We start from the raw sequence: 72,089 nt of genomic DNA, 5'->3' as shown, positions 1-72,089 counted from the left end.
AATAAATGAAGAGCATTATAAAATTTCTTTACTCATGTTCCAAGGCTATTACAGCGATGACACAGAGTGTGCACAATAAAGAATTTTATTCTTGAACTCAAAGCTCATGTTTCAGAAATCCTGATTTTGAATTTATAACTTTCCATTGGAATTAAAGTTTGGTTTAATGGTTCTTGGAAGAATGTGCTGTGATCCAAACGCTATTTTAGGTACAAAGCAGAGATGGCTTGGAAGCCTGATAATACAATGGCTTTTCATAAATGGAGTTGTGCAGTAGAGAAATACTTTTACAACGAAGCTTTTATCATCTGACCCAACAGAAACATCAGGCCTGTAAATTATGGGAGGCCGTTTCATTAGTTTGCAAAAGAAGCCAATAAATGTAATGAATATCGGTTGATGCATTTGCCGTTTCAATCGCACGTATAAAGAATTGAAGTTTCATAAGAGAAAGTTTTCGTGTTTTTGTGCTGTTACTAGCAGCAAATTTATCAGACGCCAGCAGTGCGTTCAACAACTACAGCAGAAGTTTCATTGCTATAATTCTGACAATATAAGAGGGGTTGAAGGAAGAGTAGGCCGAGCAATTTTGTTTGCTTTCAGAAAACTATACAACCAATTGACGGAATGTGCTCTTAATAACTCGCAGCTCTGATATTTTCGGGTTGACGTTTTGATATAGTGTTTTCGCATCAGCGGACAAATTGTGCACAGAGTTGAAACAAAACTTCGCATTTAACGAAACAAAATAACATGGGGACTTAAGGAAAGGGTGACTACATTTGGAAGGTGTCTGAGAATAATATATTTCAGTTCCATAAAGACGGATTGCGCATTTTTTAAACAGGGTTTCCTAATCACTGCTGATCGGCTAGTGATTAGTTCGGCATCTGGCAACCGTAAGTCTCTCCCGTGCGGAAGAACGCCATTCTGTGGCCCTTTTTCGAAACAACAATTTTGGTGCATGGCCCCTTTTCCCAACTATTTCACCCAGAAGAGCCGAGCACAAATCTGGTGAAAATGTTGTATTCATTGGAAAGTGGTGGGTACACGGTGGCACCGGGGATCGATCCTGATACTTCCCGAATGCGAAGCGGTTGCTATTCCCCCAAGGCCACAGTCTCTAAAAGCTATATAAATTCAGAGCTAAAGTTCATGTTTTGCCAACAGCATCACGTTGCGCAAAATAACAGTAGTGACGTCAAGTCACAATAAATAAAAGGCGTTATTTTGGTAAAACAGTGTTATCTTATTAATGACCAGTTTAATCTCTACTTTAGTGAGCACCGAAAACATGGAAAGCAACCCAATTTTTTCGTCACGAAACTTCAGGAAGTAGTCACTGCGCAAACTGTTTGGAACAAGAGCTCTCACAGCAGAGTCAGATCTCCAGCACGTGAACGCTGCTGAGACGAACCATCTTTTGTCATCGGTTAGTTTGTTTCAGCCTAATCAACATGATTTTCGCAAAGGACTGTCCTGTTGTTGTTGTAGTGGTTAGTTTTTTACATATACAAAACGAAGGAAAAGATGTTTGCCAGTCCCGGTATCTGCTATCTGATATCTGAAGCACATAAACTGGGACGACGGAAATAAAAGGATTGCGATGAAGGGGAAGAGGAAATCAAACAGTTGAGCGATAGGGAGAAAGGACCGGGTAGATAAAAATAAGAAGTATTTACACTATGGCACAATATACAGTAGTTTGCTTGAGGCCCACCTACACTCAGCTCGCAATTTTTTTTTCATGACCTGTATTCTTTAATTGACCAGAACATTCTTGTTGACGCCTTGTTATTGGATTTCGAAAAGGCATTTGAAAAGGTTCCCCATAAACGCCCAATACATAAACTTTCTAAACGTAATCTCTATCCACCCGTTGTGGAATGGTCAGAGGATTAGAAATTTGTTTACGCAAACCGACATTCCTCTCCGATGTCTCCCGTCCTCTCTGGACTACCCCAAAGATTTGTTCTTGGGTCCCTTATCTTCCTAAAATATATCAACAACCTACCTTATAACATCACGACCGAAATTCGCCTATTTGCTGACGACTGTGTCATATATCGACCAATAACTAATCACGCAGAGACTTTAGACCTACAAGGAGCTCATTATGCTGAATGTAAGACTTTCCAGCTATCATTCCACCAACGCCGTAACTAGTAGCTCCTACTCATTACATTAACGACGACCCTGTTATCCTTTCGGACGCCTGTTCATACTTAGGTATCCATATCTCCAATGATTTAAATTGGGCACGTCATGTTACAGCATCACTAACTCGGCGGACCGGTTGCTAAACTATTTACATCGCGATTTGGCACTCGCACTTCTTGTCTCAAATTACTTGCTTACAAGACCCTAATTCGTACGAAACTAAAATATTCTAGCGCTATTTTTGATCCTCATCATAGTAACCTAACAATCCTGAAATCCATTCAGAACCGCGCCGTTAGATTTACTCTATCAGATTATTCTTACATCAGCAGCAATACAGAAATAAAAGCACAGCTTAGCTTTCCCCCCTGTAATCTCGTGGTTAAACTGCCTGTCTCGTTCTTTTTCATATATTTATCACTCATTGCCTTCAGACAACGATGTCGTCAGACCACCTTATTGCTATTCCCGTAATACCCATCCCAGCGCTGTGTATCTCCCACGCACGAGTACTGTCGCCTACCAAAACGCATTTTTCGTCCGCACTGACAATGATTGGAATCACCTGCCTGACCATATAGCCGCCATCAAAGACCTGTCACGCTTCAAGTCTTTAATCGAAGCCCTACTGTCAAGGCTTCCCTCTTAAATACCTTTGTCACGTTTTTCCACTCCTCATGTATTGTCCCTTGGAGGGACATTTGAGGTATAAAAACCAATAAATAAATAAATAAACAAATAAATAAAAATAAATCTATCTTAAGACTACTTGCCATGCTATGGCGCAGATATCTTGCTTATTTACAGAAAGAAGCCATTGCACCATTGGAATTCCTGGAAGATTTAGGGTTCAGTGCAGAGCTAACTTTTTATTTTGCGCACCTGTGTATTATCATTGTTATCCATTTGAAGGTGAGTAAAAAAATTTCGTAATAACCTTCAAAAATTACTCTGCTTCCCTCTAAACGCGTAGGGTAGCATATTGACTGTCATCAAGTTTATGTCGCTGCCTTTGACGTCTAACCTTGCTTTCTCCCGAAGATGAAACAACTGTGTGTGATATCTCTGAATAATAATAATAATAATAATTGGTTTACAGGAAGGGAAAGGCGCAGTATCTGTCACACTTGCTCTGTGGACACCTGAACCTGGACACCTTCCCTTACGGAGCGTAAGGGAAGGGAGGAAGGTGGGAATGAAGGTGGAAATATAGAAAGGGGAGCCGTAGTGAAAGTCTACGGAGTAATTTTGACCACCTGGGGATCTTTAACGTGCGCTGACATCGCACAGCACATGGACGCTGTGTGATGTCAGCACAGTATGAAGAAATCTGTGCAAATGTCCCTAAACTTTTTTATATTCCTTAAACGTAAGCCTATTTTTTGAACCGCATAGGTAATATCACTATACAAATGCAAATGCAGATTGTACAATGTCGCTGACCCTCATCTAGAACGCTCGAGCAGTTATATCAAAGAAGGACAGTGAAATTCTAAGCAGATGACGAAAATAAACTGAAATTACTTGCATTCCAACGTACCTGGATATGTATGTGAATAGCACAGACACAAGGACGTGTGCCGGACGAAGAAGAAACGTTAAGATTTGACGTGTTCGCTGCACAGCCCACTAGACGAGTGTTAAGGAAAATAATAATAATAATAATACTAATACTACTAATAATACTACTACTACTACTAATAATAATAATAATAATTGGTTCACAGGAAGGGAAAGGCGCAGTATCTGTCACCCTTGCTCTGTGGACACCTGAACAGCGTCGTAAGGAAAGGAAGGAAGGTGGGAATGAAAGTGGAAAGAGAAAAAGGAGCCGTAGTGGAGGGCTGCAGAGTAATTTCGACCACCTGGGGATCGTTAACGTGCGCTGACATCGCACAGCACACGGTTGCCTCTTCGTTTCGCCTCTATCGAAACGCAGCCGCCGTGGTCGGGTTCTTACGGATACGCGTGATCGACATTATACAGCCAAGTTTTTATCGTAGTATAATACTTTCCGGCTTTATACTTACGGATACGCGTGACCGCCATTATACAGCACAGTTGTTATCGAAGTATAAAGTCGGAAAGTATGCCTACAGCCTTGTAATGAAGGTTCTCGAGCACCCCCAGCACTCGCTTTCTCTCATATGACGAAACATCTCGTCCTCACTCTTATAGAGATTAGGTACAGTACTAGTACTTCCACAAATAGTACTCGTACACCCAGGAGCCCTATTAAGGACTTAAAGTAAATTCCGTATGCCTACATTTGAAATATATCCGCCAGATGTTCATAAAATCTTAAACATAGACCTGGGGAGGGATGACGCCAGTCATAACTATCATAAGCTATAACATTTTTCGTGTTCATTGCTGCTAAGAGAGATAACAAAGTCATAGTCTATGAATGAGGCTGGTCTCTCGAGCGAAGTGTCCTGTTGGCTTTGAGCGCAGATGCCTTTTGTGACCATGGTCCCAAGACCTTCCCTTCCGTTAAGGGGTGAGCGTCCAGGCAATCCAATGCAGTACGCAGCGTATGTCTTTCAGTTGTAAAAAACAGGGCACTCACAAAGGAGGTGCTCAATGGTTTCGTCAACGCCACATCGTTCACAAGCAGGGCTGTCAGCCATCCCTATCAGGAAGGCGTATTTGTTTGCGAAAGCAACGCCAAACCATAAGCGCCGCAGTAACGTTGTTTCAAAATATAAAAAAACTTGCGTCCTCGGTGCCATCGTTTAGAATGCAATCTGCCAACTTCAGCAATGATGTAGCAGAACGGAGTTTTCAGTTTGGCTCATACGATCCAAAACGGTAAATAAATATGGCGTGCCCAAGAAGCGAAACAAGTCATGTTTGTTAGGGTGATACTTTTTTTTTCTGTGTGTAAATATGTGCATGTAATATCTATTAGGGATACCCAGGTGCTGCGCATGCTGTTGGTTTGCACAGCAATCAGGACATAACGTACGTTATAGACAAGAATTATTCGACGGATTAATACATTTCAAGCCACCAACAACCAGACGAAACGTGTGACACTCCACGCGCGATCCTCAGAAAAGGAGAAACTGATGATAATGATCGCTTTGTGAAACAAAATTGTTCCTCCTCCTTCTCGTCATCTGGAAATAGTAGATAGTGTGCTCATGTCATAGAGCATTTTGTTCTTGGGGGCGACTGTAGTGTTGAGGCGGGCAGGTTTCCGACAATGGGTAATGCGAGTAGCAAACTCTTTGCCAAAAATTTGACGGAGAGGATACGATAGGATAGGATAGGCTTTCCTATCCTATCCTATTGCATCCTCTCCGTAATTTCTCTAGAAAGGCCTTGTGCTAGTAACAGACGAAATAAAAGAGGTCCATCTTTCTTTTCACGGGGTCGGTGCCCCTATTCCAGGGCTCCGCTGAGCTTCACTGATTGCTGGGCGTGCTGGATCAGACCTAGTTGGCATCCCAGATCGCGGCTGGAGAGCCGGCTCTCCCACTGTTCTGCACTCGGGTCTTTACGAAAGCTATCGTTATTACTACATTCCCATGTGATGTGGCAATACGAAGGTTTGCTACCACACCGCGGGCAGGTGTCCCGGTATTACGACGGGTAAATTGATGGAGAGGAGTAGAGAAGGTGGTGGGAAACACTGACCAGCTTAGGATGCTTAAATGTTGCAGAAAGCGATGTAGCCACTGGCCTGCTGAATAGTGGATTTATGATCATGGGTGATGAGAGAGAAAAAGTCGCATTTCTTTTGGCCAGGACTGACGTACAGGGATATCGTGCCACACACCTGAAGTATGTCTTAATTGTCTACAGCGTTGGCTGCACTTCCTCCAGTACTTCACAGTACTTCGAGTGCTCAAGAACATGGGAACAAAATTTCTTCCCTGTCCTAGGTATCTTTTCGTTACCTAGGGCACTATATATGGCTCTAGGCTATCGCACTGTACCGCACTGACTGCATATACATCCAACAAATAATCATAGCCAATTTTATCTTAAGATGCAAATCATGTTGCGTAAATGAATTCAGAAGAGAAAGGTTGAGCCACCTGTTTACATTGTGTTCAGCGGCAATATGTATCTCAATGTTGAATATAAAAAATTCACGCTTGAAAACTTGCGGGCAAGTGAAAAGCATGAATGCATATATTGCCTAAATTGATTAAATAGTAGTAATATTGTTAAGAGGATAGTGCATTATATTTGTCGTGGTCGGCTTGTGTACTAGAATAAAATATAACCTTTCTAGCTTGAATAATCCGCATTTCTCTTGCACAAAGCAGGACGAAACTACTTTATTTGCCAATATTTCTCTTCAAATTGTTCGCCTGTGCCTGAGGCTACGTTTTATGAGCTTATTGCATTCGTTACACAACCAGCTTGCTTAACCGCCGGGCCCAAATATTGCGCGCGTTCTTGCTGTAGCTTCGTGGGCGTCATTCATAACGTTAGGAACACGCTCAGAGTGCCGTGGCTATATGTAGTCGCTCGTTCCGGAAGCCGTCTGAGCTCTAACGTTTATACTATGCACGTACGTAGCTACCGGCTCAGAGAATCGATGAGCGTAGGGTCTATTTTATTCAAGTTTGTGGCATTTTTGTGGTGCGAAAAAGGAGAGGTACCATGCCATAAATTTCACAAAATTAATAAGCACCCAATGATATGGATCTGTGTAGCGGAATCTTAGTGACAAATATTCAGGAATAAAACACTTCAGAGGCACGATTTTAATGCGAAAGAATATCTCGGCACATGAGTAGTGGGGAGAGAGCCTGTCGTAAAAGGATTTCCACATGAAACAAGAAACGAAGTCATCACTAGGAATCCCAAACCCATCCGATTAGATCAGTTTCTTTGGTCAAAGCATGGGAGCACTACACTATCGTCGAATCCTAAGATGCCTCGCTTAAAACTGCAGCACACTCACGCTGCACCACAGCCTGCAACATGTTACAACTTAAGCAGCAATGGGGCTAGCTTGTTGAACATCTCAAGAAACGTTCGCTCGTACGCTATAAAGAGGCACACAAGGACAACTGACGTATACAGGACATGCGTACATAACAAGCTCACAGTACACAAGACAAGCGCGCCTCACCTCTGCGCTTGTCGTGTTCCCGTTTTCCTGCTTCCTTGTGTTCCTGTGTATAGCGCAGTGGGCAAATGTCTTGAAAAGCTCAAATTCATCTCACTCTCACGCTATGCAGTACACATCGTCGTCCTGATAAATTCCCCTCTGCACCGCTGATACATTTAGGCTTGGTTTTTTCGCCTTAGATATACGCTCCTTAATTGCTTTCCGGTCGACTTCATGAGATGGTGAGAGAGAACTCGCTATTGTCTAGAACTATTGCACCTAAGCAGATTTAGGTGCACCCCTGTGATTTCTTTCAACATCAACAGCAAAGCAAAACCTCCCTCTGCCACGAATCGTCAGCAAGGTGGTCTATCAACTTCATCCCTTTTAAAACGCTACCAAGACCATTGTTGTTTACTGCTATGCCCATCTCTGATGTGAGGCCCCATACCATCAGCCTTTGAGGAATCGAATAAATAAATACGACTGAAACTAGCACCTCACATGCCTGGCGCTCTGCCGTAAACCTCCCATACAAAGCGCAAGACAAATACCTGTCGCAATAAAAGAAAACGCAAGCTACAATAGATGAAAAATACGATTGTAATCAGGGTATTTCTTATAACCTGAGCAAACAATGGTAATAAAAGGTACTCCGGTGCAGCTAGATGTAGCCATTAAATAATATTTCGCCGTCATGCAAATTTATTAAAGTAACTTTTACATTATACCCAAACAGTTCTAGTTCAGATAAAATATGCAAAATATTTGATAACCAACCAGTTTCTTCCATCAATGTACCTCATACTTTCCGCTGTTTTCCGCTTATAAGAAAGACCACGCAAATATTAAAAACTACCATGGCTGTACAGCCTTAGTTAACTATCTATTTAAACCAATTGCGAAAATGCTATAGCGAGCAATCCGTGGAGCGTGCCCTTCAGCGGCCTTGTATGCATTTCAATCTCTATAACATAGTAATTGCTACCTAAGGTGTGTCCTGCGTTTGACCACTTCTCGCCTTATAGTTCTCTGCCCAGCGTCACGTCTGGAGACGTGTTTACAAAGATTCTGTTGACTACCCTTGTGGGGTATTGTGGGTTGTTTATTATTGTTAGCTTTAAGTGCTGAATTTTCATCTATAGTTTGTTTCCATTGCGGGAGGTGATCCTATACCCCCAAGCCGGGTGCAGGAGATTGAAGTCCCCAGTGATTATTAGCCCTTCCCTATCAGCTAGTCTTATGGCTTTCCGTAAAAGGTCTGCCAGCCATGTTCCTCAGTTTTTAGGCGAGTTGTACGTATTCAGAATAAAGAGGCTGTTGTCTCCCTTTTGTATATGGGATTAGTTTAATCATTACATGGTCGTCACTTGTGTTTTCGAGTTGATGCTGTATTGCTGCCAAATATTTCTGCACTAACGTAGCCGTAAACGACCTAGGTTTATGGCCCCCTTGTAATTCTAGCAGGGTATACGCAGTGTAGCGGGTTATTTTTACCATGCCGCTTGCCTCTTGTAGCGTGATTGCATCGGGTGAGTTTTCACGTTTTTTAACGTGTGCCTGCAGGCTCCCTTTCTTAGAGTGGAAATCTCCGTTTTTCCACTGCCAGATTATAATTGGGAAGTGAGGGGCGATGATGTCCTAGGACTGTTGCTGCGGTGGCAGCTGAGGGAGGGTGTTGCCGGCAACATGGGAAGCCTCGCTTCTATGTTCGTTAATCGGTCCATAATTTGCTGCAAGTAAGTCATTGCTTGTTCTCTGATCATGACGAAATCTGCCGTAAGGTTATCTACCTGTTAGGTTAGTTCGCCAAGTCTAGCTGAAACGGCATCTAGTCTGGCATCTTGAGCTCCTACCCGTTTCATGAGTGCATTCATGTGCAACCTAAGCTTGCTGTAAGTCCGTGTCGATGCTTCCTTATTCGAATTTTCTGCCACCGTTTTGGGCTTGCCGTCTTCTGCGCTTTCCTCTCTGGGTGAGGTCTGTTCGCAGAAACTCAGCTGTATGTCTCCATTGGTTTTTCGTTCTGCATCATTTCGTTTGTGTTACATGGAGACAGTTTACTAGTGCCTTGTGAATTCTGAATAGGTGATTTGTCGAGGGCCCTCTTCATTTTTGTGTTACCAGTAATAAGTTTCCTCATTGCTGCTAACTCGTTCTTTATGGTTTCAAGCTCTCCGCCTCTATTAGCGAGTTGTTCAACCAGTTCCTTCTCTCAAGTCGTTTCCCAAGGGGAAGTTTTAACAGGCCAGCTCACCTTTTTTCTTGTGTCTTCACTCTGCTTGAGATCCTTCCTTTGGCTTTATCAGGACCTGAGCCGACGACTCCGTCTCTTGTCCCCGGCTGTGGTGGATAGGAGGTCGACCTACTTCTGCCCCAGTAACCTTTATGATTGTTGCGGACCCGCGATCGTCACTGGCATGCAGAGTCATATTGCCCTAGTTCGTTATTGGGTTTGTGGGCTCATGTCTTGAGCAGCCTATACTTGCAATTCTGACTGATGGTGCTGTGCATCCCCCCGCATACAATGCATTCGGACGTGCACGTCGGTAGTTCTCCTTCAGTTGGCTCCAGGTGGTTTTTGCCACATCTGCGGCAAAGCTCTAGCCGTGGCTTGTAGCACACATCCGTGCTGTGCCCCGTCTTCCTAGAGTTGTAACATGTCTCCACCCGCTCTCGGTACGGGAAGACAGTGAACATTGACATAAGTAGAAAACTTGTCTTGGGAGCATTTGCTCTCCAAACGTAATCAGGAAAGACCTTGACTTGCCGATTCTCCTTGAGCTGAGTACGGCGATGTTCGGGTTGCGCTTCATATAGCCTTGGCGGACTTCTTCCGGAGTTACTATGCTGTAGTTGTTGTATAAGACGCCCTTAATAGCGTCGTTGGGTGCCGAGATGTAGGGCGCCATGTCGAGGGTCTTCTTGTCTATAACTATGGATTTGATGTTCACATAAATGCTCTCTCGTTGACGATTGGGCTTACTAATCGCGTTCCCGTAGTTGATCTTTTAAATATCTTCGTCCAGGACGTTTACATAGAGTAGGTTTGCAGACGCGCACATGTCCTGCAGTAGGCGACGTGGCATGTAGTCATTTAAATTCCAGCGTCTTGGCCTGAAGATTATTCTATAGTCGCTCACAGGGAGCTTCGGCATCGGTGCCCTCTTGCGGCTGTTTTTATCTTGCCTGTTTTTTTGGAGGACAGATTTCTTCTCGCTGGCGCCGTGCTCGCCGGCGATCACGGATCTCGACGTGGGTTTCCGGTCTTTCTTCTTCATGCGGTCGTGCATGCTGAGAACGATCTCCCACTCACCATTCTCGAATTCTGTGGGGTCCATATCGTCTCCGTCCACAGCGATTTTTATCGTGGTAGTCTAAGGGCCGCCTCAGGGGCCGGCGTCTGTCGACGTGGGGAAAGTATAGCGTGTTGCACAATTAGAGGCGCGATGTAGAATGCTTCTACCAGCTGATCCGCGGAACCCTCGCAGTTCAAATTTTGTACAGAAACGGTATTTTGTCGCTAGTATATTTAATACCAAATTTGTTTGGGGTACTTGCCTGATTCGATCAAAAGAAGTCAGATATTCCCATCTTATGCGGTGGCGACGACGCAAAACCAGCCGCTGCTCTAGCGATGGGACTGGTGGCGCCACCTCATGCTGCTTACAACAACTCAAACGTTCAAAAACGTTCTTCACCTCTTTTGCTGCTACAGAAGTGTTATAAACAGCATGAGGTGGCGCCACCAGTACCATCGCTAGGGCAGCGGCTTTACTGGCGTAATCGCCGCCGCATAAGATGGGAACATTTGAGTTCTGTTGATCGAATAAGGCAGGTATCCCGAACAAATTTGGTATTAAAAAATACTAGCGACAAAATGCCCGTTCTGTGCAAAATTTGAACTGTGAGGATTCTACGGTTTAGCAGAGAGAAGCATTTTACATCGCGCTTCTAATTGTGCAACGCGCTGCGCTAGATCTGAGAATTAGGCCTAGCTAGCTCTTTTATCCTGAAGGTGAAATTTCGATAAAAAAGGAAATAATCCACCGAATGGTCCAATATGACAGATCTCGCGGACAGATCGCGCGCACGAGATTTCGTTCCATGAGCCTAGAGAGGCGCAGTATCTTTGAAAACAATCGTTAGTAGTTTGTTCCATTTCTCCATCGAGACTTTCGAACGATTATTTATGACCACGCTTAGCTTAAGGTTCAATACTCAATCACAATAACTAATTGAACTGTTATCAAGTAAGGCCTGCCATTAGTGTAGTGTAGTGATACTAGATACATCTCCGCGGACACCTCTAGCCTTAAGGAAAAGAAGGGTGATGGGATTAAAAAAAAAAGAGAGAAAGAGGCGCCGTAGCGGAGGGTTGTGTCCCAACGCACAACGAATGCTTTCGCCTAATCGCACCTTAGGGGTACAAAGTACTCCCAAAATGTTTTGTATCTGCTTAGATGGGCTATGGTAAGTGAAATATATATGCACCCTTCGTTACGTAATGAATTATGTGAAAGTGCAATTACTTCAGTGGCGGCAGAGCTGGACTGCAGAATAAGGAGTGAGTACATATTATGCAAATAAACATGTGCTTTCTGCTGTTACATTGGGGTCGATCTCGTTTCGTCAAACGGCAATCACATGTGCGATCGTATTGCATTTGTGCCATTAGCTATGCGGTGGCATTTTCGTTTTTGATCGCTTTTCTTCCCTGAGTGAATCGAGTGTTCATTCGCCTCATTTGAATGCATCTCCCTCCGGAGGACCCACCTGTCCGGCGCCGCGTTCCTATCGCGGCTGCCCGGGCCCTGGATCGAGTCATGGAACGACCAACTCCGGCACTGCGCCCGTCCAAGGCGCAGTGCTTCACATTCACGGTGCCGGAACCTGTTCTGGCGGACAGCCTCATCGACACTATGGAGGAGTTTGTCGGAGTAGGGGGGCTGCAGTACCTGCAGCACCTTGGAGGTCTTTGTTTCCTGGCCGCCGTGTCCTCCATGGCGCAAGCGACCAAAATGGTGGCGACAGGCGTTCTGCCTCTCGCCGGAAAAGAAGTGCCGCTGGAGCAGATGGGAGCTCCGGTGGTTTATGTGACGGTTTATCATTCTCCCCCGTGCGTCAGCGACGAGGCTCTCGCTGCGGTACTTTCCCCGTACGAAAAAGTCCGATCCGTCTCAGAAGTAGCGTTCCAGTCTAGGAGCCACGTCCGGGACGGGACGCAGCTGGTCAAGTTGGAAATGACGCGGTCACCCCCAAACATCCTGATGGTAACTGGGACCCGTGTGATGCTGGAGTATCGAGGAATGAAACGCGTGTGTTCCAGGTGCGGCGTTGAGGGTCACATTGGCGCAGCTTGTTCGGCTGTGCGCTGCGGTCGTTGCAGCGCTTACGGCCATGATAATGCGAGTTGCCGCTCTGCATGCAGGCGCTGTGGCGGCGAACATCCAACGGTGGATTGGGTTCTACCGCGCTCTTATGCAGCGGCTTCCAAGTCATCGTCGGAACCTGGCGTACAATCCGAAAAGGCCGCGGACCTGGAGCTGTCCGGCGACACCCAGGAGCCCAGCACGGATGTAGAGAAGGCCGACGACGAGGGCTTGACGACCACGTCTGAGGCCCTCTCTGACGGGGCATCTACGGAGCCCTCCCCAGATAGCGAGCCTGTGACGGATATGACTACCTCTCAGAGCGACTCCGAGACTTTCCTCAGACGTACCCGGCTCTGCGTCCCGAGCACTGGAGTCGCAACCTGTGGCGGGCCAGCACACGCGCGGCGACAAGCTGCATACGACGCCCGCTCCACATGTGAAGTCGGCAAATCTGGAGGCTCTGCTGAACGCCACGCGCCTCCTGCACTCGGCTGCTTCTGCCCCCGTCCTCACTAGTAACGAAGCCACCCTGTCTGGCGTTACGGTGGCACGACGCTCTGGCTCCGCGAGGCCGCAAATCCTGAGTGCGGGCCGCGCGATGAAGGCGCCTTTGGCGGACGATGGCAAGCGTCACCTTTCCGGCACAGAGAGCTGTGCATCTTCTTCGAACGCATCAGCGTCACATAAGAAGGTGCGGAAGGCACCAGACGGCTCCGAGATGGACCTCTCGGACGCCAAGTCGTAACCACCATGGCGCTGCGTCAGGCTCAACGGCTGCTGCGGCCGCACCGTCCTGCTCCTCTTCGCATGTCTGGCGGTGGCTTCGACGCGGCTCAGTCGGCGCCGACCAGCGGCCACCGCTTCTCGCTCCCGACTAATAGTCGCCTCGGCTGCGTCGCTGCGGCCTGCGGAGGGTGAACTGCGTGCGTTCCGTGCAGTGAGTGTGTGTGTGTGTGTGTGTGTGTTTGACTGTAGTTTTGTTTGCACAGACGCGTGCGCCACACGGACGGCAGGAATCGACACTCAACTCCCCGAGCGCCTCCCTAGTGCTGATTAGCGGACACGTTTACAGACTTTACCCGACGAACTTTTCCGTCTCTGTTATGTGACACGTTTACAGACTTTGCCCGACGAACTTTTCCTTCTCTATTATGTTGTTCTCCTTTTCTTTGTTTCTGTGATATGTGTAGCAGTCTTTGTTCCTCCTCCTATTTATGATGGCTCTTTTTCGTTTTGCTTCCTTTAACGCGCAAGGCTTTCGTCACCCTGACAAGCAAAGGGAGGTGCTTCATCTTGCGCGTTCGCATCGAGTGGTTGGTTGGTTGGTTGGTTCACAAGAAGGGAAAGGCGCAGTGTCTGTCACACTTGCTCTGTGGACACCTGATCCGCGCAGTAAGGGAAGGGAGGAAAGTGGGAGTGAAAGTGGAAAGAGAGAAAGGGGAGCCGTAGTGGAGGGCTTCGGAGTAATTTCGGCCACCTGGGGATCTTTAACGTGCGCTGACATCGCACAGCACACGGACGCCACTTCGTTTCGCCTCCATCGAAACGCAGCCGCCGAGGTCGGGTTCGAACCCGGGACCTCCAGCACAGTAGTCGGGCGTCTTACCACTGCGCCACCCCGGCGGGTCGCATCGAGTGATGTTTTGTTTTTGCAGGAGCGCAACTTCCGCACCCCCGCCGATGTCCTTTCCTTTCGTTCTCGTTTTAATGTTGAGGCCTTTTTTTTCGTTAACGACTCACGGTGTTGTGGCGTAGGCGTGACCTTTCTTTCACCAGCATACAGGGTTCATTGTACATACTGCATATATGGGCGCGTGATTGTCGTTGACATTTTTCTGGATGGCATTTCAAGAATTTTCAAGAAGCTGTAGGCTTCTTCTGTGGGCCTCTCCCTCAACTTCCAGAAGACGCATGTTCGGCACTTAAGGAGCCGGCAACTTTGGAGGAGGTGCGTTGTGCCTTAGGCGCCATGAACCAGTCGACCTCTCCCGGTCCTGACGAACATATAACCGGTTTTTATTCTACTTTCTTTGACATCCTCGGTCTTTCTGTACTTAAGCTCGTAAATTGTTTCCTCGAGAGCGGCACCAAGCCACCCTCGTTCAGTGTCGGCCATATCGTTCTAATACCGAAGGAGGGCATGACGCTGTCGAGTCGCTCATAGTGGCGACCGATTACCCTCTTTAAGGTATGTCACCACCTTTTTGAAATTTTTTTAAAATTTTGATCTTTAAGTTTTTATTTCACACTGACCTTATAAAGCATCGTTTGATATGATATTCAAAAGCAAAAAACAGTTTAAAAAATGATGCTAGAATTTGTTATTGACAAAAAATGGTCCAAACATGGCTATTGCGCAAACATTCATAACTAGCCAATGGAGTGCAGAAATTCTAAACTTTTTGGCACAGAGTTAGCCAAATAACCAGGCTATGCAACTAACTAGGATCTTTGCCATCCGATAATTGGGAATCATGTTATACAAAAAACTCTAAAGAAAACAAACAAATGTGTCATTTTTGTTTGCATTCCTTGGCATAAAACATGATTACATCAAAACTTACCATTCGATTTCATTCATCCTAGTTCATTGCACAGGTTAGTAATAGAGAAACGAGCGTGCAAAGTTTCATTGAAAAATGTTCCTTCAGTTCAAAGTTACAACTGTTGGCACAACAAGAAAGTGCAAGAAATCAAGTTTTGTGAAAAACACGATTAAAGTTTTTCAATCCTTCTAGAGACGTTAGTAGCGTCATGCACCCCCCTTGCGGAAATTTAAAGAAATATTTAAAAAAAAAACAAAGCCTTACAAATTGCATTTAAAAATCTTTTACATATGAGACTAAAACATAACAGAAAAGTTTCAATATGCGCCGTAGATTATCGTTGAGTTATCAGTTTCTGTTACCAAACCACATCAGTTTCGGTTTCGGAACTGTTCATCACCTGTTGGAAAGTTAGCTATAACTTTTGAACTAAATAAGATACGAACATGATTCTTGCTGCAAAACATTCTTGAATGTTTGGGGACTCTATAAATCTAAAAAAGAAAAAAATGACATTTTTACAAAAAAGTGCCTTTTCAAAGGTGGTGACATACCTTAACACCGACTATAAACTCGTAGCCACACTGCTCGTCCGTAGGGTGCGAATCTACCTTCAGGACTTGGTTAGCCCATAACAATCCTGTTCGGTACCTGGACGATCGGTGTTCGCTTCGCTGACACTGGCTAGAGACGTCTTCGAATACGCTTGTGCCAAACGGATCACTAGAGCTTTTGTTTCCTTGGACCAGGCAAAGGCCTTTGACTGCGTAGAACATGGTTACTTGTTCGCTGTGCTCCGCTCATTTGGTTTTCCTGACGAATTCGTTCAGCTCCTACGTGGCCTTTACACAGATCTTAGCAGTGAACTAGTACTGAATGGCCAAATTGCCGGCAGCTTTCCGATTACGCGGGGAGTGCGTCAGGGGTGCCTGCTATCGCCTGTACTATTCATAGTTTCGCTCGACCCGCTGCTGCGTAGGGTCGCCGCGGACAGGCGTATTCGAGGCTTTCCAGCAGTAGGACAGGAGACTGTCGTATCTCCATACGCGGATGACATTTCACTCCGTGCGTGACAATGACAGCTTCATTGTATTTTTGAACATCTTTTCAGAATACGCAGCTGTATCAGGAGCGCAGCTCAACCCGAATAAAAGTAACGCTCCTCGCTTCGGTTAGTTCACGGGCCCTTTAGCCGCCACCGTTTGTGGACGCAGTGCGTGTACTTGGCGTGCTGTTTGAGCCACACGGAGGCTCCCCTCGGACATGGGACGTAGTTCTCTCGCGAGCCAAGCACGCTCTTTCTGACGCAGCGCGTTTCAACCTGGCGCTCGATACTAAAGTTAGTGTCGTCAAGACACGAGCGTGCGCTTTCACCTTTTATGTGGCGCGTATCGCGACAATCTCGCGCCGCTTGGTGAACAGACACGCGTCCCTTATAGGGACGTTTGTCTGGGATGGCAGGACAGCGCTAGTCGCCCGTCGCATCCTATACCTTCCGAGGAGCAAGGGAGGCCTTGGCCTTCAGTGCATTCCTTCAATGTCTTGAGTGCTCCCGTTAAGGCTGGTAGAGAGGCTATTAGCTGACGAGTCTTACCCTGGTCGCTCGCTCATCCTGTACTGGATGAGCACGGCGCGCCGTGTGCTTACACCCGAACAATACCTCGGTCCACAAGTGTACAGACCTCTGCCTTTTTACCGAGAGGTTGCCGACATGAAGTCGACTCAAGATGCAGACCAGTCGGATGTTAAAGTCGGCGACCTACCAGCCATACGCATCAGCGAATTAGTAGCCGTTCGCAGGCTTTCAGCTGATGAGCAACGAGAGACCGATGTACGCAAATGGCGAGCGTGGGCAGCTTGTCGGCTGCCAAATGAAGTGCGAGATTTTGACTGGCTTAGGCGCTGGGCGTCCTCCCCATGAGACAGCGCCTTGCCAGATGGGGTGTTGTATCCAATGACCAGTGTGCCAACTGCGGTGCTTCCGAGAGCCTCGCGTATGTCTTTTTTTTTCGAATGTGTAGTTGCGAGTACAATGTGGCGGCTCGCATATAGGATGTTTAACGTCCGCATGAACCCCGGAATCAGGTGCCGGCGCACCCCTTTTGAACACCCTTTGTTCAGTGTGGTTCTGTTTGTGTTGTGGCGTCGCAGGTGTCTTGCTGAGGCGCGCCGTACTCCCGCCCGACCAATGTACCCAGCCTTGCAAAGGCTGCGCCTCGTCGTCTGGTAGTATCTGTCTGGACAATTAGAAACTGACGGCGAGACGCGGTTTCTGCGGCGCTGGCACACGCGCTTCTATGTTGTACGAGGCAGCAGACTTGAGATGCCTGTCGTCCTTTCTTAGACCCCTCTTCGTTTATGCAGTTTTTCCCTCTCTGGGGAATCATGTTATTTTTAGTTTTTCATGCATAGGTCAAGTATAGTGTTTTGTATATAATAATAATAATTGGTTCCCAGGAAGGGAAAGGCGCAGTATCTGTCACACTTGCTATGTGGACACCTGAACCGCGCCGTAAGGGAAGGGACGAAGGTAAGAGAGTGAAAGTGGAAAGAGAGAAAGAAGAGCTGTAGTGGAGGGCTAGGATCAATTTCGACCACCTGGGGATCTTTAACGTGCGCTGACATCGCACAGCACACGGACGCCACTTCGTTTCGCCTCCATCGAAACGCAGCCGCCGTGGTCAGGTTCGAACCCGGGAACTCCGGACAGTAGTCGGGCGTCTTACCACTGCACCACCCCGGTGGGGCTATAGTGCTTTGTTTTGTGAGTGATGTGCGTTTTTGTATGTAGGTATGTACCCAAGAAATTCTCTTTTTGAACAGGTCTTGGAACGTACACCAGTATTGGATGTCTCACATAGCCCACTTTAACGTGGGATGGGAGGGATTCAGTTTTTAATACTAATATAACGCACTTTGAGCGGCAGAAATGATTAACATTCACAATGCGCTCCGTAGACTTGATCAGCGTGCAGAGATCGCTTTCACTTATCTCGGGGTCAACGCCCGTGATTACACCTGCAGTTTTTTTTTCATGTGCAAGAAAGGAACGGAGCGGCTTATTACCAAGCGCACCAATTCCTTTCAGCTTGTCCAATGTAGCCTGGGATTTGACGTCCACGATGAGGACATTCTTCCCAGAAGTAGGAACAACTCAGCCGTTTACACTAATGCAGTGGAATTTCAGAGGTCTCAAGAACAAGAAGCGGGATGAAATTCGCATCTACTTTGAGACCTTTGAATTCCTCGTTGCCGCGGGTGTCTTTCAGGAACTCGGCGCAGGCGTCAAGCTCACAAACTACACTACATTTCAACACAACCCTCAGACATGTATACTTGTTCACAGGCAATATACTGCACAGGAAGTCACACCCCCACAACACCACCGTTCGCGTACATGATGGTGTCGGTACTGCCTCTAAGGCGCTCTGACTCACCTGTACACATTCTAAACATGTATTGTCCCCCGAAACTTAAGAATGTTACGTTAAGCGAAATTTTCACGCAAGCTGTGCAGGTAGCGGGAAAGGACCCCCTTCTGATTGTCGGTGATTTTAATGCTCAGAGCAGGCTCTGTGGGGTATCCCCGGGAGAACACACGTGGGAGGAAGCTTGCGGAACTTCTCTCTACACTTGGACTCACCCTGCACACTGACCCCCCCAACCCAACACGTGTAGGAAATTTGATTCACGCGACACTTGACCGGATCTCACATATACACGCAACATACGCCATGCCGACTGGATGAACACGGAGGAAAATTTTGGTAGCGATCACTGTATAATCTACAAAACATCTGCGTGCGTCCACTGAAACGCCCACAAACACAAGCTTATGGCCCGGACTGGACAGACTTCCGCACCTCTCTGTCTATCGTAGACCCCCTCCAGTCGGAATATGACACCTGGTACAAATCACTCACGTCTGCACTGAAACAACACGAAAGGCAGATACAGCTCACGAAAACTGACGTAGACAACCACTTCCTACGTTTTTGGGAGACCCGCCGCAGCCTCACCAAAAGATGGAAAAAATGCTGAGGCTTAGCTAAGGTTAAGCCTAGTCAGATGCGAAGCATATTGGTGGCTACGCTTGATAATGCACGGTTTTTCCTTTGTTGAACTCGGAAATACACGGGAAATACGCTAGTGGAAGCATTGCTGACAAGTTCCTCGCTTTGTTCTTCAGTTGTTGTAGAATGTTGTCGCCGAGCCGCATATTGAGCACGCCGCTTGGCTAGACGTTCTTCACGTTCTTCATCGGTCTCTGTAGCACGCCGCAGCTTTCGCTTCTCATTCCAACGGGCAGCCCTGTCTTCAGGAGGCATCTCAACCCCGTGTGTGCCTAGCAGAAGTTGTTGTTGTGGCTGTAGGAAGAAGGAAAAGAAAATGCACGGGCCTGCGACTGGCTCGGTAGCTGAGCCACCTCCGCTGCCTCGTGCAGATAGAACAGAATATAGAGAAGAAAGAAAAGGGAGAGGGAAAGAAAGAAGCGCGCAGCAACAACAGCCGTCGTCCACCACCAGCGGTGGCGTGTGCAATGACGGCCTAGAACAGATAAAAATTCGGCGCCAGGCTAGCCCCCGCCGCAAGCGGCGGTGACCCGCCTGTACCAACCCCCCCTAGCAGAAGCAGACGCACCCCCCTTATATACCGCCGCTCCGGCATCACGAGAAAATGCACGGGCCTGCTACTGGCTCTGTAGCTGAGCCACCTCCGCTGCCTCGTGCAGATAGAAGAGAATATAGAGAAGAAAGAAAAGCAAGAGGGAAAGAAAGACGCGCGCCGCAACAACAGCCGTCGTCCACCACCAGCACTGGCGTGTAAAATGACGGCCTACAACAGATAAAAATTCGATGCCAGGCCAGCCCCCGCCGCAAGCAGCGGTGACCCAGCTGCACCAGCCCCATCCTAGCAGAAGTTGTTGTTGTGGCTGTAGGAAGAAGGAAAAGAAAATGCACGGGTCTGCTACTGGCTCTGCAGCTGAGCCACCTCCGCTGCCTCGTGCAGATAGAAGATAATATAGAGAAGAAACAAAAGCAAGAGGGAAAGAAAGACGCGCGCCGCAACAACAGCCGTCGTCCACCACCAGCAGTGGCGTGTAAAATGACGGCCTACAACAGATAAAAATTCGGTGCCAGGCCAGCCCCCGCCACAAGCAGCGGTGACCCACCTGCACCAGCCCCATTCTAGCAGAAGTTGTTGTTGTGGCTGTAGGAAGAAGGAAAAGAAAATGCACGGGCCTGCTACTGGCTCTGTAGCTGAGCCACCTCCGCTGCCTCGTGCAGATAGAATAGAATATAGAGAAGAAAGAAAAGGAAGAGGGAAAGAAAAGCGCGCCGCAACAACAGCCGTCGTCCACCACCAGCGGTGGCGTGTAAAATGACGGCCTACAACAGATAAAAATCGGAGATCTACCACCGGTAGAGGCGGAGGAGATTGCAATAGCCATTGCCATTGCACGACCAGGCGTGAAACACGTCATCAGCGATAGCAAAGCGGCGGTTAGAAATTTTAGCAAGGGTAGAGTCAGCAATCGTGCTGCAAAACTTCTGAACGAGTCGTCTCTCGCCGAAAGCGTGACCGTAATCTGGACCCCAGCACACGCCGGTCTCGCCGGTACCGAGGCTGCCCACATGCTCGCCCGCTCCTCGCTACCTCGGGATGCTGCGGACGCCTCCACAACATCTAAACCCAAAGAATGTATTGGTACCTTTAGGGATGTAACCGACAACCTGAAGAAAGACCGGAGGATATATCCGCCACCGGTTAGATCCATGAGTAAGAAGGAATCGTACGACTGGAGAAGACTCCAAGCTCGAAATTTCTTTTCGCCCCTGTGGAGGAGTTGGACGGGTGCCAGAGGGCGGAAGAGGGACGGTGCAGAAACCGAAATTTGTAAATTTTGCGGCCATGTGGCAACATTAGACCATATAATATGGAGATGCGTTCGTGCCCCAGGGCGCAACGCGATTAAAACTAGCGATGAATGGGAGACCACGCTAAGGAGCTCCGACGAAAAAACGCAGCGATTCGCCGTCCGCCTGGCGGCCGAGGCTGAAGACCTCTTCTCCTAGACGAGGCCGGGTGTCCTCTGGCCGCGGTGCGGCAGACTGCCTCCCCTGACGCCTGCGTGTGGACCCGTAGGTGGCTGCTGCACCATATTCGGCGGAAATAAATGTTCTTCCTCCTCCTCGGTGCCAGGCCAGCCCCCGCCTCAAGCAGCGGTGACCCACCTGCACCAGCCCCATCCTAGCAGAAGTTGTTGTTGTGGCTGTAGGAAGAAGGAAAAGAAAATGCATGGGCCTGCTACTGGCTCTGTAACTGAGCCACCTCCGCTGCCTCGTGCAGATAAAAAAAAACTGATTTATTTATAGGAAGGTAAAGGCGCGGTAACTGTCTCACTTGTTTTTCTGTGGACACCGTAACCGCGCCGTAAGGGAAGGGAGGAAGATGGGAGTGAAAGTGGAAAGAGAGAAAGAGGAGCCGTAGTGGAGGGCTACGGAGTAATTTCGACCACCTGGGTATCTTTAACGTGCGCTGACATCGCACAGCACACGACGCCTCTTCGTTTCGCCTCCATCGCAACGCAGCCGCCGAGGTCGGGTTCGAACCCGGGTACTCCGGCACAGTAGTCGGGCGTCTTACCACTGCACCACCACGGCGGGGCGATCGTGCAGGTAGAATAGAATATAGAGAAGAAATTCTTCCTACAGCCACAACTACAACTTCTGCTGCACACGCCACCGCTGGTGGTGGACGACGGCTGTTGTTGCGGCGCGCGTCTTTCTTTCCCTCTTCCTTTTCTTTCTTCTCTATATTCGTGCAGATAGAATAGAATATAAAGAAAGAAAAGGAAGAGGGAAAGAAAGACGCGCGTGTAACAACAGCCGTCGTCCACCACCAGCGGTGACGTGTGCAATGACGGCATAGAACAGATAAAAATGCGATGCCAGGCTTGCCCCCGCCGCAAGCGGCGGTGACCCACCTGTACCAGCAGACGCACCCCCTTATATACCGCCTCTCCGGCATCACGTGTTCACTACAGCGCACCTAACGGTAGAAGTGGTAAGCGCATTGGTAGCGGCGCCGCGCTCGACCGCGCGAGCCGGCTGCCCATCTCTCCTCTGCTCTGACGTCACGTATCACGTGGTACTCCTTGGTAGCGACGCCGCGCTCGACCGCGCGAGCCGGCGGCGCATCTCTCCTGTGCTCTGACGTCACGCATCACGTAGTTCTCCTTGGTGGCGACGCCGCGCTCGACGGCGCGAGATGCAGCCCGGTCTCTCCTCTGTCGTGACGTCACGCATCACGTGGTAGGTCATGAAAGGTCAGTAGTGGAGACACCGCCACGCTCGAGTGGCTGAGGCTTAACTCTAGCAATATGCTTCGCATAAGATCAGAAACATAACAAACGCCTCAAAAAACGCATCCTCGAACTCACACATCAAGCCGCGCAATATGCTGCTCAGCTAGCCGACACTGACTGGGTAGACAGGTGGAACACGGCTGCTCGCCAGATGTCTGGTCGTAATACGTGGCGCCTATACCGCGCGCTCATCGATCCAACACAAACACGCACGGAAACCCAACGCCGCTTACATAAAGTCATGTACAACTTTACAGGAACGACAGCACCGCCAGCGCACATGCTCAGGGGCCTATACCTGTGCACCACCAAGGACCCCCGGTTGGTTGCCTACTCGTATGCAGGCATAGAGAACACGTAGCTGGACACTCCGTTCCAGCACCACGACCTCCGGGCGGCCTTAAGCAGAATGAAACGCGGCGCTGCACCCGGGCGCGACAAGGTTAAGGTCAAGCTTTTGGCCAACCCTTCAGTTGCAGCATATGTCGTGCTTCTCAAATACATCAATAGTATTTGGGACGGAGACACTCCTCTCCCTCTCGATTGGAAGTCGGCTCTCGTCACCTTTATCCGGAAAACCGTCAAACCTATTGATGTGGAGAACCTTCGCCCATCTCTCTCACGTCTTATGTCGGCAAGCTGATGGAGACAATGGTGCGCGATAGACTCTGAATTTCTTGAAACATACCAATTTTCGCGGACACCATGTTCGGTTGCCGCCTTCAAAAATCAGCACAGTATATACTCCTTCAGCTCCACCATGACATCTTATATCCTGTCAAATGTCCCCATAATGACAAGATGGTCCTGGCCTTGGACCTCAAAGGCGCATTTGACAATGTGAAGCACGAAGTTATCCTCGATCACCTCAGCCGCACCAACTGTGGTCACAAAACATTCAATTACATAAAACAATTCCTTACAGACCGCCACGCCTACATACGCATACAAGATGCGGAACACGGGCCATACACTACACCATCGGCTCGAGGGGAACACCTCAAGGCGCTGTCATGTCTCCCCTCCTCTTCAATTTAGCTTTGCTTCATCTTCCCTCCAAATTGGCTTCTGTTCCCGGGACACATGACGCACTTTACGCGGATGATATCCCAAAATGGGCCACGCAAGGTTACCTGGACCACATGGAGTCTTGCCTGCAGGCAGCGGCGACCGTAGTCGACGACTACGCGACCTACTGCGGACTCCAGTGCACCCCAGCTAAATCTGAATTTGTGCACGTACGTCCCTCACCTCGAGACACAACTCAGCTTCGCATCAGTCTCCCCTCGGGACCGATCTGGGAGGCCAAAGAGATCCGCGTCCTTGGCCTCTTCATAGATCATCAACGCAGAGTTGACACCGGTCCGCCGGGTCTCCAACAAGCGGGGCGCATTACGAAGCAAGGATGCACTGCGGCTTGCCCATGCTTTTGTAACGAGCGAAATCCTCTACTCGACACCCTACTTGTACCTGCGTAAACACGATGAGGATCAATTGAAGGCTATCCACCGGAAAGTCATCAAGCGGGCTCTCGACCTTCCGGTAAACACGTCCAACCAGAGACTTCTGGCTTTGGGCGTGGTGAACACCTTCCGGGAGCTACGAGAAGCCCACTTACTAAGCCAATACACGCGTCTTACATAGACCACGTCCGGTCGCCGCTTCTTGGACCGACTACACATCAAACACGATTACCACATTGAGGAAAGGATGAGAGTGCCAGACCTCTGGAGACGCACCCTCCGGGTCCGGCCCCTTCCCCGCAACATGTCCAAAGAAGACCATAACGGTCGTCGCCAGGCGCGCGCGGAAGCGTTGGAGTGATACTATAGTCACCAGTGTGGTGTCCGGTATCCGGATGGAGGGAACGAACAGGCGCAGACCGCAGCTCAGGGTAGACTGTTTATTTACGTCAGAGATTGTGAGCTCGAGAGAAGAGAGAGAAGAATGTGCTGATGATGATAGCACTGGTGTATGGAAGCGAAACCAAACTTGTGCTGGATACAACATCACCTCCCGCTTAAAGAAACACGAAACACACGTAAAAGCACCGTATGCAGAAGGGCAGAAACAGTAAAGTCAATATTGAAGTCTGGCAGGTGGGCGATGGTCTCTTGCACTTCGACGCAGCGTTTGTCCAGTGTCGTTGCTTTGCGGAGAAGTTGAACGTGCTTCAATCACTGGAGACTACGGTTCAGATGTTTGTTCTGTGCTGGTTCCGCGCGATTTCCAGACGTAGTTGGCTCGTTGTCTGGAAGCAGTGCCCAGGGCGGCGTAGAGTCAGAGCTGTTTTCAGGTACGCGAGCTAATTTAGATGCGTTTGAGATGCGACCGTCACTTAGGAGAAAGGAGTTCCGGCCTCTCTTTTTGACTACTTTAAATGGACCCATGTATGACAGCCATGCCTTGCCTCCAGCTTTGGGAATTCTCACTCGAACGAGGTCACCGCTTCGAAATGTTGGTGCCCTAGCACCGCGTCTCCTATCCGTATAATGTTGGGTTTGGACTGCTTAGTTTGGACCCTCTCGCGAACTGGCTTCAATACAGCAATAGAGTGTACGCTGCTCCCAGAGGGCATTCCAGCAATACTGAGCCGTGTTCTGGGTTGACGACCGTGTAAGCGTTTCGCAGATGACAAGCCAGCCGTTGCGTGCGGAGTCGATCTATATGTACCGAGGTAGTCAACCAAGGAAGTTTTCAACGGGCGTTTTTCAAATCTCGCCATTTGTATCCAACCTTAGAGCACCCTGTTGAATCTTTCTATTGCACCCTTTCCCTGAGGGTAGTACACAGAAGAGCAACTATGTATAATGCTACTCTCGCGCAAGAATTCCTCGAACATTTGAGACTTGAACTGCGGTCCGTTGTCAGTTATAATTTCGTCCGGGAAGCCCTCGCGGCTGAATACTCCCTGCAGGAACTCAACAGTATGCGACGTTACTGTCGGTGCAAATGCAACTTTAGGCAACTTCGAGTAGTAATTAATCAGGGTTATTATGTATCGACAGTCGGGAGGTGCCCATTCAAGCGGACCTACAATGGCCATCGCGAGCTTTTGCTATGGCTTGTCTGGGAATGTCGCAGGGTGCAAAAGCACGAAAGATGGTTTAGCAGACTTGTCGAGTGTCTGACAAATGTGACAGTGACTTATAGCTTCCTCAACTTGTTTGTCCATTCGAGGCCACCAATAGTTGTCACGCAGCCTTTGCTTAGTTCTTACTATGCCAGGGTGGGTTTCATGTGCGAAGCTGACAAGCGTATACCCTTCAGCACATCGGAGATTACAATGTTTTCCCCTCGGAGCAACAAGCCATCCACCTGAGACAGTTCCTCTCGCACGTCAATGTAAGGAAACACATCAGGTGCCACGGACGTTTTCGGTGGCCACCCTTTTGTGACATACCCCACAACCTTTTGCAATAGCTCGGCTGCAGCGGTAGCAAGCTGCAGCTGCTTTTTATCACGGATGATGACATGACCGTGACTATTTCTTCGTCTACGATTTGATTTGAAGCGCTTTCAATAGGCAGGCATGAAAGTGCATCTGCAATGATGTTTTGAGACCCTTTCTGATACTCGATCGAAAAGTTGTTGTACAGGAAGCGAGCGGACCATCTGGATAATCGAAGAAGCTGACGTCCTGCGCCAGCTGACGAAAGCAAAGTTACCAAAGCCTGATGGTCTGCGCGCAACACAAATCTTCTTCCCCAAAGGTAGACATGCCAATGCTCGCATGCAAACAGACATGCCAAAGCCTCTCGTTCACCCACGGAATATCTTCGTTCCGCCGCGGTCAAGGTTCTCGATGAAAATGCAACGGTGCGCATTTCTTCACCATCGCGTTGCTGAAGCACAGCATCCAAGCCCTTTTCCGAAGCATCTGTGGTGACGATTACATCTAACTCTGGGTTGAACATCTGTATGACAGGACTAGCTGATAAGGAGCTTTTGACGAGACCAAAACTGCGTTGAGCTTCCTCATTCCAATCAAACTTTTGATTTGATCTCAAAAGGTTTCTCAACGGTTCGACTAAATCAGCAAATCGGGGAATAAAACGGGAGTAGTACCCTACAAGTCCCAAGAAAGAACGCGATGTTGAGAGATGAGGGGCAGGCGCTTTTTCAACAGCGTGTACGTTGGAAGGCAATGGGCACAAACCTTTCCCACTAACGACATGTCCCAAAAAGTGCAGCTCGGGAACAGCGAAAAGACATTTATAATTTAGCTTCAATCCTGAAGCGCTTATACGTTGAAGTACCTGCTTCAAATTTTTGTCATGCTCCTAGCGTGTCCTTCCCCAGACGATTATGTCATAAATGTAACAGGGCACACCCTTGAACTCCTTCGACAACAGCTGCATCATTCTCTGAAAAGCCGCTGGAGCAGAGGCTAGACCAAAACATACTCTTTTGAATCGAAACAACCCATCATGCATGATAAAAGATGTTAGGTCACGACTCGCCGGTGTAAGTTCAACTCTGTGGTACGCAGACGCCAGTCAAGCTTCGAAAAACACGTCCCACCTGCTAGTTGATGCAGGCGTTCTTCCGTGTGCGGGAGAGGAAACGCGTCGGCGATGACAGCTTTGTTAGCCTCGCGGAGGTCCACGCACAACCGAAGCGAGCCATCTTTCTTTCGCATGACGACTATGGGGGAGACCCATTCCGACGCAGACACGGGTTCTATTACCCCCTGCGACTGCAGGCGGCGTAGCTCCTCGGAAACTTGCTCTCGCCGAGTTAAGGGCAGGCGCCGCAGTTTTGCAGAAACCGGCGGTACGTACGAGCGACGTTGGATGTGGTGCACGAAGTTCTTTACGAGCCCGCGGCTTGTCGAGAAGAGGTGCGAAAACTGATCCTGCAGCTCGGCGGGGAGCGAGGGGGGAGAGTCTGCGTGCGCGACGCTGCGGCAGGTTAAAATTGAACCGACGATGTTCATGTACAGACTGCGTATGGCGTCGAGTGCCAGCAAAGACGTGCATTTGGTTGTGATGTGGAACAGCACACCGGCGGTGGTTTCGCCATGAACCACGTCGTCCAGAAAGCATCCGATGATGTTTATCTTTTCTCCGGAGTAGTTGTGGAGGGTGACAGCAAGCGAGCACAACGCATAGATATCCGCGAAGAATCTGCGGTAATGTTCTTCGCTCAGCAGAGAGACTGTAGCCCAAGTGTCAACAATGAGAGAAAAAGGACGTTGCCCTATCGTAACTGTGGCACGAATTTCTTTCGGTTGCCCATCTTTATTGTTCACGTTTAAGATTGTAATGGCGTTGGCTGTCTCTGCTTTCGAGCATGGTGCTCTTCTTTTAGCAGTTTTCTTTTTCTTTGTCCTGCAGACGCTTGCAAAATGTCCAATCTTTTCACAGTTGCGGCAGTGTCTGGCGTTTGGTGGGCATGTAGAGACATTTGCTAGATGGGAAGCCGGACCACAGAGGTAGCGCGTGCCATGCGAGGGGTCGAATGATTCCGTTTTTGTTTCTCGCACGCCGTTCACAGGAGCGCTGACGTTGAATTCTTCTAATTGCCTTTCTGCCTGCTCGATCTGCTTTCCAATGTCAACTGCGCGTTGAAGAGTGAGAGACGATCCCTCGTAAAGTAAGCGCTCTCGTATCTTTTGTGAAGTTGTTCCCTCAAGTAATTGGTCACGGATCATGCTGTCAGTTGAAGTTCTGAAATTGCACGTTGCGGAAAGTTCTCGTAGACCGTTTACGTAGGCTTGAAAATTCTCACCGGGTAGTTGCTTGCGCTGACGGAACCGGTGACGCTCCACCGGGTCGTTGGTTGCGGTTGCGAAGTGGACATCCATTTTTGCGACAGCAGCATTGAAGGGGTCTTCGTGAGCACTTGATGTGACACTTGCCCAAGGATCTGCGGTGCTCCTTGTTGCGTCGAGACTGTGGTAAACACGCTGGCCTTCGATTCCGAGGGAGTTCAGAAGTATTGCCTTTAGACGCGTGGGCTGTAGCTCGTCGCCTTCCACCGCTTCCAGGAAGTTCAGGAAGACCAGCTTCCACTGTTGCCAAGGTACTGCAGGTTCGCCTGGCGTAGGCAGGAACGGTGGGGGCGGCGGGTAAGATCCGGCTGACATGTTGGCGAATGTAGTTTCCGGAACGCAAAACTATGCTTGAATCCTCGTCGCCATTCTGTGGTGTCCGGTATCCGGACGGAGGGAACGAACAGGCGCAGACCGCAGCTCATGGTAGACTGTTTATTTACGTCAGAGAGTGAGCGTGTGAGCTCGAGAGAAGAAAGAGAGAAAATGTGCTGATGATGATAGCACTGGTGTATGGAAGCGAAACCGAAACTTGTGCGAGATACAACAGTAACAAACTGAATTCCAAGATTCCAAGGGAAGGAAAGCGTAGCAGGGGGCGGGAGAAAGTTAGATGGGTGGATGAGGTTAAGAAGTTCGCAGGAGTCAAGTGGATGCAGCTAGCACAGACCCGGGTTAAGTGGAGAAATATGGGAGAGGCCTTCGCTCTGCAATGGGTATAATCGGGCTGATGATGATGATGATGATGATGATGATGATGATTCAGATAATTTTGAAACAATAGGTTACGAAATGGTCAAAATCGTCTCTTTGGGAATGGGTAAACCTCCAGAAATACAGCGAGCCTAAATAGAAAGGATCGCATCTAAAAGAAACGGATGTTGGCGTTTACTGAGATTTCGTACTCATGGGGAAGGGAGGTAGCATTGAGACACAAATATTTCCACACTTTTGTTGAGCTTCAGAAAGTCAAATAGGCGCGGATAATTGAACGAGAGCGAGAGAGAGAGAGCAGCCTTTCTATCTCTCCAATAGACCACTGCTCGTTGCTGAGTGAAACAGATAAAAGTGATCTGGGGAGCTTCAGTGAGCTGAGCCATTCTGAGCCGCTCAATAAAGTGAGCCGCTTTGCCCATCTCTAGTTGAAGACGCTGAGTGCCTTGGGAAGGAGGCGGACGCCATGCGCCAGGTGCGGAGCGCACATGTCAGAGATCGGAGCAAACCATCGAAGGTGCAGTGAGGAGGCCGAACAGTGTACCCGTGAAGCACGTCAGACGCCAACAGCGATAGAAACACGATTCCATGTCACAATAAACTCACCCCGCTGGGGTGGCACAGTGGTTACGGCACTCGACTACTGTTCCCAAGGATGCGGGATGTGAATCCCGGCCCCGGCGGCCGCTCTTCGATGGAGGCGAAAAGCAAGGCGCCCGTGTGCTGTGCGATGTCAGTGCACGTTAAAGAACCCCGGGTGGTCGAAATTTCCGGAGTCCTCCACTACGGCGTCTCTCATAGGCTGAGTCGCTTTGGGACGTTAAACCCCGAAACCAAACCAAACAACAAACTCGTACTATCGATACGTAACAGTGTTGTGCCATGCATAGTAGGCCACTTTGCGGCCTAATTGCAGGAGAAACGATGAAACGCATTGCTAGCAAGCTCCAGTCACGCTATCGCGTGCCATTCTTAAACCCGGAGCTTAAGCGTCCTGATTGTTTAGGGCGAACGCCTTCTCTCATCGTTGTTGATCGATGGTTGTTAGAAGAGGTCTCACTATTTTGAGAGCGGCCGGGAAAATAAATTATTAAACAATGACTCCACCCGGAATCGAACCTCCATCCCTTTTATCGCCAGCCAGCTTAAAGACCAGCGCTTTACCAACTGCGCCAAGACCCTTTTTTTTTCTTTATTGCAGGTGAACAAAGTACACGCAGGCATAAAAATGACCAGCCCACTGTTGGCTTAAATGACGTATTATACCTTTTTCATTTTGATCAATCCGTCGATCACATCCATCCACGTATTAGCAAACCATATCCCGTAGGAGCACTCGAGCAGACGGCGTTCTGGCGCGTGGATGGATGGATGGAGTATAGGAGCGTCTCCTTTGAAACGGGGTGGTAGCAGTGGCTATCATGCTCATTTTTCTCCCTATATCTTAATTATTGATTTAGAATGGTTAACTAAACCATCATTCTATTTATTAAATTTTTGTTCCTACATTACTAACATTATGTCACTTCTCTGCTTTTAAGCCACCAATCTTCCAGTCGTTTTTTGCTAGTTTCCACCGCCGGTTTATTCACCCGGCCACTGGTATCTCTAAAGCCCAGAGCTTCAGGAACAGTGATTGCGCCTGCATCAACTTCCGGATGGATACTATTACTTTCGAGTATAATATGGTCAATTGTTTCATTGGAGTTACCACATACAGCACATGCATCATCTCCATTGTTAAATATCTTTTTGTAGCTGCGTGTTCTTAGGCACCGAGATCTAGCTTCAAAAAGTAGGGCACTGCCTCTTGAGTTATCAAAGAAATCTTCCTTCCTGATCTGCATCTTTCACTTTCGGTATAATTCCACACTCTTTCTTTTCCATCGAATTTATCCAATTTTTACGTATGTATTTTTCACCTGTTGCTCAATGGTCTTTATTTCTCCGTCCTTGTGACTAGCATACTTACTAGTTAGTTTCCTAGTTCTTTTCCTCCATTGTGAGTCAACGCTTTTTAAGTACTGGTATTTAAATACTTTAGCTACCCATCTGTTACTGTTCAATTTCCTCAGGCTTTCCTCATATAATATTTTACTCTGAGCTTCCCGTAATTCGAAAGATGCCCAGCCAATATCTCCCTGTACCGCCTCATTTGTAGTTTTGCCGTGGGCACCTAGTGCTAATCGTCCAACGGATCTCTGATTTATTTCTAATGTCGACTGTACCTCTGATTTTAGGCACAAAACCGCATTTCCGAAAGTAAGTCCGGGCACAATAATTTCTTTCCAAATGCCCCTCAAAACCTCAAACCTATTGTATCCCCACAATGCCTTATGCTTCATTATCCCGGCATTCCTTCGCCTTTTGGGCTTAAGTGATTGCTCATGCTTTTCAATGTATGCCAATCCTTCGTTTACCCATACCCCCAGATATTTATATTCTGCTACTCTAGGTATTTTATATCCTTGTATTTTAAGGAAGACCCTGATCAGTTGAGCCGTTGCAAATCATCAGACCCGACTTAACTGCGCTAAATTGCGCTGAAACTGAAGCGTAGAGCGTCCCCTTCGTCTCCGCAATACTTAACTAGAGTTTTCGATTCTTCCAGACTCTCAGCTAGCAGCACAATATCGTCTGCATACATCAAACCGGGGAGGCGCTGCTCTACCGCCTTTCCACCTAATCTATATGACAGGTTAAAACCTAGGTTACTGTCTTGTATCCTCCGTTCCAACTTTATCATATAAAGCATGAACAGCACCGGTGATAGAGGACAGCCTTGTCTTAATCCTTTGCATACTTTGACATCCTCCGTACTTCTTATCCCTTCCCACGTAATTTCTACTTTGTTATCCCGGTATATTTTCTGTAGGATCTCATAACCGTTACCTTCTTCTTTTAATATGTTCCACAGGAGTTCCCTGCTTACGTTGTCGTACGCCCCATTTATGTCCAGGAAGGCCAATTACAAAGGTCTATTTTCCACTCTAGATATTTCGATGCATTGGGTAAGCACGAACAGGCTATCATCTAAGCGCCTACCATTTCTAAAGCCGTTCTGAAGTTCTCCGAGTATCCTGTTACTTTAAACCCATGCTTGCACCTTTAATTTCACCGCCATGCATGGCTAACCTGTACATAACAGATGTTATGGTAATCGGCCTGTAGGATTTTATGTGCATCCTGTCTCCTTTCCCTTTATAAACCAAATTCATTTTACTCTGCCGCTAGCTGTCCGGAATTTTCTTATTCGTTATGACTGTTTCCAGAGCTTTTAACAACGTTTCCTTACATTTTGGACCGAGTTCATTAATCAGCTTGATCGGAATTCTATCTATTCCTGTAGATGTGATTTTAGGAATATTTTTGTCTGCCTTTTTCCAGTTTAGATTGGTCAGTTCTAAGCTGCTTTGTATTCTGCTACCTTGTGTTGCTTCCTGATTTGCGGAGATTGCCCTATCGTCGCTCTTAAATGACTCGGCTATAACTGATGTAATGTAGTTCACTGCGTTGTCTCCCTTTAAACAATTTCCCTCGTTATCTTGAATCCGATCTTGCTTTCTTTGATTCTACTTCCCTAGCCAGCTTATATAGTTCCAGAATTTTCTTGCTCCGCGTCTAGAGGCATCGTGTATGTCAGCCATCCGGCGATCGGTGGACTGCCTTATTTTACTTTGGACGAGGGCCTGCACCTTAATTTTTTTGTCGATATGATTCCCATTTTTGGTCGATTTCCTCCTGATATACCTGTGCTTTCTTTACCATTCGGTGTTCCCTTGAAGCAGCCCGTCGTTGTTCAACAGCTTCCCTGATTTCTTTTTTCCACCAGCTCCGTGGCTTCCTCTTTCCATTCCAGCGGTCTGCTACTTTAACCTCCTTAATTTTCCTCCTTATGAGCAGTTCTACCTGTTCACAATCCCAGTCTTCCATGGGGCTTTCCACTATTGCTTCCTCTATGTTTGCTGCTATCTGCGCTATTTGATCGTCGTTTAATTTTGCATTTACGTTTTGTCTAAGTTCCATTTCTCTTTTCATCAAGGGCCCCATCTGCAGACTAATACGTTTATGATCACTTCCCAGACTACACTCCCCTTTTTCGTTGGTTGGTTGGTTGGTTCATAGGAAGGGAAAGGCGCAGTATCTGTCACACTTGCTCTGTGGACACCTGAACCGCGCCGTAAGGGAAGGGATGAAGGTGGGAGTGAAAGTGGATAGAGAGAAAGGGGGCCGTGGTGGAGGGCTACGGAGTAATTTCGACCACCTGGGGATCTTTAACGTGCACTGACATCGCACAGTGCACGTTAAAGATCCCCTGTGCGATGTCAGTGCACGTTAAAGGGGATCTTTAACGTGCACTGTGCGATGTCAGTGCTATTTCCATTTTTCTGATCTTGCTATAAATTTCCTGCGACATTAGACAATAGTCAATGGTCGTCTGCCTATTGCAGAATTCCCACGTGATTTGGCCTTCACATTTTGTTTCTCTATTTACTATAACTAGATCGTTTCGCTCAAAGAAATCTAGCATTAGCTTCCCGTTACAATCCGTGTATCCATCCAGATCGTCGATGTGGCCGTTCATGACCCCCAGTAGAATAATATTGGCCCCGTTTCCAAACTGCCTTATATCGTCACTGAGACATTCAACAAGATCCTTGTTTTCTTGCCTGCATTGATGTCCTGTTCCTAAATAAACTACCCCTAGCCATGTCCTTATGCCGGCAATTGTTCCTGAAACCCAGATATGTTCTTTACAAGATGATTTATATCTTTGCCAATTTGTTCCTTAGTGTATCAACTTACCTACCCCTCCACCCTTTTTTCCGTTCTCGTTCTGTTGCACCCTTCCAAGACGTAGCCTTCTATAAACGGCGGATCTTCTAGATCCCTAAGATGAGTCTCGCAAAGAGCGTATATATCTATTTTGTCATCCTTCAACTGCTGTTCTATCTCTAGCCACTTCGCTCTTTTTCTTCCTCCTTGCATGTTTATGTCGCTGATCCTAGTGTTAAATTTCTTTTTTGAATTTTTCCTTCTCGACCTACTTTTTGCCATTGTTGGGGGCTCAGCCTCCTCCATTATTACACTTCCTTCTGCTTCACTTCTAACTACCTCTGTGCACGGAGTCCTCGCGGACCCCCTATAAAAGCTACAGCCCTGCCTGCCAGGCGCCAGCCGATCTCTGCACCCACCCTTCTGTTAAAATGAATGTCATCTCGCTCAAAAGCCCAACCAAAACCTGCTTTATGTACCTCCCTGTTTACCTCGACCGCTTAGAAACGCTTCTCCAGGCTTAACTTTGTTATATCCTGATTAACTGTCACCACGTCCTTTTCCAGCTTTCCGTTCAATCCTAGCACCTCTGGTACTGTGCATACAACTATCTGCGTTTGCTGTGCTATCTCCCTGATCTCGTCAACTAACTCCCTTGTCACCATTTAGGACATCGTTTAGCCCCGCGGCTACTATTACCCTACTGCGCTCTGCGGAATTCTTCAACAGCCTATTTTTACTCTCTTTAAGCACTGCCCTCATTATTATCCCTGGGAAAGCTCCAACTAGCACTCTCTTATCACCCTTTACACGTTCCAAGATATCTCGTTTGCACCCGTTCATGTTAGAATCTCCGGCGATAAGCACCTGGGCCTTCTCTCTCCCTCTCCCAACTGCTGGCTCGTGCTTTCGGTTATCTGTGTCCTTATCTCTGGGATTTTCATTCTTCCTTACTTCTTCCTTTTTTTCCGGCTTCTTAGCTGCTTATAAATAACTCTGACGGTTCGGATCCGCCTGACCTACTTTGCTTATGCCTTCCATGCCAGTGCGGGCCCCAGCCACGTGGCCCGCACTGGAATATTCGTCCTCGTTGGTTCCAACGATACAGTCGGCCCCTTTTTTTTCAATTTGAGGAAGCTCTCCAAGCAGTTTCTGATTTTCCGCCCTTAACAAACGTACTTCATTTTCTAAATAATCCACACGAGACGCTAAACTGCCCCTTTCTAGAAATCGAATCTATCTAGACGCGCATTCAGTCATCATCATCATCATCATCATCATCAGCCTGATTATACCCACTGCAGGGCGAAGGCCTCTCCCATATTTCTCCACTTAACCCGGTTCTGTGCTAGCTGCATCCACTTGACCCCTGCGAACTGCTTAACCTCATCCGCCCACCTAACTTTCTGCCGCCCCCTGCTACGCTTTCCTTCCCTTGGAATCCAATTTGTTACCCTCAGCGACCATCGGTTATCCTCTCTTCGCACTACATGTCCTGCCCATGTCCATTTCTTCTTCTTAATTTCCACTAGAATGTCGGTAACTTGAGTTATTTCTCTGACCCACTCTGCACGCTTTCTATCTCTTAATGTTACCCCTACCATTTTTCGTTCCATAGCCCTCTGGGTTGTCCTCAACTTAAGTAGAACTCTCTTGGTTAGCCTCCACGTTTCAGCCCCATAGGTGAGTACAGGCAAGACGCAACTGTTGTATACTTTCCTCTTGAGCGATACCGGTAAGCTGCTAGTCATAATCTGCGAGTGCTTGCCAAATGCGCTCCATCCCAATCTTATTCTTCTTGTTATTTCCTTTTCATGGTCCGGATCTGCGGTTACTACCTGTCCTAAGTAGACATATTCGCCTACTACTTCCAGTATTTCGCTACCTAATGTAAACTGCTGTTCCTTCCCGAGGCTGTTGAACATTACCTTAGTCTTCTGCATATTGATTTTCAAGCCTACCTTTCTACTTTTTCTGTCTAGGTCATCAATCATTATTTGCAGTTCATCCCCCGAGTTGCTTAGCAAGGCAATGTCATCAGCAAATCGCAGATTACTGAGGTATTCTCCATCTACCCTTATCCCTAACTGCTCCCATTCCAAGTCTCTGAATACTTCCTCTAAACAAGCTGTGAATAGTACTGGGGAGATTGTGTCTCCTTGCCTAACACCTTTCTCTATGGGAATTTTGTTACTTTCTTTATGCAGAACTATGGTTGCTGTGCAGCCACTATATATATCTTCCAGCACTTTCACGTACGGCTCGTCTACCCCCTGATTTCGCAATGCCTGCATCACCGCCGAGGTTTCAACTGAGTCAAATGCTTTTTCGTAATCAATGAATGCTATGTATAAAGGCTGGTTATATTCCGAGCATTTTTCTATCACCTGATTGATGGTATGGATATGATCGATAGTAGAGTACCGTTTCCGAAACCCTGCTTGATCCTTTGCTTGATTGCAGTCTAAGGTTGTCCTGATTCTATTAGCGATTACCTTAGTAAATACCTTATACGTAACAGACAGTAAGCTGATTGGTCTGTAATTTTTAAGGTCCTTAGAGTCCCCTTTCTTGTGAATGAGGATAATGTTTGCATTCTTCCATGATTCCGGTACCGTTGATGACACCAGGCACTGCGTATACAGGGTGGCCAGTTTTTCTAGCACGATATCCCCCCCGTCCTTCAGCAAATCTGTAGTTATCTGATCCTCTCCAGCTGATTTCCCCCTTTTCATAGTTTCTAGTGCTTTCTTGACCTCGTCCTTCGTCACTGGTGGAACGTCTGACTGTTTTTCCCTACCGCCAATCTCATTACGGTCCCGACTACTTTGGCTACTGTAGAGATCTGTATAGAACTCCTCGGCTACTTTGACTATCTTGTCCATATTAGTGATGACGTTGCCCGCCTTGTCCCTTATCGCATACATCTGGTTTTTGCCTATGCCCAATTTCTTCTTTACCGCTTTAAGGCTTCCCCCGTTCTTTACAGCATGCTCAATTTTCTCCATGTTATACTTCCTTATATCGGCCACCTTGCGCTTATTGATTAGCTTTGATATCTCGGCCAATTCGATCTGGTCTGTTGGATTGGAAGCTTTCATACTCTGGCGTTTCTTAATCAAATCTTTCGTTTCCTTAGACAGCTTACCGGTATCCTCTCTAACTATCCTACCGCCTACTTCTACCGCGCACTCAGTAATGATATCTTTGAAATTATTGTTCCTTGCCTCTAGGTTAATGTCGCCATCCTCAGTAAGAGCTGAATACCTATTCTGTAGCGAGATCCTGAACTCTTCTGCCCTCCCTCTCACCGCTAATTCGTTGATGGGTTTCTTTCTTACTAATCTGTTTCGTTCCTTCTTCAGATTTAGGCTAATTCGGGACCTCACCATCCTGTGGTCACTGCATCGCACTTTCCCGATTACCTCTACATCCTGCACAATGGCGGGGGTTGAACACATTATGAAGTCGATTTCATTTTTAGTCTCTCCGTTAGGACTTTTCCATGTCCATTTCCGGTTCTTCCGTTTCTTCTTCCGGTTCTTCCGTGCCAGTGCGGGCCCCAGCCACGTGGCCCGCATTAGAATGTTCGTCCTCGTTGGTTCCAAGGATACAGTCGGCCCCTTTTTTCAATTTGAGGAAGCTCTCCAAGCAGTTTCTGATTTTCCGCCCTTAACAAACGTACTTCATTTTCTAAATAATCCACACGAGACACTAAACTGCCCCTTTCTAGAAATCAAATCTATCTAGACGCGCATTCAGTATGCAGCACCGACACAAAAAGTCGCTGCCTTCCGCTTCACCTACAGAGTCAAAACGCGTTTCCTTGAGATTAACCTGCGCCTCACACTGAGTACACTTTACCTTCTTTTGATTGCACATCTTAAGCGCTCATCGACCGAACTATATCTATTACGAATTTTCAGAATATACAAATTGCCAAAAGAAGACACAAGAAACGACTAGCAAACACGCGTTAAAAACCAATTCTGCGAATGCCAATAGCCTGGAAAAAAATTATTTATCTAAACAAGATAGCTAAATAATGAACGCCAAGAAAACCTAGCTGCCGGAACGAAAAACCAGGCCGCTAGGACCAAGAGCGAAAATCTATTCTTTAGGCTGCACCTAACCTAACTAGCTGAAAACGAAATAAAGTTAATAAAAGAAAGAACTCATCTATTTGAAACTTCGGAGGCTCCCGCTGTCGCGAGTCCGTCTGTTTCCGGTAGCCACGTGCAATCGGAGGAGCGATGGAACACGCGTCCGCACCACACAGCTGTCACACGGAAGTGTCACACGCGTGATTCCTCTGAGCAGCGCCACCAGGCGACAAATAGATATTGTCTAAACAAATATGAACACAATTAAAGCCCACTGGTTCCGTCGTTTTGGTGGCGTATTTGTATGCTTTGTAGAACGCGGCGCTTAACCCGTCGGGGCCGGGAGATTTTCCCGGGTTCAATTTTTCTATGGCAAGCTCGACCTCCGACGCGGTTATTGACAGCTCCGGCTTATCTTTCTGCTCATCATCTAATCGCGGTAAAGCGCCCAGAAACTTTCCTTTGAATGCGTTTCGGTACTGACAGCCGTGTACAACGAGTCCTACAAAGTAAATGTATTGCCCCCGTCTTATGGCAAATCCCACACAGTGTTGATTCCTAAATACAATGAAGCAGATAGTTACAACAGGTTACAGCATTTCGCCCTAACGCACTCACGAATGTAGACTACAAAGTTTTTATGAAAATTCTAGCCCGTAGACTACAGTCAGTAATTAAACAGTTAGTTGGACCACACCAGACGTGTGGGATCAAGGGTCGATCCATTGTTTCCAATGTGCATAGTGCGCTTGAGTGCTGGGATCACACAAACAGTTGTGTAGCCATCCTTCAGTTGGATCTGGACAAAGCATTTGATTGTGTCTCATATGAAATCCTGTTCTGCATACTCGACCATGTGAATATAGGGTCCTTCATTCGCGAGGGAGTGGCCATGGCGTACCGAAGCTGCACAACAAGAGTGATTGTAAATAAGAGTTTGGGGGCCTCCATAAACGTACAGCGATCGGTGCGCCAGGGTTGTCCCCTCAGCCCTCTGCTATTCTGCATTTACATTGAGACACTGTGTTTAAATATCATAGAAAACGACAAAATTCGTGGCTTCCAAGTGCAAGCTGCAGAGGTTAAGCTGCTGGCACATTGTCACGTAGTGGTGACGAGGTCGACGACACAAATGAAAGGTCGATGATTGCACTAAAGAAACTCTTTATTTGGGCTGACTTGCGCCGGCAAAAGAACTAAGCAACTCGGCGGCGGCCATAGAAACAAACGTGCTCGTCGATCGTCGAACAAAGAATGCTCATAACACTCGTCAACGCTCAATTTAAAGCCTGCACAGAACAATCTAGGTAACGTCGCAAACAGCTACCAGCACGGCCTGGAACGTTGTGGAAAGACACCCGAGTGGCCGGAACCTTCGAGACAGATCTCGGTGCATCTTGCGCTACAACGAAACTGATGAAGGTGTGACTCGCGACATCGAGCATTAACAAACAAAGATTACGGAACTGATACGCGGTCCAGAATCAGAGTGATAAGCCTGTATGCGTGCGGCTGTTAAAAAACAACAAATACAGTTTTGAAGGTTTCGCGGCAATATGCGGACGATGTGGCTGTATTCGCAGTGAATCGCGAAGGGGTAATCGAGGCCGTGTCGTCTGTAAAAGGATTCACAAAGGCTTCCGGCAGTAAAGTTAATTGGCCAAAGTCCCTGGGGCTTTGGCACGGAGAATGGCCAACGACGCCCGAGAAGTTCGCAAACATGTCCTGGGTGACAACACCAGTAAAGTACTTGGGAGTCCCACTAGATAGTTATCGCGATAGCGAATCGTACTGGAGGGCACAGATTCAAGCCGTGCGGGAAAAGGTGGAGGGGTGGAAAGGGCAACAATTGTCAGTTTTCGCCAGGGCCACAGTGTGCAAAATGTTTTTTATGTCGAAGCTGTGGTACGTGATGCAAGTGTTGCATTGTGCAAGGATGAACGTACAGAGACTGCACCGGATATTTGCCATTTTTGTGTGGGCAGCAGAATGGGAACGATGTAGCCGGACCAGTTTGTTTAGGCGGGTGAAGGACGGTGGACTGGGTTTGGGGCATTTATTTCTACGACAGATTGTCAGCAGATTTCTTTTTGTTCGCGATGTAAAAGATCCATTTTTGCGTACTGTGTGCCAATTAATGCTCGGAAATGCACTGCCGGACTTTGTTGTCTCGACCGAAAGTGTATCGGGACGCATTTTCGGTTATTTTAGAGAAGTTGTCGCTAGTGTGCGATTCCTGTCTGTTCGATTTTCTTATGAATATTTATCTTGTGTTAGCAGGAAGAAGCTGTACAAGGAATTGTGTGACGTAGTTCTTCCCATACCAATGTACAGGGCCTTATACAGTGGAGGACCAGGACGCGACGTACTTAAGCGGGTGAAGGCGATGCAGGTGTCGTCAAATGCAAAAACTTTTTTCCTTAAGTTACACACGGAAACACTGCCAGTAAAGAAGTTCTTGGAAGGGAAAAAATTATTTTTACCTTGGGGTTCGTATTGTTTAATTTGTAAACAGCCAGAAACTATAGACCACGTTTTCCTACATTGTTGGGAAGGGGTATACTTTTGGGATATTTTACAAAGGACTTTAAAAAAGGAATTTCCATTAGACTCGCATGGTATTAGGTATTTGCCAGTAGAAAATGAGGATGGGGTGCCATTTGACCTTATTATGCTAATGGCCGTCCACTGTATTTGGCGCTCGAGAATGGCAGGATACCATTGCGATCCTGACGCACGGCCAGAAAGGATCTCTTTTCGGGAAAGCATAAATAGATATATTGAAATTCAGAAACTTTCTCCTGAAGCTCCCGAGTGGCTCGGAAGATGGGAGCCATTAGTTACCCTAAGAGAATTTTAGCATGACGACGCCACAATCCACCTGGCTGATTGTTGTAATAATGAATGCTCATTATGCCCTGTAAGTGGTTTTGTGTATTGTGCCGAAGTCAGGCAATAAAGAAAAAAAAGTTATGGTGGCGTAATGGATTAACACCACGCATTTCTTCACTGATGCCACTTACACATGCGTTCGATTCCTGTGTCGTATTTTCTTTTGTGAATATTTTTTTTCAAATTGCCTTCACTGTAATTATATCCTGCCTTCAGTGAGTGTATGGTACCTTTAGGTTGCGTTTACAGACACCTTTAAGTAAGAATCGGCATGACAACAGTTACACTAAGCAATTACGTTCCCCACAATCATTTCCTGCCTCAGTGATTGTATGCTGCCTTTAGGTTGCATTCAGAGACATCGTTCAGCAACAATCACCATTTACAGTCAGTGTATGTTACCTTTAAGTTGCGTTCAGAGAGACCTTTCAGCAACAATCGCCGTTCAACTCTCTGAAAGCGTCGTCTGCTCCAGTGCGCCTACGGGATATGGTGTGGCAATACGTCTCTGGGGCTGCTCAGGCTGACTGCGGAGGACATTTCTGAGAAATGCTACACTTTCAATGAAGTTGGTCCTGACCGATCCTACATTTTCTTCCGCGTGCCTAAATGCTATCCATGTTTTTCAAACGCCCAGCACCATAACTCGTATGGGACCTCGCCACTTTGTACGGGTAGAAACCGGATGCCGTAAGGAATAATGGGTAGTTCTTTTTTTAAAGTTCTTTGTAATATATCCCAGTGAAATTCTGGATCCCAGCAGTCTATAAAAATGTGATTTATGGTATCTGGTTTTTCACACATTGTGCAGTTCGCGGCCCAAGGTACAAATATATCTTTATTATTTACCCACGTTTTTAAGGGAAGGATACAAGAGTGAAGCTTGAAGAAAAACGATTTGACGGTCCGTTTAAGCGGCGTCTTCCTAACTATCTTTAGGACATCTTGTTCTGGGCCTCCAAATATATGGAGCGGTATATGGGTAGGGGTACAAACAGGTTGAGCAAGTGTATATACCATTTTTTCCTGGGTATATACACTTGCTCAACCAAAAAATGGGCACGCAAAGTTTGTAAGGCAATGTAACTTCTCTTAAAAATCAAATGACAGCGCTATTTCTGGCCGGATAACTGGACACAACAAAGTCCGGTATCACGTTACCCAAGCGCATCTGCATCATTGTGCACGACTAAGGGCCTGTGATTATGCAAAGGGCCTGTGATTATCCGCGCCTTGTGCGGACAGAAGAGAAAATAGAGAATTAGAAGGGGAGAAAGACAGCGTCGCAACAGCCGTCGTGGGTGCAATGACGGCCTACAACAGAAAAACATTCAGTGGCAAAGTAGCCCCCGCAGGTGTTGACTTACCCGTCCCAGCCCCAAACGGCCAGGAACAGCCACCCTTCGCCACATACCGGACCCCCGCCGGCTTCCATTGTCTACCGTGAGGATGATAGCCCGATTCCGCGAGTGACATGTACGGCGTCTTTCCTGCAAATGAATTATAAAACGGCAGTGATGTTTGATGCGTTCAATGAAATGCAGGTTGTGTTCGACAAGGGGCGCGCGATGTATCGTCACGACAGGTCATGACGTCACCAGGTCTTTTATGCATATACGAAGCTGACCTCGCCGGGCGCCCGATCCAGGCTTCTTGGCGGCGCCTTTCATTTGCTGCTTCATCGAACGCCACACCAGTGAGCAAACAGAAGCAGGCCCAGGTCTCTAAGAGGCGTTAGTTAGTACAACAGGTATCAGTGGTGTTTGAAATTGACTGACAGGATAGAAATGGCGCAGTATCTGTTGTTGCGGCTGTAAGAGGAAGGAAAAGAAAATGCACGGGTCTGCAGCTGAGCCACCACCGCTGCCTCGTGCAGACAGAAGAAAGAAAATAGAGGAGAAAGAAAAAGAATAGGGAAAGAAAGACGCGCTCCGCAACAGCCGTCGTCCACCACATAAGTGGCGGCGGGTGCACTGACGGCCTACAACAGATAAACATTTGGTGGCAGGCTTGCCCCGCCGCAAGCGGCGGTGACCTACCAGTCCCAGCCGCGTAGGGCCAGGAACAGCCACCTTTCACCAAAATTTTACGCTGACACATGTACTATGTACACCATAAAAAAAGGAGGAAGGTGGGAATGAAAGAAGTGAGGGAGATCTAGGTGCCGTAGTGGAGGGCTACGATCCACCTCGCTATCATGGCGTTCGCATCATAGCACTTTAGTGGTCCAAAGTGCCCTCTACAATTTTTTCATTATGTGTCGAATTATCTGTGTACGCCTGAAGAGCGACGAAGGGAAGTGAGGAGGATATGAGTGAAAGCGAAAGGAGAGAAAGGGGTAACGCAGTGGCGGCTCTTGGAGTAATTTCGTCCATCTGGGGTACTTTCGTGAACTGACATCGCACAGAGTACGAACGCCCATCTGTTTTTCCTCTATCGAAACGCAGTCACTGTGCCAGTTTCTTGTAGATTACCGCCCCGCCGGAGTGGTGCAGTGGTAACAGGCCCGACTACTGTGCCGGAGTACCCGGGTTCGAACCCGACCTCGGCGGCTGCGTTTCGATGGAGGCGAAACGAAGAGGCGTCGTGCGCTGTACGATGTCACTGCACGTTAAAGATCCCTAGGTGGTCGAAATTACTCCGTAGCCCTCCACTACGGCTCGGCTTTCTTTCTTTCCACTTTCAATCCCACCTTTCTCCCTTCCCTTACGGCATGGTTGAGGTGTCCACAGAAAACAAGTGAGACCGCGTCTTTCCCTTCCTGTAGATAAATCAGTTTTTTCTTAGAGCTTACCACTAAGCAAAACTATGGTAATGATTTTGGACCTCGTAATCAGTTCAAGATCAAAGGTAGTGTGCAGCTGCACCATCCCAATCTTGAGGTTAATAGCCGTCCGTGCTTTAGGGAAGGCGATGAGTCTTATTCGCAATTGATGCCATTACAAGTTTTGTTTCATCTGTCACACAGCAGACGTTGGCAAACTTGATGCAATGCGCGCGTGTCTGAATGCATAAAGTAAAATGACTGTGTATGACAGTCAGCTCTCTAGACAGCTGTCCGGATCCGTCTTCCGTGCTCTCTGGTCAACTGGACACAAATGGAGAGGCACGGTTTCAGTGGCGCTAGCATACCACACCCGTTTCTTCATCGTTCGAGAAGACAGAATTGTTATGCCAGCTTTGAGGAAGATTTGATCATCTCTCATTAGGCTTCTTGTTGTAAGTCTTTTTGAGCTTGTATTTTGTAGGTATTGATGGACACGGAATAACTGTTAGTATGTGATTGTTGCTAGTATCGCAGCTTTCGTTGTCCTCCTATGTATGTACTACAGTGCGTGTGTGTGTATATACAAGTACCTGTGTGTGTGGAAGACAATTCCCTCTACTCTGTGTTGTACGTGGGAGCAGATTTGTGATGCCTGTCGTCCTTTAATATAATTCCCCCCCACCTACATTTACCCATCTCTGGGGAATTATGTTTTTCCTTTTAATATATATGTACCATAGAGTGTTTTGTATAGTGGTTTGGTTTGTGTGTAATGTGCGTTTTTATATGGATGTATGTATGTACCCAGTTAATTCTCTTTACATGAATAAGGGCGACGTACCAGCCGTACGCACGCTTCAGCTGATGAGCAACGAAAGTCTGCTGTCACCGAACAGCAAGCGTGGGTAGCTTGTCGGCAGCCAAATGAAGTGCAAGATTTTGACTGGCTAAGGCGCTGTGCGCCCTCCCCATGAAACGCCGCCTTGCCAGGTGAGGTATTTATTGTACCCAATGACAAGTGTGCCAACTGCAACGCTCCCGAGAGACTCTGGCACATTTTTATGCGAAGCATATTACTAGAGCTAAGCCTCAGCTCCTCGAGCGCGGCTGTGTCACTACCATTGACCTTTCATGACCTACCACGTGATGCGGGACGTCACGACAGAGGAGAGACCGGGCTGCATCTCGCGCCGTCGAGCGCGGCGTCGCCACCAAGGAGAACCACGTGATGCGTGACGTCACGACAGAGGAGAGACCGGGCTGCATCTCGCGCCGTTGAGCGCGGCGTCGCTATACCAAGGAGTACCACGTGATGCGTGACGTCAGAGCAGAGGAGAGCTGGGCAGCCGGCTCGCGCGGTCGAGCGCGGCGTCGCTACCAATGCGCTTCCCATTTCTATCGTTAGGTGCACAGTAGTGAGCACGTGATGCCGGAGCGGCGGTATATAAGGGGGTGCGTCTGCTTCTGCTAGGCACACACGGGGTGCCACCATGATGATGAGGCGGAATTTGGACCAATGCAGCACCAATGTCTGTGCATTTCCAAGCCTAGCCACCAATCTGCTTCGCATCTGACTAGGCTTAACCTTAGCTAAGCCTCCGCATTTTTTTTAGTACGTAGTTGCGAGAACAAATAGGCGGCTCACATGTAGGATGTCCATACGAACCCCGGCACAGGCGCCGGCCGAACCTTTTCAAACATCTTGTGTTCACTGTGGTTCTGTTTGTGTTGTGGCGTCACAGGTGCCACGGTGAGGCGCGCTGCATTTCCGCCCGCGCTATGTACACTCTAAAAACAGAAGGAGTACTAGAACTCCATTTGGAGGAGTTTTCGCTTGTCCCATATACGACTCCTTTTTCCAGAGTAAAAGAACTCTCTCTAGCCATAGAGTAATCGGACTCCACTGATGGAGTACTGCGCTACTCCTGTGAATAGAGTAAAGGTACTCCTCCGAAAGGAGTAAAACTACACACTGTAGTAGCGTCCTACAACTCTTCCAGGAGGAGTTCAAGGACTCCACTGATAGGAGTGCCTGTACTCCTTCAAGGAGAGTTTTATTTTACTCCTCCTGATGGAATTTCATGGCCTGTTTTACATATCCTACCATTTTTTAAACCAGTTCCAGCCATATGTTTTGTAGGACTCACTTTGGCCATACCTTCCTCTGCAAAACGGTGCATAGTATTTCCACTACACACTGTTCAATGGTGAATGTACAAATTTTTTCACACTTCTTGCACCATACACACAACAGTCTGTGATGTGAAATCGGTGCTTCAATAAATAGGGATGCAAAAGCACGCTGATGACAGCTTTTATTTTCTCACAATTGCTGTGCATGCCAGCAATACATTTGGGATGTGCTCTGTGAGGTCTAGGCCCATCAGTGTTTTCGACACCACAGTCTAATTGGCATTAGATGCCCTGAACACTGCTACAAGCCAAGTGATCCTGTGAGCAAAGTTTTAACCAAGTGATCCTGCCGCTCGACCACATCGCAGCTTGCCGAGCCGAGTGAAGCCGCTCAAGATATCCTTGCATTTTCCAGGTGCCTGCATATAAATAAAAACAATGCAAGGGAGGTTAAAGCAAACCATTATAAGCAACTAAACATACTCCTAATCTCAAGTTTTCATTTTAACCTACAGCTAATGCAACAAAACAAAACTTGGTGTGAACGCCTGGGGTCGCCACCTAGGTATGCCCTAGCAGTGGCACATCATGACCAAGTGTAGACTTTTCATTCCAAATCATTAAACAAAGCTAGTGATCTAGAAATCCACATACTTCGTTTATTCTGACTGCCAATTTGCTATACCTCAAGTGGGAATACCACTATGCTAGTCCCTCAGAGGCTAAACACAAGCCTGGCCGGCACTGGACCGTTTGTTGCTCGAGAATTGGCTTTGGATGTAGAACACATGCAGCTGTACTGGCGAACCTCCACTCCCTCTGGAGTTTACTGAGGCCGCTTCTGCAGAGTGGCATCCATCTACAACTAAAAACAGCGCTGCAGAATCTGAATTGGAGTAATGCAAAAGCACGGAATCTGCTGTTGGTTGCTTCTGTTTGCTTAATTCACTTATTGTTTACCCATTTTCTTTGGTACTTTCAAATTGTGCACCAATCCCTTCCTATGCCCTTCTTCAGCTAGACTTCCGGTTGGTAGTGCGACGTCACAGCCTCTAGCTCACATTATCCACTTCTTGTTTATTCATTTTAGTCTTTGGTACTTTCAAATTGCACAATCCCTTCCTATGCCCTTTTTCAGCTCTATTTCCAGTTGCGTGACGTCACACTTTTGACGCCACTCTAATTGACTGCCTTAACTACTTTAGTCTTTGGTACTTTGAAATTGCATGCTAATCCCTTCATATGCCCTTTTTTAGCTCGACTTCAGGTTGTGTAATGTCACATACTTGCTTGAAGTCACCTTAATTCACTGGTTTAATTATTTTAGTATTTGATACATTCAAATGTGGCACCAAGCCATTAGCTAATGAGACCATTTTTGCCTTTACTGTTTCATTTTTTGCCTCTTATTAATTACCTAATTACCTTAATGGCCTAATTCTTTGCACACATTACATCACCCTCTATCAATTAACACCACTCATTAACCTCTACGATTTCTCAATCACTCACAACTGCTACGGACATGATTTTGCATGTTTTGCCTCTAATTAATTACCTAATTACCTTATTGGCCTAATTATTATTTCGCACACAACACTACGTCACCCTCTATCAATTGGACTCATTAACCTCTACCACTTCTCAATTACTCACAACTGCTGCAGAGAACTTTTACATTTCTTGCCTGTAATTAATTACCTAACTAGCTTACTGGCCTATTTTTCGGCAGCAACATTATGTCAGCCTCTATTGATTGACACCACTCATTAACCTCTCACGTTTCTTAATTACTCGCAACTGCTGCGGACACGATTTTGCGGGTGCGGTATACGGACAGAAATCTGTGAACATAGCGAAGTAACGCTTTCGTGTTAATAACTTGAATGAATCCTTGAGTTTAGTTATATTTAGAATCCAGGAGAAGAAGGCTTTTGTGTCAAATATCAAGAAGGTCATAAAGGCACGTTCGGTGTGATGACTGCTCCTGAACCAGGCTAGCTTCAGCGATATAGTGAATAAAATCATGAAGCAGATATTGCAGTTTCTTGTTTTTCATGCCTTCCATGACCTATACTGATTTCTGACACAGCCATTGCTATGGCATTGAAATTGAAACAGATGATGGGAGAGATTGTATTATTTAGCAGCCATAAACAAATACTATGTGGTAATCCATGTATAGTCATGCACACTGTTACAAAGACAACACGCAAAAAAATCGGGGGTCCTTTAAACTCTACCTTAAGTGTATGATGGAGCACATTGGGGCTTCCGTGTGGATTCTCATTCATGTACAGACACTTCACTACAGGGTAATTGAGTAACCCCACAATTTATTCTATTATGTTGTGCATACTCATTAACGCAGTTGTAAGCCATCACATTATGTTAGACCACATAAAGATATAGAGACCTGCTTTAACCAAGAGATCTGAACCTACCTGAGTCACCTGGGGATGCCTGGTTGACTGGATCCAAAGAACCTTGGATCCAGACAAAGACATGCTACCCCTAGGTCACTCGGGCACATTTAATGGCTTGGTTAAAGCCAGAATTCCTATCTGCCAACTTAAGGTCTATTCACACTTGCGACTACCAGTCGCGCGACCAGAGGAGAGGAGCTCGCCACTACCAATGTTCACACTTGCGACAGTCGCCTTCTCGTTCTGTTCTCGTTCCGAACGAGTTGGGAGTAGGAGAGCTGCTGGGCGATGACAGTGAACGTCGGTAGCTGCCGCCTGCCAGACACTTCAGCTTTTTCAGGCGAGCCGGTACGCATGCCGCGCTCTCGTGTTTCCAGGAAAACGCCGACGACGAATAGACAATGTCAATCACCGTGGTGTCAATATAAAATGTTGCACCTGCGTGAAAAATCCATTTCTTAAAAGTTCATGGTATTTACCAGATAGTCCAAATATCTTTCCAATCTCCTCCCAGGCCATATCCTATCTCCCTGCCTTTGAATTCCGGGTGCCGTTTGTTGAAAAGGTAGGGGTATTCTTTAATTGCATTGAGAAGGTGCTCGATCAAGTACTCCGGGACCTCGCTGATTGGTGAAATGGTTTGCGACTAGTAGTCGCGCGACTAGTAGTCGCGCGACTGAAAATTCGAGCAGTGCCCGATCGGCCCGCGGCAGTCGCTTTTCGACCGATGCGACCATTTGCGACTGTCGCTTTTCGACCAAAACGGTCACGCGACCGCTGCTAGTCGCAAGTGTGAACGGGCCTTTAGCCGTGTCATGTAGACTCGTGACATGCACAACCACTGAGCAGTGTCCAGCCATGTCACCAGCCAACCACCACCTGCTAGAGATATGCCCATGATTTTTGCTCAAAATGCCTATATCAGACTATATCCAGAATAAAGCCAAGAATGCTGTGGCATTATTATGGTGTCTATACAATTTTAAGTTAATACTGCCACTCAGGCAAGACCATGACAATGTAAATTTTGAAGTGACGCTGCTTTTGTAGCAATGAAATCTATCAAATGACAAATTACATAGGGAAGCTAGCAGCCAGCGAAACTAGAGAAAGCATAAGCAACGTTTTCAATTTTTATTCATATTTGTCTTGTTTGTACCTACTGGCAGCCAGACATGGCAGGATTATTTTATGCTCGCTGCAGCCCTCCAACTAGCAGACAATGGAGAGGTGATATAGAAGTGAGAAATTTATGCACTATTTTTAAACTGACTAGAAGGACAGGAGTATCATGCGACATTTCTTTTATCCGAGGGCATCATAGGTGCTCTTAGCTGATCCATGGTGCCCACCTATGGTATCTTTTTCTTTGTCAGCTGTCGCTGCTTATATACGTATAATATGCATGCGGCACTCTTTCCCACCAGGCAACTGACAATTGCAGATTTCTATTTCATAATGAACTCACTGAACTCGGATTCTCTATATATCTTTCATCTGTCAAGTGCATAGCCTCAGCTTATTTTATGGTATCATTTAATGACCTTCTCGAGTGTGACATCAGATCATAGCCCTCAGTACATGCTCAGGCATGCGCATTCATGCAAGCATATCGCCAGTGTGTGAAACACAATCTGGGTGCATGGTATTTTATTTTTCAATGCAGTGGAAATGAGGACATGCTCTGGTAATAGCTCAGATATATTTGAGATGTACCACATGCATGCACTATCATGTCTCACTTCAGCCATCAAAAAGCAATGTTTCTCAAATGGGAGTCACGATTTTAGGAGTCCAAAAACATATGATAAAAAAAAATTGAAAGGCCATGCAATAGCTTTGACCCAGCTAGACACAGCTTTAAATGGCTAAAAGGGCACAGGTTTAAAGCTGATTTTAGTTTCTCAAAACTCAACATAAAGGAGTGCGGAAACAGGGAGCATGAGAGAGAGAGCATCAATGGGATTTGTCGATGCCAGCATCGGTGACGCTCGAACTTTGGCTCCATTGCTGGATGGGAATGCAGTGCAGTCTTAGGAATCTATCAGGGGAAAAGAGGACACTATGTGGTAGAGCTGACACGACAGTGTGTCTGTTGCATGCCGTCATCCATGCATAACGTCGATAAGAATGTTTTTAATATGCAAGCGCCTCTACCATAATTAAAAATTAAGCTGCACACCGCAGGTTTGAATTCTTTATGCAATTGGGGCTGGTACAAAAGCAGCCAATGGTGTGTGCTGTGCCGTCACTGTGGAGAAACCGCTAGCATGACCAACGTGACAGACCTTGCATGTTGGTGTCCATGCATGATGCAGAAGATTGGGAACGAATAAAGTGATAGATAGTGCATGCATTGGTCATTTCTCAAATATTTGAGTGTTTTCCAAAACACGTCCTTTTTCCACTTTGCAGAAAAATGAAATGAAGATGTGAAAAATGAGTGCACTCATGATACTGATGTACAGGGTCCTTCAAAATATGTGCGAACACGGCGAAGCGTTCGCACATATTCGCATATTCGCACATATTCGAAGCGTTCGCATGCGCACATAGCGTGCGCATGCGCCACATTGTTTCGATGCGCGACCGCGCCGGATGCGCTGACGCTCACGGAGCGCGGGCACGCTTCGCCGTGTTCGCACATATTTTGAAGGACCCTGTACATGTACGAATTAATGTGCCTTCCTGACTAAGCACAGGGAGCTGCAATCCGCGCTAATGCCCGAGAAAGCCCTCAAATAGCAAGCCATGTAAAGTAAACCGAGTATGGACTTGAGATGAAATGCATTTTACAAATCAATCGGCTTAATGCGCATAGTATGACGCAAACATCTGCACTTTTAAACGGTGAGAAGAGATATGTTGCCCCACATACACAAAATAAGTAAACAATGGCAATGGAAAGACACACATGATGTCCATCACGAGTGGCAGAAATAAGCACTATCCTTGAGATTGTACGATATGTCGTGTTCAATGAAGTACCGCACATGCTCACCACTTCCATATCACCTCTGTTGTCTGCTAGCTACCCAAGCGCAGCCCGCACTAAATCATCCTTGTGAAAGTCTGGCATCCAGCAGCATATCGTCGAGAAAAAATGAACGCATTCTGGAGCAACCAAAAGTAGCCCCCCTCCCCCCTACACACAGAAAAATGCAAGAGCTGGCTCCACGCTCGGGCGCCCCGTAGGCTAATGAGATAACTTAAGTGCACTCAAAAGGCAGCACGTATGCAGAAACTAAAATAAAAAAGAAGAGTAAGTGTGACAAATGTCTCAAACGTAATTTATATTCATTATTTTACCTGTTTTTGCTGTGCTTTTGGTCATTTATTTTTAATGTGACAGTACTGAAGGCCCCATTCTCCCCAAAATCTTGCATTATTGTTGACAATGCCGTGAGCAAATAGTCATAAGCAGGGTTCTAGCATTTGGTAATAAGCAGGTGACATTTTTGTGGGTCAGGCATTGAGTTTTGGTGTTAGTTTGTGTGGCATCATGAGGCCGCATGAGATGCCGAATTGCTAGGAGCTCCTTGTGATTGAAGAGTGAGATGGCAATCAAGCCCCTCCGAGTCGCACTTTTATACAATTGTTAAAGCAAGTATATATATGTCAGGTTGTCTTTCAGATAATGTGGTAGCTTATCACTGTATGTTAATAAATGTTTGAAATAAATGGATCAGTGACGAAGCAACTAGCAGCATACCCTTAAAGGCAGACTTTAGGTATCCCTGCAGGTTTTAAAGTTAGGTTTAATTTATTTTTCCGAGATTTTTAACACCTGCTTTCCTTCCGGACTTGGTTTCCATTTGTAGCACCGCGTCGATTTAAGGTGGTCTCTGTTCCTGCAAGGGTGGAAAAATGAGCTAGCTGGTAGTTCATCTCTGGGAAAAAAAAACAGCACTCTCTTGAGACAAGGACAAAGCGCTGTGTTGTCATCTCTTTCTTTTTCAATGTCTTAGGAGTGCGGTTTATTTTTTTCCCAAGCTCTCTATTCTTACTGAGTTTTTTCATTCCACCCCAGATGCATTACCTACAGCAATGAAGAAGATGAATTTGTTTACGCATTATCGCCTACTGTTGTTTTTATTTTTTTTTAAACCTAATTTAACAGCTGCCACATGTGTGTGTATTCGATATGTCAGACTAAAGAGAAAATCCTCGACAGCTTGGTACCAGTGAGTACTTATGAAACTTGTTGGTACTGGTTTCACTACTTTTTTCTAGCTCTGAAGTAGAGCCCACCTATATTGGCCTCAGCTATCACAAATGCTTATTGTGAACGAGGGTGGAGCTGCTGTCAAAATATGTGTTTATAGCCTTGAGTTTGAGACAAAAAGAACTACCGAGGTCACCCTGCTTTGTTATAACGAACAACAATGCACCATAAAGTCACCCTACTGTCAAAACATGCATGAAGATCAGAGTATATCCTAACTCCCATTATCATCCTCAAAGAAAGTGTCGAGCATGTAAAAAACAGTGCAAGAAACTATAAATCAGAAGCACCAGTAAAGTTAACCACTGCCCGAGCACATGCTTACAGGCTACAAGGTCGATCAGTTGGTCCGTCAGTGTGCCGGCTAGGCAAAACTTCTGAAGTGTGAGCAGGGTCAGGGTAGCAGCAGCTTCACTAATGCTATTCTACACTGGCAGTGATCAACCACTAACAGGGCTTTGAGAAGTTTGAATACGAGCCACGAAGCATGCTTTGTTAGCCGAACTGGTCACATGACAATGTGTCACCTGCCCAACTGGATCTGCACCTTCTCAATTACTGGAGCGTGCAGATAGCACACAGAGCAAATAATCTGCACCTCTCCTTTGTAGGTAGAGCAGTGCACACTCATCAATTGAAACTAGACAGCAGCCGATGGTGTTATGCTAAAGAGCCACTTCCTACCAGGCTTGTTGGTATGTGCAGATCTACTTGTGCAGAAAGGTTGCTTCAAAATAGAGCAACGGCGACTGGGTATCAGTTTATTTAAAGCTCGATGTGCAGCTAGAATGCTTTAAACAAAAACTATGCGTACAATTGATGTTCTGCATGCACATCTGCTTGGTTAGCCTTTAACTGTTGAGGGTTGATGACAAAAACACCGACCCACCTAACCACCAGCTGTCGTGAACACCTCAACTGCTTTATTATTGCATTCCTAAAGCAGCACACCCACAACCAATGACTGCATCAGGCGCCTGAATGCTTGGATATCTGACTTTATTTGTATTTAACAGTAAACAAAAAGACAATGTGAAGGTGTATGTATCTATAGATAGCTCTGTTGCTGACTTTCAGTGGTCAGTTTAAAGAATGTGTAAAGGCCAGCACTTTTTCACGTGTTTATGTCCATAAAACTTAGTAAGGGTTACATTTTTCATTCAGAACTGATACTGGTGTCTTTCTAATGCACCGTTAATGTGTGGTAAAAACTGCAGATTCAGTTCTTACAAAATTAATGCAGTCATGTGATTTATTTCCCAGCAGATGGCTGCGGTTTCACCCCCAGGGCACATATATGGCAATTTTGCAGTGATCTTAACTGAAGGTGTAAGGAAATAGCATCATGAAAAGGCAAGCAATTAGCTGAAAGAGCATAAACAAGACCACTGTAAAGGGAAATTGCTTTACGTTGCTAGTGGGGACGCAATAAGTATGCTTATTACGGTTGCCTGTGCATAGTGTCACTTTTCCTAGTAGCCTGAAACAACAGACGGATGCATTGCTACAGACATACAACAGATATCTTTCAGCAGGGTGGCAAGAAGGGAGAGGTAGACTGCAGACTATCTTTGCATAATGCAGTCTAGCACTTTGCCAAGTGTAAATAATACTGAGAAAGGGCAACCCTTTTATGCAATACATTTTCTCAAAAAGCCTAAACGACCTGATCATCCATACCAAGGAAATATAGAGTGCCTTTTACACTCGACTAAGGGCTACATTTATGTATGAGCCACTCCTTGTAAATTTGGAACCTGTTATTTGGAAGGAAATGGAATCTGCATAGTACAGTGGCCCTGCATACACCCCGAGGTACTGCCCCTGCCTGCTGCCATCATTATCATCGTCTAGCTCTGTGGCATATAAAGAACAATTCAGACACATCTGTACTTTGCGCATGGCAGCAGTCAACCACGTAATGACACCATGAGGTTAGCTTGGAGTGTCACTTTAGCCGGTTTGCGTATTTTCAAATCTTTGCATGTGATGTCCCCAGATGCTGTTGTTGTTCAAAGGTTCAAATATATGGGTATTTGAGATGCAGAGCCTGTAATTGATTACTTCATATACCAGGGAGATGAGGAGCCAGGTTTTAGTACTGCAGACAACAATAGCAAGAAACAAGAATAAGAGCTGGGGCGGCCCTTACCCTATCTGTAACATGCTGATGGGAATCTCAAAAAGACATCGGACCCGCCACATGCCCGAAGTGTTGCACACCAGCTGCAGAAGTGAATGTTCGCCACCTGCTGTGCACTTGTGCAGGGACCATCAAGGACAGATTCAGCAGGAAGTAGGACTAACTGCAACAAGGCAAGCGGACTTCTCCAAATGGCTCACCGACAACGATAAGAGCAAGAGCCTTCTTCGGTTACTTATGGAAAACAATTTAGATGGGTTTTTATAATATGCCTTATGGCGAGCTTGCAGAATAAAAAAAAAACCTAAATGTATGTGCAATTAGCCAGATATAGCATCATACTGTATTGCACAGCTGATTCCACCGAATATATTTGCAAAATTGACTGATAATTGCTACTTTCATGCAAGATCCACACAGAAGTTATATCTAGCAGAGTGTAAAAGTTTTAGGACTGCCACCACTTCCTTCTTTGCATGATGCTTGCCATACCAAATTCAGTAAGCACCCTGACCCTGTCAAGCTAACGTCTAAGCTCTCTGGAGTGCTTATGTTCTTTTGACCGAGTCATTGGTTGTGGATAAGCCACTATAGCAACGCAATAATATAGTAATCGAGGTGTTCACAACAGCTGGTGGTAGGTAGGCTGGCATTCTTGTCATCGATCCTGAATAGTCAAAGATACTGCGGCAATGCTACCAAGCACATGTGCATGCAGAACATACATTATACATGTAATATTTGTGTAATGCACTCCACCAGCCCAACAACCTTTAAGAAAGGTGATATCGGATCGCTGTTGCTTGGACCACAAAGCAACCTTTCCGCTCAATTACGTCTGCACAGACTAATAACACACTGCTACCTACACTCTGCAGTGGTGGAGAAGGCAGAGATCCAACTAAGAAGGTGATGCATTGCAATGTGACCAGTTGGACCAACACAGCATACTGCGTGACAAGTATTCAAACTAATTAAAACCCTGTCAGTGGTTCATTTCCTGGCAGTGTAGAGAAGCTGCTGCTACCCTAATTCTGCTAACACATCAGCCCTTACACACATACACACTGAGTGGCTGACCTCGTAGCCTGTGGGCATGTGGTCAGGCGGCAGTTAACTTCACTAGCAATGCCTACCGCCTTAGTGTTTCTGCATACTAGACACTTTCTTTGAGAGTGATAACGGAAGGTAGGATATGCTCCGATGTTCATGCATGTTTTGACAGCGGGATGACTTTATGGTGCATTGTTGTTCAATATAACAAAGCAGGGCAACCTCGGTCGTTCTTTTTATCTAAAACACAGGGCTATAGACATAAGAAAAAAAATATAATACTACAACATTAAGTGATAAGGCATAAACAAAGAGGCATGTCCTTCTTCATTACTGTAGGTCATGCATCTGAGGTGAAATGAAAAAGCTCAGTAAGAACAGATAGCTTGAGAAAAAATAACAGCGCATTTTTGAGACATGAACAAAAAATGACAACACAGCACTTTGTTGAGTGTGCAATCATTTTTTCCTTTCCCAATATGAACCAGCAACTAGCCCGTTCTTCCACCCTTGCGAGAAATGAGACTACCTTAAATTCACACAATTATAAATGAAAACCAAATCCGGAAGGAAAACAGGTGCTAAAAACAGCCCTCGGATAAATAAATTAAAATTAAGACCTGGAGGGATACTTAAAGTCTGCCTTTAAGGGTATAATGTGGTAGTTTGACTGTCTTCAGTCTGCATTTCTACAAGGTGACCCACCTTTTCGTACCTGCATACTGCTATTCGCTTCGTCACTGATCCATTTATCTCAAACATTCATTAGCATACAGTGATAAGCTACCACATTATCTGAAAGACAACCTGACATAGATATATATATACCTGCTTTAGCAACATTGCACAAAAGTGCGACTCGGAAGGGCCCATCTCACCCTTCAATCGTAAGGAACTCCAGGCAATTCGGCATCTCATGCGGCCTCATGATGCCACACAAACTAACACCAAAAATCAATGCCTGACTCACAAAAATGTCACCTGCTTATTACCAAATGCTAGAACCCTGCTCATGACTTTTTTGCTCACGACGTTGCCACCAACAATGCAAGATTTTGGGGAAACGGGGCCTTCAATACTGTCACATTAAAAATGACCAAAAACACAGCAAACACAGGTAAAATAATGAACATAAATTACATTTAAGAGACATTTGTCACGCTTACTCTTTTTTATCGTTAGTTTCCGCATACGTGCCACCTTGTCACTGGGCTTAAGTTATTAGCCTAAGGGGCGCCCGAGCGTGGAGCTAGCTCTTACATTTTTCTGTGTGTATGGAAAGGGGGGGGGGGGTCATTTTTTCTCTGATGATATGCCACTGAATGCCACACTCTCACAAGGATGATTTAGTGTGGGTTGCGCTTGGGCGGCTAGCAGACAACAGAGGTTATATGGAAGTGGTGAGCATGTGCGGTACTTTAGTGAACAAGACATTTCGTACAATCTCAAGGATAGTGCTTATTTCTGCCAGTCGTGGTGGACATCTTGTGTGTCTTTCCATTGCCATTGCTTACTTATTTTGTGTATGTGGGGCAACATATCTCTTCTCACCATTTACAAGTGCAGATGTTTGCATCATACTATGCTCATTAAATCGATTTATTTGCAAAATATGTTTCATCTCTCAAGTCCGTACTCAGCTTATTTTACTTGACTTGCTGTTTGAGGACCTTCTCGAGCATTGCCGTGGGTTGCAGCTCCCAGTACGTACTCGAGAAGACACATTAATAAGTGCATGTACCGTCTTTGCCAAAAGTAACCAGGCTGCATGTTTTGCTTCTTGCTTGTATTCTGAAGCTAACATGGATCCCCTGAGGATCATAACTTTTTGGCAAGTGAAGACAGGAGCTCTCATTTATGTTGCACCAATTTACAGCATCAGAAGTTTTATGAATTCTCTGCTAACCGACTGAGAAGCGGAACACGTAGCCTGGTTACTTCTGGCAAAGACAGTACATCAGTATCATGAGTGCATTAATTTTTCACGTCTTCATTTCATTTTTCTGCACAGTGAAAAAAGAATGTGTTTTCGGAAGCACTCAGAAATATTTGAGAAATGCCAAATGCATGCACTGTCTATCACCTTATTTTTTCCCAATCTTCCCCGTGTGAGCCATCATGCATGAAAAACAATATGCAAGGCCGTACTGCCACGCTGGTCATGCTAGCAGTTGTTCCCCACAGTGAAGGCACAGCACACACCATTGGCTGCTTTTGTACCAGCCCCAATTGCATAATGAATTCAAATCAGAGGTGTGCTGCTAAAGTTTTATTAAAGTAGAGGCGCTTTCATATTAAAAACATTCTTATCACTGCGGACAGGAGACTATGCACGGTGGAGCGTCGTCTGAAATGCAGGCTGCAATATCAAAGGACACTTTTTTTTTCTTTGCAGGGAGGGGGGAGGGAGTTGATTGACTCAGTGGCCGACCCTCAGACGAAAGCGCTTGATGAAGATGCTACTGCACAAAAGCAATATAGAATAAGGCATGTTTCCTTCAGCATAAGGCACGGTCAGTCAGCTTATCAGCTTTAGCTTATCGACGCATGATTTTTCGCATTACACTGGCGACGACGCCAGCACGACCAGCACCTATCACCGTAGTGTGAGGTTTTTGGCCCCGCGACACCGACGGAACTGATCAATGGAAGGTCGTCAAGAGGTACTGCTTTGTTTAAAAGTTTTGTCTGCTCCTTTAATGTTGCAAGGTATGCTCTCGCCTCAAGGTAATGCTTGCTTACTCTTAGTTTTTGGACCGAAAGAGCAACGGCAATACCTCAGCAATCAGGAACATAATGCTAACCCCTCCCCACTTTCGTGGCGCGGGTACACGGCGGGAAGAAACGGACAAATACCTTTTTATATGCGCGAGTGCTTGTTGCTAAAACAAGCTAAATCTCATAGTGTAAGAATAAGATGCTTCTGATTGTATGCTGAATTATACAGCATGAGCCCGTCCATTTCAGCCTCCTCGGCAATCTCTAGACGAAGCCCAAAACAAGTCCGAGGATCACTAAAGTCGCATATTATAGTAAAGGCTTTTCAAGGAAAAGAGAATATGCGAATAAAATATTTTTGCTGAAAAAAAAAAATCTGTGACCACCATCCAAGCATGAATGCAAAAGTGCAGCCTACATAGACTACATCGCGAATAGCAGACGACATGGGAATGATATCTCATGACGTCAGCGGCCAATGGTTGCCAGACCAGAAAGCCAATTTCAATAATAATAAAAATTATTTTTAAAACTATCTGCTGCACCGAATGAGCTCAAATTTCGAGGATTTATAATTTAACGTGTGAGGAGTGAAATGCAATAACTAGTTTATGCTCAGTTGTTAGCTGTCGTGACCACCTTAATGAATCAAGTGAAACGTGATAGTGCATGCATGCGTTACATCTTAAAATATTTCTGAGCAATTACCAAAGTATTTCCTTTCCACTGCGCTACAAAAGTAAATACCGAACACTCGGACCGTGTATCGCATGCTGACGATATACTTGCATGAATGCGCATGCCTGAGTGCACAGGGTATTGAGGTCTGCTCTCACGCTCGAGAAGGTTCTCGAACAATGCTGTAAAATAAGTTGATGCTAGAACTTGACAGATCAAATATAATTTGCAAATCCGAACTCATTAAACTCAATATGGAACGAACATCTGATCTTGTAAATTATGTGATGGGAGACAATGTCACACACATACAAAATATGTATGCGGCGACAGTTAAAGATGTAATAAATGAGCACTGCAGATCAGCTGAAATGAGCACCTGCCTGCACATTATTAAAGACACCCTAAAAACAAAAGATAATTTCACCCGAAGCTCTGCGGTCCTAGTCAATAAAAACAGCCGCAGACATTCCTCACCTCCCCATCACCTCTCCGTTGTTTGCTAGTTGGATGCGAGTAGCCAACATAAAATCATCCTGGCAAGTCTAGCAGCCAGCAGGTAGCCCGGAACTGTCCATCTGGAGAAAGACTAACGCCAGAGCAACCCTAGTAAACAAATGGCTGGGCTGTACTCAGGCGACCTGCGGACAGTGGATAATCTAAGAGGCCCACTGATATACACAATGATAGTCAAGGAAAGAATACATATCATCAAATATAAAGCAAAGTCAACTAGTGTATTACAAAAAAAACAGCATTGAAGAACTGTGATTGAGTCCCCTTGAGTACAATTACATGTTTGGGAACAAAACAGATACAGTGACTTATAAACAAGAATCACTGATTCTCATGTGCTGCCAAGCAGAAGCACACCTGCTGGAAGGGCACAAGATCAACCAGTTCACTAATTATTGCCATTACTTAACACAAGACAATGACAACAAAATTACTAAACCAAGCATTGGCTGAAGGAAGTGCTTGAGAACAATACACTCAATCAGTGTCACATGCTGCATGGCAGCAATAGCAATAAATCAGTTGTCAAAATAAGGTAGTGATCCATTTTATGCAATTACCTACACAGATCATTCTCTTAAGATTAAATAAGGAGTGCAACAATTAACACACACATAGCATGGAAGGTAATAGTAGGCCTGTAGTAACTGCACTTAGCCACAAAGTGATTGGTCAAGAGGTTGTACATGGGTTGAATAGCATGCCCACATCTGCTATACTGTTCTTTAAGGATGTTACTCCAGATTAGCACACTTCAGATTAACAGGCAGCATGAGCAGACAAACGGCCTTGCTCATATTTTATGTTCTGAAGACTGTCCTATACAGCAAACAATTCAAGAAATGCAATTTAAACACTGGCCAAACACACCCATTTATGGATCGTTCATTTCTCACTTTCTGATGTGAACGCTTTTTCAATCTGTAAAATGGACAGTTATCAACATGCATTGCTTAGAGCTTCAGCATGGCTACGGACCTATAAGGCTGCCGCGATACCTCAAGCGAAAAGATTCTGAATTAGAGGGACATCACTGGACAGCGCACTACAGAAAAGCAACTGGAGTGGCTGAGGCTTCAGAGGGCATAATCATACATACTTACCGGGATGAAGACCAAATCAAAGATGCTTCCCACTATCTCACCAAAAAGCAACCAAAAAGAATTTACAAATTGTTGCCTCAGTTAGTGACAGCCTGTTCGTAACAGGGGGTGAGATAAGGGCCTTAATGTGTCAGATAAATTTATTAGGCAAAAGCGTGACAAAGCAGGATTCAGATAGGATGGCTACACAAAAGCCCTAACTTTAAGGCATTACTGGGTGGGCCTGTACTGGGTGGGCCTAGAAACAAAAAGAGTGCTGCCTAGTTGCTAAAAAGTAAATGATTATACTTTTGTCTTTTGACCTGTGGCTTGCTTTCTTATATACCATGTTTGTTTTGCTGCCAAGGCTGTAACTTTCATTAAATACTGCTATTTTAAGGTATGATCCCCTTTATGTCAATGGCCTCAGGCCAAGCACTCAAAAATCCTTAAACATGTGAAGGGGGGGGAGGTTGCCACAAAGACAGCCTCTCACCTCTTCCCTGCATTGATGGTCAGCTGAGCTCCCAAGCTTATTTTGTAATCATTGCCACCAGCTCCTTTCTCAACTGCTAAAAGGACCTTGCAAGGATAAAAAAGTTGTCGGGCTAATGGTGTTGATTCATGGTTGACAGTGCTTAATTAACCACACGGACAGAGTAAACACATAAAAGACGAACACAGGCTCTGAACTTTAACCTTATTCTGGAACCACTGATACTCTGCTTATATACCCATAAAGGCACCGACTAGTGGTGATTTTCGACACTTGTGACAAATAAAAACAAAAAGAAGTACCGTAAGAGCAAACCCGAACAAGGGGAGAACAAAATAGGCAAATCATTTTTTAAGCCGCCAACACGTGGAACAACGGACTAATAACAGAAAAAAAAAATGCAATGGTAACAGAAAATGGGTAACAGACGTAAGCTAACAATTACACAGCAAAACGCACGAGATGAAGTACACTAAAACTGAAAGAAAAAGTGCATGACAAGAAAGATGAAGCCAACAATTGACCGCTAAATGCAGAAGATGAGCACTAAATAGCTAAAACAAAGCAAATGAAGGAAATGCTCATGAGCAACAAGGGTGAAGTCTACAATTACATCGCGAAAGGATGAAGATGAGGTGCATAAAACGAAACAATAAAGATAAAATGTCAAGAAATGAATTCAACAAATGTTATAAAGCTAAAACCAGGCTAGATTAGAGAAGTCCATAAAGAAAGGCAATCTTTTTTTCCAAGAGTGAAATGGAGGGGGTACTAACACAATCATCCTTGAGCCTGAAAATCTTGGCAGCTTTAACTATTTCATGTGTCAGCTTATAACGATGAGTTTTTAACACAGTTTTTTTTTCAAAGATTGGGTGGCATGGTTTCTTTAAGTCGGTTCCTGCAGTGGACGGGCAGATTCCTGGGGGATATACCTGATAAGTCATTTTAACGCTCCATTAGCCTTCATCGGCCAGTTTGGTCCATGTATAGCTTACGGCAAGTGAAAGGCTTAGAGTGAGCGCCTTCCGCATGTGCTGCTAAGGGTTTTCTGTGCTTCTTAGTGCGGCCTCTTTTTTATTTATTTTTTTTTGCTTTTCTTCTTCATTAACGATTCATCAAAGCTGCAATAGTTGCTCGAGGGCAGAAAACAACGTCAACTCCTGCTTTCTTTTCACTCGTCGTAAAGTTGTGGGAAATTTGGTGCATGTAAGGAATCCCTGGAACATTATCGTGTTGCCTATGTGCTTCAGCACTTTTTCTGAGACAGTGGAAAGGACTTGTAACGGGTACCCTGATTGCGTGAGCCTGCATACCTTTTTCAAGAAGCTTTCTTGTAATTTGTGCTCGCATGACTTGTTCAGGGCATTGACAAGGGCAGACTGGATGATATTTCTTCTAACCAGCTTTGAACGAGCGGAGTCATATTATAGGAAGGGCTAGTTGCCCCTTGGTTCAAATGCCCAGCTCACGTGACTGGGTGTGAAGATGCTTAGTTCCAAGAAGCACATGGAATCATTGTCTGGCATTTCTTGCTTTAATTCAAGGGGAGCCAGGATACTCTTAAAGACACTCAAAACTTCAGGTACTTCATGAAAAAAGGTTTCTACGTCACGGTCTAAATTAACTAAGAAGTCGTCCCCAAAGTAGAAAATTTTTCGAATTCGTGAGTTTTCAAAGTGATTCCTGAGACTACTGTCATGCATAACTAAGAACAGATCACTGAGCAAGGGAGTAAGTAATACATGATATGATGCAGATCCCGTGCTTTTGGATAAGGTGTGAGTCATTCCTTTCTGCAAATGTTTGTTTTAGATACACAGAAAACAATTCTAAGAAACCATCTACAGAGACACCACACTCACTCTGGGAGGATATGGTTCCATGTTGGTCAATAGCTTTGCGAACGCATTTCATGAGGTCCATCTTGAGGTATAGAATAAAACAAGCCTTTTGCATTTATAGAAAAGGCATGATAGGCTTTGTTTCTTTTCCCGTTCAAAAACCTAATGACTACATCTGCATTCTTTACCAGAAAGGGATCATCGATAAAAAGTAATTTCAGGTTGCCATGCAAATACATCGTGACGTCTTTCTGCCAGATATACCTCTCGTGCCCTCTGTGCGTTATTGTTTCGGAGGATACCTGGCAGAAAGACGTCTCTATGTATTTGCAAGGCAACCAGAAATTGCTTTCTATCGATGATACCTTTCTGGTAAAGAATGCAGATGAAATCATTAGGTCTTTGAACTGGAATAGAAAGAAAGCCTACCGTGTTTTTCTACAGATGTTAAAATTATTTTATTCTATACCTCAAGATGGGGGACCTCATGAAATGCGTTCGTGAAGCTATCGACAAACCTGGAGCAGTATCCTTCCAGAATGAGTGTGGTGTCTCTGTAGATGGTTTCTTGGTTATGCTTTCTGTGTACCTAAAATCAACATTTCTAGAATGGAATGGTTTACACTTTATCCAAAGTCACAGGATCTGCATTGGATCATGCATTGCCCCGTTATCAGTGATCTGTTCTTAGCTATGCATGACAAAAGTCTCAGGAACCATTTCAAACACTAACAAGTTCAAAATATTTTCTGCTTTGTGGATGATTTCTTGGTTCTTTTCGACTGTGACAAGGAAGCCTTTTTTTTCATGAAGTACCTGAAATGTTTAGTGTCCTTAAGAGTGCCCTGGCTCCCCTTAAATTTATGCACGAAATGCCGGACAATGATTCCATGCACATCCTGGAACTAAGAATCTTCTTTACACCCAGTTATGTGTGCCGGGCAATCCGCCTTTTGCGCGAGGATGTGGCACCATCATGCGGGAGCGGGCGGGAAACACATTGAGTGGCAGTGTAGCAGACGACGCGAGAGCGCACCATACGAAATGGCCACGCCAACGCTGGTAGAAAGCGAAAGCTTCCCCCCTTTTTTTGGCCTCGGAGCGGAAAGTAGTGACAGTGATTGCAGCATATCATGTTCACGCAGTATGGGGGAAGGTAGAGCGTTTTCACAATCCACTCATAACGCACGTACGCATATACTATCTTCGTATTGTAAGAGCGTGTAGCGCGGGCCGTGTTCGACGCGTGCAGGTTTTCGGCAGACAGGAGAGTGTGGGGGCAGAGAGAGAGAGGGATCTCAAAGGGCAAAGCAGCCAGGGGTTTGTTGATGCTGCAGAGCTAGGTGGAATCGTATCCTGTGACTTTGAGCGGGGCATATGCGCGGGGTGTCTTGACTTACCGAGCACAATGCGGTCACCGCGGCGCCGGCATGGTGCAATGGGCGTCGCTTCCTCCTCGCGTCATCTACAACCGTGCAGCTATAGGATTTCATCCACGAAGATCGGCAGAGAGTCACATATACACACCCCGTGAAAAGGGCATTGTCCCGGCCGAAATGCACACCTGCAGGAAACGCGCTGCATTTTTCTGGCAATGGATGATTCGGAGCTGTAGCCGGTTTCTGGCCTCAGGAGTCGGAACGGATGTGGTCGCAGTGGTGAAAAGGTTCTCGGTGCGCAGAAAATGTTCATTCTGTTGTGAAAGGATCTCCAACGTTCATTTCTGCCTCCGCCGCGATTTCTGCGGAATCAACAACTTGGTGACACATATGTGAATCTCCTACATATCGGATGCGCATCTCGGTCAGGAACCAACCCTGTTTTACGTCCAGAGCGATCCACTCTGCAAGTGAACGAGCATGAACCCTCCAGGAGACTCATTTATTGTGCCGGGCGGTTTCCTTGCCGTTGCGAACGGTTGGACGAAGACGACGATTATCAAGCTCCCTAACGAAGTGCATCTGATTGCGTACATTAAAGGAACAAAGTCCGGATGCTTTGGCGTGCACGAAGGCGAGCCTTTAATTAAAAAAAAAAAAAATACTGTGCGTCGTGCAAGTGCGTCATATGCTCCGAGCGGCAAAAACACAGATACTACAGGTATGTATGCATCTAAGCGAAATAGGCATGATGAAAAGTACCTACTGGTTTTCACCCAGGCTGTAGCGCACCAGTGATAGCTGCAATGAGGATTTCTTCGGTGCGTGATTGCTTCAGTTGCACCGGGGCCTGAAGGCGATGTATTTTGTCCCTTCTTATCTTTATGTGCGAAAGGGCTAGGTAGCTTAGATATCACAAGCGGCTGTGTGCGCTAGGCCGTAATATTTAGCATGTTTTATCGTGACTGCCACCTCACTAACAAGAAAAAAAAAAATACGGCGTTTTAATGCACTGCCGTTCGCGAGCCTCATGACCAGCTCAACCACTCGGCTCGCTGACGGCGGTGCATCACAACACCTTTTTTTTTTCTTCTTTTTAGTCAGGCGGCAGTCGCAATAAAACATGCTAAATATTACGGTCTAGCGCACACAACCACCTTTGATATCTGCGCTACCCGGCCCCTTCGCAACAAACGACAAAATACATCGCCATCAGACGCGCCGAAGAAATGCTCATTGCGGCTATCACTGGTGGGTTACAGGCTTGGTGCAAACTCCGGTAGATACTTTTCATCATGCACATTTCCTTTAGATGCATACATACCTGTAACGAAGTGTTTTTCGCACAGTCGAGAGCACGCAGTCGGCTGCCAAGGTCGCCAATTCACGTCTTGACGCTTGGTTGCCCTAATCCAAGCTTCACGCCGTTGCAGGTCGCGGCTTGCCGAAGGAAACCTAACAAAACGCGTCTTGCATCCCGGCACGCCTCGAGAGTGGCAGACGTAAGCGGCACAGGTGGTTGGCATCGTTTTACCGAGGCTGTGAACGTACCGCGCCTCCAGCCCCCGTGCGTTGGCTATGAGTGCGGCGACGAGAAGCGCCGTCGACGTCTCTCAGTGTGTTTTCATCAGTCGCCGCTGGGGCTTCGCGCATGCGCAGAAAACTCGCGCAAAAGGCGGATTGGACCAAGGGGAAACAATCCCTTCCTAACATGCAGCTCCGCTCGTTCCAAAGCTGGTCAAAAGAAATATCATCCAGTCTGCCCTTGTCAACGCCTTGAACAAGTCATGCGAGCACAAATTGCAAGAAAGCTTCTTGAAAAAGGTATGCAGGCTCACGCAATCAGGGTACCCATTACAAGTCCTCTCCACTGTCGCAGAAAAAGTGCTGAAAAACACCAAGTGCAAAAACACAACCACTATCTGAAGTGCACAGGCCACGCAAAAAGGTTGCAGTGATTCGTTGCATGCACCAAATTTCCCACAACCTTACGATGAGTGAAAAGAAAGCAGGAGTTGACGTTCTTTTCTGCCCCTGAGCAACTATTGCAGCTTTCGTGGATCGTTAATGAAAAAGAAAAGATGCCGCACCAAGAAGCACAGAAAACCCTTAGGAGGAGTGTACAGAAGGCGCTCACTCTAAGCCTTTCACTTGCCGTAAGGTATACATGGACAAACAAGCCTTTTTGATGCATCAATGAAAGGCTAATGGAGCATTAAAATGACTTCTCAGGTAATCCCCCAGGAATCTGCCCGTCCACTGCAGGAACCGACTCAAAGAAGCCATGCCACCCAATCTTTGAAAAAAAAAAAAAACAGTGTTAAAAACACATTGGTAAAGCTGACACATGAAATAGTCGAAGCTGCCAAGATTTTGAGGCTCAAGGATGATAGTGTTAGCACCCCCTCCATTTCACTTTTGGAAAAAGAGATTGCCTTTCTTTGTGGAATTCTGTAATCTAGCCTGGTTTTAGCTTTGTTACATTTGTTGAATTCATTTCTTGACATTTTATCTTTCTTGTTTGGTTTTATGCACCTCATCTTCATCCTTTCGCTATGTTAATTGTTGACTTCACCCTTGTTGATCATGCGCGTTTCGTTCATTTGCTTTGGTTTAGCTATTTAGTACTGCTTGTGTTCTGCATTTGGCAATGTCAATTGTTGGCTTCATTGTCGCTGTTCATGACGCTTTTTTTTTTCAGTTTTAGTGCACTTCATCTCATGCATTTTGCTGTGCTAATTGTTACCTTTACCTCTGCTACCCATTTTCTGCTCTCCTTCCACATTTGTAATTTTTTTGTACTTATTAGTCCACTTTCCATGTGTTGGCGGCTTAAAAGATAACTTGCCTATCTCGTTCTCTCCTCGTTCGGGTTTGCCCTTTCGGTACTTTTTTTGGTTTTTATTTGTCACATTAGTTTTTGTTGCCACAAGTGTCAAAAATCGCCACTTGTCTGTGCCTTTATGGGTATATAAGCAGAATATTAGTGGTTACAGAATAAAATTGAAGTTCAGCACCTGTGTTCGTCATTTATGTGCTCTTTACTCTGGCCGTGTGGTTAAGAGCTGTCAATCATGGCTTACAAGAATGGGCATTTTCTGCCGCAGCATTCTTTCCCTATCCTCACGGCGCACATTGTGAAAGTGCACCTTGAAAAGCTTTGTAGCCCATTACACTAGCTTGGCTTCCTAAGGTCGCTGATATGAAAGTCACTGAAAACATTTCAGGCATTAAAAGCCATTTTGCAAAAAAGGGTCCTGCACACTGCAAATTCTGATGAGTTATGGAAGGCCATCAAAAGTGCGTGGAAAGAGCTGAAGCCGATGCAACACTGTCGTGCCAGTGCTCTATGACTCCTTGCCATGCCAAGTCTGCTGTCATAGAGCTCGGTGATGACTTCCTCCGCTACTCAACTTCCTGTGTGCACTCAACATTGGTCCCCACCCTCATTTTCTTTTTTTTGTGTGTATGTGTTTCAGCAAGCACGCAGCAGGTCACTGAAATGTTTCCAGATTTTTTTTTTAGATGTAGGACATTTTGCATTATTTTGCACAGCAACAAAGAATATTCTTTATGACTCGACAATTAATTCGTGAGCCATTCTTAGCAGCTTCTCTTTCTTATGAGCATGACCTAAATAGCAACTTTACTTCTTTGAGGTTTCAAAGTGGCTTTATAACAGCATGTCCATGCTGCAGCTATAAAAAAAGTATGCATACTGTTTATAAGTGACTTTTCTACAGAAGAAAAAAAGTATGCCAGGAAGTGAAAAATGAACAAATCATTTTCTTCGGATTAACTCACGATTACTTCCTTGATTGGCTGCTACACACGACACAAATCTTCAGAACATAAAGTGCAAGCAAACACATTCGCATACTCAAGCTGCTTGCCCATCTGAAGTGCCCTAATATGCAATGACGTCCTCAGACAGAACAGCCTAGGAGACCATGGCAACAGCTGACCGCACTTTGTGGGCATGTGCTTAGCCTAAGGCCGCGGTTCCTCCACTTGTACAGCATAGGTAGGCAAATAAAGCATTTATCACCATTAATCATGGTAGTGCCTTTTGAGAATCATGTGACGGAAGAACACACTTACGAGCTTAATGCTGTTCACGGGACGCCTTTAGCAACCAAGCAAGCATCCACCCTGAGCAAGCAGCTGTCTTCCAGGAGAACATTTTCAAAAACAGTGTACACCTGGAAGTGCAAGGAACAAAATTGTAATGCCTCACTCAACCGGACATAAACGTGACTGCCGATGCATATTTGTGATGATAAAAAATGGAAGTTATTAAAGTATGTATGCACAAGAACACATACTTCTGTGTCTACGGAAGAAAATTAGCGGTTACAGCACTGCCAAAACAAATAGCGCCTACGCGCCTCCCATGTTCGAACAAGCGACAATGCCACTGCTCCCAGTACAAGAAAATAGCGCTTGGTAAAACTGAGGCTTCAAAATATGTGCTAATCAACAGAAGCCTACACGCTTTTGCGCGTTTTAAACTTGCAGTTGCGGAAAAAAAAAATAGAAGCGAACCTTACCTGAATGACTCCATTATTGTCCGGAGACCGTTGATGCCGTTGGCGAGCGAGCATTGAAAGCAAGTTGCAGGTCATATCCTGTGTGCGCGCTGCAAATGGTGAACACTGCGAAGGCTTGAGGCTTGCGATGCATTTCATAATGATATAACAGGGTAGTTTAGGAGGTCAAGCCGGCGGTAATAGAGGATTTCTAAGCGAAATACGATGTAACTGACAGGCCGCAAGAACAAACAACGCACAGCTAACGCAGCGCTTGAACTGAACAAGGAGAGCAACAGTTGCGCAACGCAAAAAAAAAAAAAAAAAAGAAAGAAGAGGGAGCATGAGTTTGATAACTATCAAGTATTTGTGAATGCATAAATTATTTTCAAATAATAAAGTTCATTTGTGAAGTTAGATGGTCGTAGGTTATTCATTTCTTCAGGTAAATTTGGTTTGAGCAGTTGACAGTTTCGTAGTTGAAAACAGTAGCAGACGACACGCCTGGAAGCCTTTACCCTTGATAGCTGATTACTACTATTTAATGCGGTATCACGCAGACAGGAGGAAAAAATGAAAAATAAGCCTGCTTCAATGTCCAATACGGACACTTGTGCTGCCCGAGCAACAATCGAAACATGTGTGGTACGGAAAGTTATAATTTCTTTATCGCAGGAGTAAAACAACCTTTAACGCTATCTAAATCTGCAGGAGTAGAATGTTCACTTTACTCATTTTTTCTTGGAAGATTGAAAGGCCATTTCACTCTTCCTCGCATATGGCAGGAGTAAAGTGAGATCTGCAGGAGTAATTAGGCTGTTTGACTCTTGAAATAAGAGTTCCAGTTCTTAGAGTGTACCTGTCCTTGCAGAGACTCCGCCTCGTCATCTGGAAGTATCTGTCTGGCCAGTTAGAAACGGACGTCGAGTTGCGGTTTATGGGGTGGTGGTGGTAGACATTTATTATACATTTTGAAGGATGTTTGTTTGGCGCGGAGCCTTAAGGGCCTCGACCCTACAATACTGGGGGAAGTCCCTAGTCAGGGAATCCACTGGCGGTTGCCGCCGCCCGCGCAGGCCGCTTTAAGGCCCATTGGGCCTCTAGGTCGCAGTAGCCGAGAAGGGTCGCCTCTCAGTCCTCCAGGGAAGTGTTAGCGCTGGGGAACGTGATGGGTTCTTTTGGCAGGAAAATACCATGTGGTAGGTGTAAGCCACTTACTCACAGTACCTGCACTGGCCAGTGAATTGGGAGTAAAATTATTGAAGTACTGCCCGGCACAGCATCATGTCGGTGAAGAGGCGAAGGGGCAGCCTCTAGTTCACTTTTTAAACCCTTTGCAAGGGTTCGGGTATTTTCGATGCGAGTTTGGATAGAAAATTACAATGTCTTTGAATGTGTAGGGCGGATAGAAATCGGTGTCCTCAGCCGATTCGAGTCCCGAGGAAATTGTCCGGAGAAAATGCGCGCGGGCGGCTGCGTCAGTTGCCTGGTTCCCTGCAAGGCCGTGGTGGCTAGGAGCCTAGACGAGATATTGGCAAGCGGGGTCCGTGTCCCGAGTGCAATTCTGATGTATTCTATAGGCTAAGGGGGTGGTCCACCCTTGCGCGACGATCCGACAAGCCCCTCGTCAGTCGGTGATGATATATTTAGAGGTGTGGTCTGGCTACCTCCTCAGCATGTGTTATAGATTTGGCCTTGAAGGTAAGTCCATCGATTGTGTTCCCGCTGTGAACAACTGGGGCCATATACCGGCCCCCCGGATGGGGTTCAGAGGCATCAACTTAGAACACACCTGATTTGTTGCCATAAGGCACCGCCCATTATGGCCTTCTCGGGACATGTTGACAGGGAAAGGCCGCACTCTGCACAGTTCTGGGATGCGGAGCCTCTCCTCCGTGAACTGTTGAATGTTTAGCCGGGCAAAAAGGCGGTGACCCGTCACTGTCTGTGTGAGGCTGGTACATTGGGTCATCAAATGTGCTCCCCGAAGCTCCCCGAAAGGGTTCACTACCCCTAGGGCCATGAGCCGACCTTTAGAAGTGGAGATTGGGTGGTCGAGGGCACGTTTCATGATTTTGCGGAGGATCACCTCGAGGGTTTCCTCCTCGTGCTTCTGCAAGTAGAGGTAAGGAGAAAACAAGATTCTACTGGTTGTGAAGGCGTTTTCCAGCCGCAAGGCATCCTTAGTTTGCAACCCCCCGCGTTAAGCACCCGGCGGTCCCTAGTCCCCCACCTGGTGGAGCTTGGCTAGTGTTGTGTCAGGGCGTCATTGGTGATGGATGAAGAGACCGAGTACTCGATCTCTTTTTATTCATCGATGGGACCGCTCGCAAGCGAGAGCTAGATTTTTGTGGTGCATCTTGGAGAGGGGCGGAGATGCACAAACTGGTTTTGTTTGGTTTGTGGCGTTTAACGTCCCAAAGCGACTCAGACTATGGAGACGCCGTAGTGGAGGACTCTGAGTTTCGACCACCTGGGGTTGTTTAACGTGCACTCACATCGCACAGCACAAGGGCACCTTGCTTTTCGCCTCCATCGAAAAGCGGCCGCCGAGGCCGGGATTCGATCCCACGGCCTTGGGAGCAGTAGTCGAGCGCCACAACCATTGCGCCACCTTGGCGGGGCTGAGATGCACAAAGTGGGATTTCTGAGGGGATCATTGAATTCTACAGCAACGAGGATAGCGGCGCAGGCACACGCACGTCTAGTTGTGCGGGCTCGGAGCGGACTTGAGATATCTGTCGTACTTTATTAGGACCACCCACCACACTTCTGTTGCTTTCCTTTCTGGGGTATTACGTATTTGAGTTTATTATGTATAAGTACCGAATAGAGTTTTGTATAATGCTATTGACCTATGAGTAATGTGCGTTTTGGTATGTATATATGTAGACAAGAATTTCTCTTTGTGGCAGCCATACCGTGCGCACTGTGCGAAGCGTGATTCCATTGCCAGGCGAATTTGTTAACCTATTCGACGTACTACTCGTGAAGTGCGCATGAATTGTAGGGCTTACCCGCCCAGAGGCATCTTACTCCAGCAGAATTCCAGGTCTCCGTGATGTAACTGCAAAAGATATTGAAAGCACTCTGGTTCCACCTGCAGCAGGATAATATTTGTCAATCCGGGGGAGGCAATTTTTGGCTGCAAAGTCCCCTTTCCATCTAACAACTGGAAGCTAGTCCCACGAAGGTGTTTTATGTAGATATAAATAGCCAAGAGAGCGTCGTAGAGGCGAAAGTCGCTGCTATTAAAATGAAGGAAGTGTACTGCGGGAAATATTTCGGAGCACTGATAGCTCCGAAATCCGAAAA

General features: G+C 46.3%; 1 long non-coding RNA gene across 1 annotated transcript; it reads right to left on the bottom strand.

Moving 5' to 3' along the window:
• Nucleotides 1-45,850: 45,850 nt before the first annotated feature.
• Nucleotides 45,851-69,055, bottom strand: LOC146181192 (uncharacterized). Its single transcript, XR_014700182.1, has 3 exons — nucleotides 68,796-69,055; nucleotides 68,347-68,447; nucleotides 45,851-46,104 (listed from the first exon to the last, which is right to left on the bottom strand). It is a non-coding gene; the product is annotated as an uncharacterized LOC146181192 (long non-coding RNA).
• Between the last annotated feature and the right edge of the window lie 3,034 nt (nucleotides 69,056-72,089).

The sequence above is a fragment of the Amblyomma maculatum genome, chromosome 8 (genome assembly GCF_055883805.1).
Source record: "Amblyomma maculatum isolate TAMU_Amacu chromosome 8, ASM5588380v1, whole genome shotgun sequence".
Classification (NCBI taxonomy): Eukaryota; Metazoa; Arthropoda; class Arachnida; order Ixodida; family Ixodidae; genus Amblyomma; species Amblyomma maculatum.
This window is presented reverse-complemented; position numbering and strand designations above follow the sequence as displayed.